At 43.1% G+C, this 57,500-nt stretch overlaps 4 protein-coding genes across 6 annotated transcripts in view; 2 read left to right on the top strand and 2 right to left on the bottom strand.

Moving 5' to 3' along the window:
- Positions 1-4,002, bottom strand: part of LOC306914556 (sodium/potassium/calcium exchanger 2-like) — an 87,201-nt gene extending 83,199 nt beyond the window's left edge. For both annotated transcript variants that reach the window (XM_079491642.1, XM_079491643.1), the window contains exons 1-2: positions 3,442-4,002; positions 393-1,480 (exon numbers count right to left, since the gene is read on the bottom strand). In XM_079491642.1, coding sequence (XP_079347768.1) covers positions 393-1,298 — 906 coding nt within the window. In that variant the 5' untranslated portion in view covers positions 1,299-1,480; positions 3,442-4,002. The remainder of the gene's footprint in view (positions 1-392; positions 1,481-3,441) is intronic.
- Positions 4,003-30,074: 26,072 nt separating this feature from the next.
- LOC306914647 (uncharacterized protein) lies at positions 30,075-35,292 on the bottom strand. The gene is made up of 4 exons (XM_079491794.1): positions 35,186-35,292; positions 33,747-33,857; positions 32,469-32,567; positions 30,075-31,511 (listed from the first exon to the last, which is right to left on the bottom strand). Exons 2-4 carry the CDS (start codon positions 33,787-33,789, stop codon positions 30,217-30,219), a joined length of 1,437 nt encoding a protein of 478 aa, XP_079347920.1. The 5' UTR covers positions 33,790-33,857; positions 35,186-35,292; the 3' UTR covers positions 30,075-30,216.
- A 904-nt stretch (positions 35,293-36,196) lies between these two features.
- rpl34 (ribosomal protein L34) lies at positions 36,197-40,267 on the top strand. 2 transcript variants are annotated; one of them, XM_079490671.1, is made up of 5 exons: positions 36,197-36,259; positions 36,835-36,906; positions 37,454-37,553; positions 39,213-39,316; positions 40,073-40,267. In XM_079490671.1, exons 2-5 carry the CDS (start codon positions 36,842-36,844, stop codon positions 40,155-40,157), a joined length of 354 nt encoding a protein of 117 aa, XP_079346797.1. In that variant the 5' UTR covers positions 36,197-36,259; positions 36,835-36,841; the 3' UTR covers positions 40,158-40,267. The 2 variants fall into 2 exon arrangements, with proteins under 2 accessions (XP_079346797.1, XP_079346796.1); XM_079490670.1 differs by lacking the exon at positions 36,197-36,259 and adding an exon at positions 36,292-36,423.
- A 746-nt stretch (positions 40,268-41,013) lies between these two features.
- ostc (oligosaccharyltransferase complex subunit) lies at positions 41,014-48,487 on the top strand. Its single transcript, XM_079491672.1, has 4 exons — positions 41,014-41,440; positions 42,805-42,898; positions 44,550-44,747; positions 46,984-48,487. Exons 1-4 carry the CDS (start codon positions 41,302-41,304, stop codon positions 47,000-47,002), a joined length of 450 nt encoding a protein of 149 aa, XP_079347798.1. The 5' UTR covers positions 41,014-41,301; the 3' UTR covers positions 47,003-48,487.
- The last annotated feature ends 9,013 nt before the right edge of the window (positions 48,488-57,500 follow it).

Here is a 57,500-nt window from a genome sequence, read left to right as displayed (position 1 = left end):
TTATGGATTTCAGCTGTTACAATTCCCAAACATGCAAAACATGACCCCGCTTTAATTACTTACAGTCTAAATTAGTAGCTTGCTGAGTAGTATTACAAATAATGTTATTGTCTTTTTTTATGTCCAATATATTTGTATTTAGTTAAAATGACTTTTCAGGATCCCAATTAAAAATAGCAAAACATTATTCAGGATTTCAATTCAAAAATAGCCGATCTACAAGTTCAAAACGCGCCGCATCGCGACAAGTTTTGAACTTGTAGATCCGCTATTTTTGCTATGACATGCATGCAATGTGGCCTCTGGGCCTCGGGAGTGAGTATGGAAATATAATGGCCCTCTCCATGGTCAAAGTTGCCCAGTATAATGAATGAAGACGCTGCAATGCTCACCTTCGGCTGCACCTCCACCTCCACCACTTGGTTCGTGCTCATGCAGCCCTTCACGAACGACTCCACGTTCCCATTGAACTTCATGAAAATGACGTAGGAGGCGTACGCCGAGAGCAGCGCCACGCTTTCCCATATAATAATCTCGTTATCCAGAAAGAATACGATGAGCATGATCAGGTCTATGATGTAGAAGGACACGTCGCGAAACAGCGGCCACCACGTGAGGTTGAGGATCTCCTTGGAGAAGATGGCGCACATCCCGATGACGAAGAGGATGTTGAAGACGGCCGAGCCCACGATGGTGCCGATGCCCACGTTGCTGTGCGAGATGAACACGCCGATGACGGACGTGAAGAGCTCGGGCGCCGAGCCGCCTGCCGCCATGAAAGTGGCGCCCGCCACGTCGTCCGAGATGGCCAGCTTCTCGGTGATGACGGTCAGCGCCGGGACGAAGAACTCGTCGCAGACTATGGCTAAGGCGATGAACATGTAGAGCATGCCGAACATGTGCAGGGCCACCGCACCCTGGCGCCGCTCTTCCAGGGTGAAAAGGTCCGTCGGGTAGTCTCCCTGCGACGCGTTGCCGGCGTCTGCTGACGACCTCATGGCTATTGGCATATCGGCCATGGATTCATTGTCGTCACTCTGGGTGAAGAGCAGAGTCCTGTGGGGAGCCGACTGATGGAGGCTGATGGCTTCCTGAGGAAGCAGGGGCTTATCTGAACTCCAGGTGAAGGCACTGTAGGAGAATGAGACGGCGCTTATGGCCACCAGGCTCAGGACGAACCCTAGGATCCGCACGGGCCTCAGCTTCCTCCGGTGGTGCTGGAGTTGCTGCCGCTTGCATGCGGCACCCAATATGGGTCTCCGTGCTGCAGCATCCATGCCGGGCTGTTCCAAACCCATGGCTGTGGAACTATTTGTGTCCTAACTCTCTCAAAAGCTGGGATGGGGAACGAGGGAGAGTGGCGCAGACAAGCCCTATCGGAGATAATACATCGGTGCTGTTCTTTGGCTTCAAATGTGGCGAGAGAACTCCAGGTGCTTTCCAGGGTCTGGCTTGCCAAACGCTGTCTTCATAGTAGCCTCTGTAAAAAAGATATACATAAGAAGATTTAACAAAACGTGATTGATTGTACCGCACATAGTGAACATGAAAGTGTTTGCAAATGCAGCTCCACTATATCAAAAAAAAGGCCAATCGTTCTGAATATAACCATTTGACAGTAAATCAACAAGAAGACCTGCTGGGAGGGAGATGTGGCCGTCAGAAGGTGAACCATCGCATGGCAAAAATGCTGACTTAAAGAAGAATATTTGTCATTTTGTTATTTGACAAAATTGTTTCACACTTGTTATAGGATTTGTCTGTATAGCCTATAACTCACAAAAAAATAACCCGGGCCAGGTTGTTTTAGTGAATATAATATTATGTTGTTCAATCTTTATGTTAATACAATATAACTTTACAAGTGGGGTGGTTGTATCTGGCCTCCGTGCTCTTCTTTTGAGACATTTAGAAGACCCTGTGGACACAACCCTGTTTCTGCTTTGATACCTGAAGGTTAAAATGTTATTTCTCCTCAGAGCAAGCAGTCAGGCTCTGTTAGATCAGCAGTGGTACAAAAAAAAAGAAGAAAATCAGCACTTGCGCAGTAAGTTACATATAGGCTAGTGCAGCTTTATACGCTTGCAAAATAAAACAAGATCAACAAGGGCCACCTTGAGAATGATGTTTCTGTGTTTTATAGCTGTAAGAATGGTTGGGCTTTGCTTTATTAAGTGTGTCTGTTCAGTTGCAGGCTACTATACACACACTGTACACCAACGTTCCACTGAGGGGCTGTGATAAATTATAGCTGATGCATGCGTTCACTCCTCAAGGTTGAAGGGAAGCAGTCGCACACGTACTGGGATCGTGTAGAGCTGCACGATGCAACACATTTCTAGGCTAAAGTCTAATTCCGTGCCCGCATAGTTCAGCGCGTTGACCTGAGGAAGTCAAAAATAGCACTGCTTTACATTTCTTTGCTTTGCAACGTTCGGGCTGTGCAAGAACTGCTTTCCTTCAAAACTTCATTTCTTCACCATGGTCTTCAGTATCAGTCTGTGTGTGTCTGCATTCGTCCTGTACATTCTTCAAGGTTGCCACAAATCAAAGATCTTAACCAATACAACGACCAAAACTTATTACAATTAGCTATATGCCTCAAATAAATTGCTCACAGATGAGTTAGTAGCCTATAGCGAATATGTAGGAACTAGAACTGTGTGATTTAATGAAGCACAGCCCCTTAATTTTCTACCCAAAGCATAGCCTACGTAACATTACTGAATGATGGTGCAGGGTTTTTTTGTACTATTTTTTTTTAAACAAGCATAGGATTAGTTTGCTTATCTGTGCAGCCGGCTAGTGTTGAAATAAAATGTCCAAATCAATGAACTTAACTATTTTTTATTAAACTTGTTAATTTTAGACCATATGTCACCATATGTTTAGCTGCATGGCCTGCTTAACTGCATATCGTGGGACATCAGGGGAAACTGTCCTCTGAATAGCCTATGTTCAATTAAAAAATAATAATGAGTCACACACATGCGCGCGCACGCACGCACGCACGCACGCAAGGCACGCACACACACACACACACACACACACACACACACACAGTGCCACACACACACACACACACACACACACACACACACAAATACGGTAGGCCTGCCCTTGGCGTAATACTATTTTTGTCAGAATGTGTTGAGAGTTGAGAGTTTATACCGTCATGTTACCGTATTATGCATCATGCACCCCGTGCCCTTCAACGTCTCTCACCCCCCCCCCCCCCCCCCCCCCCCCACCATGATGAATCCCAGTCATCATAAACAAATAGCTCACCAGAATAAAGCCCCTATCTATCTATCTATCTGTCGCGGTGGTACGGTACGACAGCCAGCCGCTTCGTGGACTGACGCATAGTGCGTGGAAAAAGAGAGGTTCAGTCAGGATCGAGGAGATAGAACAAGAACTGGCAGATCATTCATTTCTTACCTTTATAGAGGCGAGAAAACAGCCGCGGTGGAGCCGAGGCGCAGGCAGGCAGGCAGGCAGCAGGGCAGGTGTAGAGAAATTAGGAATCCAGCTCTCCTCTGCCTCCGTGCCCTCTTGCTCTCATTGAGCACAGTGTGACTGTGTGTGTCTGTCTGTCTGTCGCTGATCGTCCCCTCTCTCCTCTGTCCTCTCTCCTCTCCGACAACAGAGGTGGAGCTTTTGCACAAAAAAAAAACTGGTTCGCAAGCTGCTGTGGTGCTCACCTCTCTCTCTCTCTCTCTCTCTCTCTCTCTCTCTCTCAAAGCATAATCATCATCATCCCTCCCGTCTCGGTGAGAGAAATTCTTCTGGGTCCAACAATAAAAAATATATAAAATGCCTTGGCTAATAATCTATTATGATTATGAATGCTCCCGAAACAAGGCAGGGCTGGTGGTCATCGTCTCAGAGTACCACGTGAGCGGACTATAGTTCTCTGTTCATAATAAAGCCAGGTAGGTATACTAGGGGGGACTGACTGACTGACCGGACTGTAGTGCAGGAGACAAGCGGTTATCCTCCTCCTCCTCTCCGGATTGTTGCATGTGGTGCAGCTCACACCGCAAGCACACCAGTGATGTTGCACTTAAAGAGGGCGGAGCTCTCAGCTGAGTTGGTTTACATGCACGGTAAAGGCACAGAGATGTCCACGCCACAGTCAGAGAGGGCAGGGTGTGTGTGTGTGTGTGTGTGTGTGTGTTTGTGTGTGTGTGTGTGTGTGTGTGTGTTTCTGTGATGACTGAGCAGGTGGTGGTACATTCAGTGTGGAACATTTCTCTTGTTTATTTCCCAGTAGGCATAGCCTAGCCTACTACTATAGGCCTACATGTCATTTCAAGGTCATTTTCTTGAAGATCAACGCCTTTATCAAAAACATTGAAACACATCTGTACAGGCCTAATGTATAGCGCCTAATATGGGCCTATACCCTTCAACTATAATAGCACAATTACTAATTTCGTGTGTTATTTTTTTTTAAAAGCTATATTCTTAGTTTTTACGTTTAAATTCAGCCACTCGTCGTGAAATCAAATGGAGATCGAGGGACAGTCACGTACGGCACATTTCACGGACATATATAGCTTCAAGGTCACACGTGCATTGCGGACAATATTGTGGACATACAGTAGCCTATTATTGTGTCGATTTTACTGGCTATTATATTTTCCCCACCACCACCAGTCCATTCCACATCAGAGGAAGCCTCTCCACGGCTTCACCACCATGCAGGCACGTGCAGAGAGTGATATTAGAGGGGCAGGGGCTGACACCCCATAAGAGGGCACTTTTGGCCCAAAATATAGCGAAAATAGCAGATCGACAGGCGCACAACGGGTCGCGTTGAGAGCTTGTAGATCAGCTATTTTCGGGGCGCAACCCTGCACTCTTAAGCTAGTGGAGATGTGGTGTATATACGACATGGATTTAGAAACAAATTAGTTCAGGAGACTTCGGGGGGAAAAAAAACAATTCTCCTGAATGCTGCATGCCTTCCGGTATGGCATGGAAAGGAGAGGAGGGGCATTTGCATTTCTTACACCATATAGTAAATGCAGCTGCATTCGTGGTCTGGAGACGAGAGGGCAGTTGTTTTACAGACGGGTAAAAAGGGGCAGGGGCTGAAGCCCCCTATGTGTGCACGTCCTCCCTGCCCTCATGGCTATAGTTGAGTGGCTGGATTAGACAGACACAGACATGAAATCCCGCGTTTAATCTCAACAAAGCATAAAGTATGTGTGACTCAAAAGGGTGATGTAGGCTATGTGAAATCACGATTCACTGACCTCATTGATTAGCCCATACCCCCCCCCCCTCCCCCCACCCCCCACCCCCCGTACTACAGCAGGAAACAGAGAGGCAGACATTAAGTTGTCTGTCTTTCCATTATCAATACTCAAAATATTGCTGACAAAGGCCAGACAAAGCATTAGCCTACACCCATTTTGAAGTCCCTGCATTTGGCAGTGTGGTGTAAAGTATAAACTATAAGTCCATTTACTCAAGTACTGTACTTATGTATAGTCTATAATTTTTTGAGGTATTTTATTTTTTACTTTAGGCCTAATAGAGTATTTTTCCGATTTTGAGTATTAGGCCTACTTTTACTTCTACTCCACTACATCTCAGATACAAATAGGCTATTCTACTTTCACTCCACTACAATCATTTTTTTTTAATTATTAATACAAAACATACATTAAAGGAGCATTCAGTGATTTGGGTGATTTGGAAAACCACCCAGTCCGCCCCGGCAACAAAATGTGCACATGCACGCTCTACAGTGGGGGGAAGTGCAACAGGCCAACAGCATGTGCACCAAGGCCCGCCCCCAGTCGATCATGATTGGAGGAAGGCCCCTCTCATCCTGATTGGATGAAGGCTTTGCCACCCGCCACCAAAACTGAAACTAGGGTTTTTTGACCCCAGGGGCTCACTGGGGACAGGGAGGAACTCCTTATATGGTCAGCACACTCTATAGTAGGAAGGATTATCCAGAAAAAAAGAAAAAATACGTGATATTTGAATTAAGTAAAATCACTGAATATACCTTTAACCACTTCAGCCCTATATACATTTCGAAAATAGCAGATCTACAAGCTCTACAATGGGTCACATCACAATTGAAAACTTGTGAAACAGGAGTACATTTTGGTACCAATACTCAAGTACATTTTTAATTCCGGACTTTTACTTAATATATTTCTATATTGCAGTATTGATACTTTTACTAAGGTAAAAACAATGATGAATACATTTGCCACCGCTGGTTGCCTGTGCCCAGAATTGATCCATCCTATTATAATTTTTAAATCACTAGTAAATGGCAATGCACCTGCCTTATCTGAAATGCTTTTTAGGTGCGCACCTGCAGGGCCCTTAAGGCTCATTCATAGTCTGGATTTTCGGTGGTGAGGTGACCACCGCTCCGGTGGTGAGGTGACCACCGCTCCGGTGGTGAGGCGACCACCGCTCCGGTGGTGAGGTGACCACCGCTCCAGTGGTGAGGTGACCACCGCTCCGGTAGTGAGGTGACCACCGCTCAGTCCGGTGGTGAGGTGACCACCGCTCCGGTGGTGAGGTGACCACCGCTCCGGTGGTGAGTTGACCACCGCTCCGGTGGTGAGGTGACCACGGCTCCGGTGGTGAGGGGACCACCGCTCCGGTGGTGAGGGGACCACCGCTCCGGTGGTGAGGTGACCACCGCTCCGGTGGTGAGGTGACCACCGCTCAGTCCGGTGGTGAGGTGACCACCGCTCCGGTGGTGAGGTGACCACCGCTCCGGTGGTGAGGTGACCACCGGAGCTGTAAAAACAGAGAGAAGGGCTGGGGCGGTTCTAAAAGGCATGAAGAAGAAGCGTTGTAGCTATTATGCAGTGGTAGAGAAAGTATATAAACCTATACTTGCATGATTTATACTTGAGTAAAAGTATCAATGCTGCTCTGTAGAAGACAAACATTAAAAGTCCATAGACGTCATGTCATGTCTGAGAGCGTTGGAGGGACTTAAAGGGCCACTTCACCCCTTTTGCAACCAGATCTTATTTTAACCCATTCTGGGCGGGAACCCCTTTTGGTGTTTTAATTAAGCTATTGAAAAATAGCAGATCTACAAGCTCGTAGCGCGCCACCGAGTGGCGCGCTACGAGCTTGTAGATCTGCTATTTTTTAAAATATTTGTGAAAATATTTATTTCAGATTTAGAAGATTTTTTTTTAAATTTCGAGGTCAGGCCTAAATGGGTTAATGATGTTTGGGAGACAAGAAACACTATTATGGGGGTTTTTATGTGGGTAATAATCATGTGTTTTTAGTTATTTCAGTATTTCAAAGTGTCCATGGGCTCCATGATATCATGGACACTTCCTGGACTACATGTTGTCTCAGTAAGACAGCCCTCCCCCTATCCACGAGGAGGAGCAGTGGACCAAAGCATTGTTGGAATTGTAGTCCAGGAAGGAAGTGAGCCCAGTGTCGATGACATCATGGAGCCCATGGACACCTTGAAATATACTGAAATATCTAAAAACACAAATTACCCACATAAGAACCCCAGGAAAGTGTTTCTTGTCTTGGGCGACTGTGGCTCAAGAGGTAGAGCAGGTCGTCCAATGACCCATGGGTCGGCGGTTCGAATCCCGGCTCCTCCTGGCTACATGTCGAAGTGTCCTTGGGCAAGACACTGAACCCCAAATTGCTCCCGATGTGCTGGTTGGTGCCTTGCATGGCTTCCGCCGCAATCGGTGTATGAATGTGTGTGTGAATGGGTGAATGTAATGCACAATCTATGTAAAGCGCCTTGGATAAAGGCGCTATATAAATGCACCATTTACCATTTGTCTCCCAAACATCATTAAAATAAGATCTGGTTGCAAAAGGGGTGAAGTGGCCCTTTAAGAAAGAGGCAAATATTGTGAAAATAGCAGATCTGTTTATTTATTTATCTGTGGAACCGAGACAAACCTAATGTAATGCCTCAACTCCTACAAAAATGTGCTGGTCAGGGAGGGGGAGGGGTCCCCAAATCAAATCTGACTATTTAACGTTAAAATCTTAAAAGTTTGAGAACCAGCAAGGTTACACACACTCATGCACTTATGCAAGCACGCACGCACGCACGCACGCACGCACGCACGTACGTACGTACGTATGTACACACACTTACATACTTTTGTCCTACAGCCTATATATATATGTCAGCTTGTCAAACACTGGAAACCCAGAAGTTCCAGAAATCTCACGGGACCTAAATGTATGTCTTGGGTCTTTCTTATATATCAACAGTAGTTGAAAATAAAAATAAAAATGAATAAACCGGACATTGATGTAGCTCATTTACTATAGCTCTTAAAGTGCTGCCCAGATTAATTGCTGTAATATAATGCATTGGTCTCATAATGGCCCTCTCGGGCCTAATTGTAGTCCATTGTACTCAATTAATCAATACAATACAATACAATACATTTACATTACATTACATTACATTACATTACATTACATTACATTACATCCATCCATCCATCTTCAACCGCTTATCCGTAGTCAGGTCACGGGGGAAACAGCTCCACCAGAGAGCTCCAGACTTCCCTCTCCAGAGCAACATAAGTGACTTCCTCCTGGGGGATCCCGAGACGTTCCAAGGCCAGTGAGTCGATGTAATCCCTCCATCTGGTCCTTGGTCTGCCAATACAATACAATACAATACAATACAATACAATACAATACAATACAATACAATACAATACAATACAATACAATACAATACAATACAATACATGTTGGAATAAAACTACGTTAGCATCGTGAGGTATATTTACAGAGAAAAGAGGGGTGGGGGCATGCAGGGGGAAGAGGATTGGAGGAGTTAAACAATGCTCAATGGTATTTTAAGCGTTTAAGACCTGAGGCCGATTCTACAAAATGTCTCCTAAATCATTCTTCTAAATCTAAAACAGTTTTCTGAAGAAACGCTGTCCGTCTACATTAGTGGGTGCTCCATCGTTGTCATGTGACATGTCAAAATTATTATGTATTTTGGTCGCCGACTCTCAGATCTCATAACTCATACTATTTTGTGTGTCCCCCCCCCCCCCCCCCCTCAGTAGCAAGTTAAAATGTTTTCTTTAAGAAAAAATATATATACGTATTCAAAGATTTTCACAAATTGTCACGATTTATCAAAAATAGCACACGCTACGAGCTTGTGCATGCAGTACTTAGTTTAGTCCTACAACTACAACCTATCTCAAACCCTCACCCTAACCCTAACCTCCCACGGGGCAGCACACCTAAACCTAACCTTAACCCATGTCTAACCAATGACTAGTCTAAACTAAGTATGCACCCCGTTTAAAATAATTAAAGTTTAAAGTGGTTAAAAGCTGAAGTGACACGGATGCGTTCCCGGTCTTAATGGGTTATGGTCAGCCCGTTAATAACTGAGGGGGTTTGAGGAGTTTGCAGTTCTAAAGCTCTAAAACGGCACCTCTTTCTCACTTTGAATATTGAGTGGACTGCTTCAAAGGGCTGCTGAAATGCAATATAGCTTTGCTAATAATGTTCTGAAAAGACCGTGAGTGTCCTTTCAGTATTTTTTTTAATTCTTTTTTAGATGTGACGCTTTATCAAAATGAGACCCACATCTACAGTATATGGATGTCTGTCAGCTCTTTTTCTACAATGGTCCCGTGGCCTTGGTCCCGGCCCGCCACGGTGCCACCCCCACCCCCACCCCCACCCCCACTCCCACCTCCGCCCCCGCCCCCGCCCAGCCCAGCCCAGCCCAATGCCTCTCCTCCCACATGGGTCGGCTCATGATCGGGGCTGCATTTCCCAGCCATAAAAGTGATGACTAGTCAGCCGTCATGTGGGGAGTATAGCAGAGAGGGTGAGTGGGGCTGTCGGCGGTATAGAAGGGGGGGGGGGGGGGGGGGGGGGGGGGGGGGGGGGGGGGGTTGTTAGAGGCAGTTGTTTTGATTTGTCTGAAATCTGCATTCTGACAAAACAACAGAATGATCCCTGACCCCCACCACACACACACCACTAGAGCACCACCCCTCCCCCCCACCCCCCCTGACCCCCACCACACACACACCACTAGAGCACCACCCCTCCCCACCTGTCCCCCCCGCTCGCTTTGGCCCAGCAACTAAATCCAAGCTTTTGTTTCCCCACATGCTTGTGTGGATTTGTCAGCAATTGGGCAATGGGGGTGGGGGGTGAGGATGGGGGGGGGGGGGGGGGGGGGGGGGGGGGGGGAGAGGCAGTGCTCAACAGATGGGGCTAGGTTGGTGATGGCCAAAGAGCAAGTTGTTTTTGGTACATAAAAGGTTTTGCCAAAACACCAAATCAACACTGCATGAGGTCAGTGGTTTCACAGTCAAGGACCCACCAAAATTATCACATTTGAACTGTGGACCCCCACCCTGACAAGCACTGTGGACCCCCACCCTGACAAGCACTGTGGACCCCCACCCTGACAAGCACTGTGGACCCCCACCCTGACAAGTACTTCATTGGAATGTAGGATTTTTTTTTTAATCGAACGATTTATTAATTTTTATTTATAATTATCTATGTAATCCTGGGCGCTACACTCCCTCTGCCAACCTGGGGAGAGAAACGGACTGACCTCATGCTTCCTTCCAGGGCCGGATTTAGCCAGCCCCACTCAGGTGGGCAGACAGAATTGTAAGGGGGGCGACTCCGCCGGCGCGGGTGGGGTGTCAAACCCACATTGGGTGGGCAGGACGCACGTTTGGGTGGGCTATGCCCACCCCTGCCCCCCCCCTAGAACCGGCCCTGCTTCCTTCTATGCATGAGGAGTCCAAGCCACTTCTTTTCACCAGAGTTTCCCCAGTTGGACGTATAGTGTGTGGAAGGAAAGGAACACGTTATTCCAACCAGTTCCTCTCCCCACCATCAGGCGCCCCAGCTGGCCAGGGGGAGGCAGTATAGGATCCAGGATTGAGGGTACCTGCCCTAAGGATACGGGGAGAACATGCAAACTCCACACAGAAAGGCCCTTTTGTCAACCCCACCCAGGGTATGGGCACTGATGACGCGGAGGAGAGAACACGCCCACAGCGTCGAACCCAGGGCCTTCTAGCTGTGAGGCGACAGACACAGTCCCCCCCCCCCCACCCCCCCCCCCCACAGAATGTAGGAGTCGAGGTATTACATTTGGTTTTACTCGCTTCAACAGATAAGCAGATCTGCAAGCTTGTAGATCGGCTATTTTCAAAATGTTTGCATCTTTCTTGACAATTTGGCAAATGTTTGACCAAGTTTGTTGATTACTTTTGATGCAGAAATGGCCTTATCTTTTTTTGGTATATAAAGGTGTTAAAAAGTTATTAAATTGTCACTTCACTGTCATAAGTTGAGAATCACTTATGTAACCTATAATGATCCCGCTGAGAACTGTTAGGATTCACCTGAACGTTTCTCAATTAGAGTTCAACCAAAAACCTGCTGCTGCCAAAAAGTTTGGTGCTCTGGAGTATGTGTAAACACCACTTTGTCACCTGCTAGTACCCCAAACAGACAGACATACATACGGACACACAGCGTTACATGTTGGACACGATGCGAAACCATGACACACAGGCTGTGTCTATAGGTGAACTTATTTAAAAAAAATAAAATAAAAAAATAATGTGGTGCTGATGTGGAAGAGATCATTTAGGGCAGAATTGTAGCAATACCTCTGACGGGATTAACCGAGTGATAATCCACAGGCACAGGTCTCACCACTAAGTACTGGAGCTGATTAGATGCTGTGGTGGACAAACTACTCAAATGGTTTACTACTTAAGTAAAAGTAGTAATACTGCAATGCTCAATAATCTGTTACAAGTAAAAGTCTGGAATAGAAAAAAATCACTACAAAAGTACGATATGATATGATATATATATGACAGGAGTCAACCCACAGAGCCTAGTCCTTCCGTTCGGCAGCGGTGGCCGAACGGATTGCGGAGCGGTCTTGATACCGGAAGGTCGCCAGTTCGAATCAGCGGTCCGACACGTTAAAATTACCACCGCTGAAGTGCCCTTGAACAAGGCATTGAACCACTACCATGAAATGTTCTATGAGCAGGGCCTGGCTGGAAACAAGTTCTTGAGCTTAGCCCAGATACCCTGGGTAAATATAGTAACTTTGCTTTACTTTGCTTTGCGCCAGAGTTTGGTTCTCCCAGTCACGGCAGAGTAGTTCCGGAGCAACGGATTGTGTGGCCTTGCTCATTCCCTGATGGACTGATCGAGGGTATAGCTACTGGGACGTAAATCGGGATCTGATCAACCCCGGCTGGGTCGCCTGAGTGAGGGGTATGATGTTGGAAGACCCCGAAACCCCGTTGACCTCTGGAAACATCACTGAAGATACGTCCCAGGTGCATCCATGCAATGTATTTTTTTTGTGATATGGAGAAAAAAAATACAGTGCAAAATTTCAGTTTGCACTGAAATTTGTCTTGCGACCCAGCAGCCTTGTATGCAGAACACATGTACACACATTTGACACGACACCAAAACAGAAAAGAAAATACAATTACATACAGTACATGGAAACATAAGGGCACAGAAATGAAATGAAATGATTACTATATTTACCCAGGGTATCTGGGCTAAGCTCAAGAACTTGTTTCCAGCCAGGCCCTGCTCATAGAACACATTTCATCGTAGTGGTTCAATGCCTTGTTCATGGGCACTTCAGCGGTGGTAATTTTAACGTGTCGGACCGCTGATTCGAACTGGCGACCTTCCGGTATCAAGACCGATCCGCTATCCGTTCGGCCACCGCTGCCACAGAGCAATGTCGGTATCAAAATGTATACTTAACCCGTTTTGACATGAGATCAGATTCTAAAAATGTCTTCTACATCCTGACAGTTTTCTGAAAAAGCTATGTTTCTATATGTCAGTCGTTCTTCGATTTTTCAAAAATAGCAGACCTACAAGCCTACGAGCTTGTAGATATTTTTCAATAGCTAAAGCATAACATATGTAGTATAGCCTCTATACCAAAATATAGAGAGCACTCATCAAGCAGTGCAGTAAAAGCAAAATGTTTGCCTCTGAGATGCAGTGGAGTAGAAGTAATGTACAAATACCTCAAAATTGTACTTAAGTACAGTACTTGAGTACATGTACTTAGTTACTTCAATTATACTTGAATTATTTATACGTACCTACAACGTCGTACATACATGCATACATACACATACATGCATACATGTGATGTGATGGTGTGTGTGTGTGTGTGTGTGTGTGTACTTATGTGTGTACTGCATGTGTAAAGTATAAACATGCATGGCGTGATATTATTATTTAGTATTTATTTTTTAAATTGTTTCCATTATGTCTTGACACTTTAACCCCTTTTGGTGTTTTAAGCATTATGTTACACTTTAGCTATTGAAAAATAGCAGATCTACAAGCTCATAGCGCGCCACCGGCGCGCTACGAGCTTGTAGGTCTGCTATTTTTGAAAAATCGTGAAAATGCGGCACAAATCTTTGAATATATATTCTTTCAGAAGACTTTTTTTTTTAAATTTCGCCTAAATGTGTTAATATCGAGGAGCCAATAAAACCCAAGAATTTGACTCTCGGGGATGTAAAACAAAGTATATAGCTCAAATCTTGCATCTACTGTCCAAACAACAGCATCTGCTGCCATTGCATGAATATAGTGATTACCACCCAGGTGCCTGCAGCCTGCTGTCGCCATGTTGAATGCCTTCCACAGCGAGTCGTAAATCTGGACCACAGTAACCCCGGCAGCGTCCCTATTTCGGGCCTCGTCATTCATTACACTGTATGGGTGAACATGCAAAAGCATCGTTCTGATTGGATTAAACAGCCAGAGCTGAGTGGGTGGGGAGGGGAGGGGAGGCGCCATCTGGAAATCAGAAGAAGACCCACCCCACCCCCCGGTTCGGTTCGGGTTCGCCCCCCTGGCCCTTGGTCCCTCCTTGGCCTGGACCACCCACTCCATGTGTTGAGTGGTCCCCGAGCAAGACGTTTAACCCTTAATAGCTCCCTGGGCACTGTATTTATAGCACCCACAGCTCCTGGTAATTAGGTTGTTCAATGCAGAGGACAAACTTGCAACGTAAAGTTCTCAAATGTACAGTGTGTCCCCCCCAAGCGGGGACTAAATTATGAATTAAAATGAGGGATGTCCCGATACACTTTTTTCGCTTTCCGATCCGATCCAGATAATTTCTGTGTTAGCCGATACCGAATACCGATACCAATGTTGTGATCTCATGTTGTGGTTATAGCTATCTAGCTATATATCTCGTGTTGTGTTTACAGCTATCTAGCTATATATATAGTGCTCAAGTCTTCGATCCTTAGGTATGCGGTCAAGTGCAAGCCTGGCTCAGGGAGTAGGACGCCCCTGCCTTGCAGAGTCCTTAGGCACTTTTGGACCTAACATCATGTCCTGTGTTTTCGAAATCATCTCGTGTTGCGTTTATAGCAGACTCCTCACTCAAATGTAAACTTGCAGTTTGGGCAACTCCAAAACAAACTCCACATGTCCCAACATTTTATTTACATGCCATAGTATCAACCCCTTAACCGTGTCGGAGCGGTGGTTATAGACTGGCATATTCGCCGATACCAATATGACCCGATATGACAAATAAGGGCCGATCCGATACTTTCCCCGATACCGATAGTATCGGGACATCTCTAATTAAAATGTTCAAAAATCAACACCCCACGCCGTGATCTGCTCGACCCCATCGCACCACCAGTGGTTTAAAGAAGCCAAGTACATTTACTCTCAAGTACATGTACTTAAGTACACTTTTGAGGATATTTTACTTTACTGGAGTATTTCCAAATTCCAATCCTTAATTACTTCTATACTCCCACATCTCAGAGGCAAATATTGTACTTATACCACTACAATTACTTGAAAACTTTTGTTACTAGTTACTTTATAGATTTGAATTATTATTACAAAACCACTTCAGCCCTATTTAAACTTTGGCAATTTGAAAATAGCTGGTCTACAAGCTCACAACGCGCTGTGAGCTTGTAGATATACGGGACATTCTGCATTCTGTACTTTTACTCTTGGCACTAAAACCCATTTCGACTACGATTCTACAAATGCCTTCTAAATCCTGCCAGTTTTCTGAAAAGCCAAAAATATGTAATTGGCCACCGACCCCTATCTGTTGTTCCAACTTCCAGGAACCTCCTTAGTGGCAGCGGTGGCCGAACGGATAGCGGCGCGGTCTTGAAGGTTCCTAGTTCGAATCAGCCATCCAACACGTTAAAATTACCACCGCTGAAGTGCCCTTGAACAAGGCATCAACCACTACGATGAAATGTGTTCTATGAGCAGGGCCTGGCTGGAAACAAGTTCTTGAGCTTAGCCCAGATACCCTGGGTAAATATAGTAATCATTTCATTTCATTTCATTTCCCACAATGATTTGACTTAAAAATTTTCCCTCTGAAAGAATATATAGTCAAAGATTTGTGCCACATTTTCACGATATTTTCAAAAATAGCAGATCTAAGAGCTTGTAGATCTGCTATTTTTCAATAACTAAAGTACAAGTAAGACGCGTGAACGCGGGAAGCGAACGCAGCTCACACGCGTTCCACACCCCCACAGGGAGTGCAGTGCCAGGTATCGAGTCGGTCGGACCCACGGTTCTCCAGAACCACCACAAAAGGCTCTGGTCAGGCTCTGCCAGTGGGGCCTAATGAGGCCAACTCCTTTCACCTGGGCCAGGCTCTGCCAGTGGGCCTAATGAGGCCAACTCCTTTCACCTGGGCCAGGCTCTGCCAGTGGGCCTAATGAGGCCAACTCCTTTCACCTGTGCAATTTCCAGCCTCTGCCTCAGCCAATTGAGGCTCAACCAATCAGGCTCTGCCAGTGGGCCGAATTGATTGCCAAGTACACTTTTCAGTTTGCAGTCTTCACACACAGGCACATACACAGATCTCCATGTGGGACACCGGCTGACAGTTAAAACGGGTGCTATGACAACGTATATCATTAGGTTCCCAAGTTGAAACGTTCCCAAGTAGGCCGGTGGCCGACTGCGACGGGCACGTACAGGTCTAGCCCATTTTGGGCGGGAACCCCTTTTGGTGTTAGCATTATGTTATGCTTTAGCTATTGAAAAATAGCAGATCTACAAGCTCATATCGCGCCACTCGGTGGCGCGCTATGAGCTTGTAGATCTGCTATTTTTGAAAAATCAAAGAACATAGACATAGACATAGAAACATAGCTTTTTCAGAAAACTGTCATTTTCAAACAGACATTTTGTAGAATCTGATCTCAGGTCAAAATGGGCTAGTAATGCTTAAAACACCAATTAAGGCGTTCCCGTCCAGAATGGATAAAATACATTTTTATGTCAATAATTTGGTATGAAGTAAATTTAGATTTTCCAGACTTTTACTTCTAACAGAGTCTTTCTACAGTATTGATAAGGTTTTTCTTTGTTTTTGTTTTGCTCAGGACAATATGGACACACTGTTTTTACAATTTACAATTTAGGCATTTAGCAGATGCTCTTAATCCAGAGCGATTTACAGTAAGCAAGAACAACACATGGTAATACTTAAAATAAAATCCTGAATCAAAAGGAAGCTCTGAACCTATAGCATCTGTCTAACAGTAGGACATCTGTACAGAATGCTATGTCTACAAAATATGCTATCTAAATTACATAGTTCAGCCTTTGCATATACGCACGTAAGGTCCTCAAGGCTAGTGCAAGTGCTACGGCAACAAGTTTGATTGAAACCTTTATTTCAGGGGAATCCAATTTTTTTCAAGTGCTACGGCAACAAGTGCTACGGGCTAAAATGGAGTCTGAAGAGGTGGGTCTTCAGACTACAGGGAACTGTGTACTCACTGGTTCCAGGAATAATATGCTTTTCAGAAATCGATGATAGATGACTAAATAGAGAAGATCTCCATCACACCGATTATTTGCACACTGCAGAAGTCTGGTAGTAATTAGGGACGTCCCTCCCGATCACGCCTTTTTGCCCACGATCCGATTGTGATCATTACATTTTGAGTATCTGCCGATACCGATTTTTATGCCATATAGTAAAATATCCAAAATCACAGACGATATATCCATCATGATATGGATATAATATTGATACTAGGGATCACGTTTTTTTTGCTGCCGATCCGATTCCGATGATTTTAAAATCACGTGATCGGCCTCGATTTCCGATCACGTGATCGGATAGGGACAACTCTAGTAATAGTTGCTGAATAAGCCTGAACAGAGTTCTACAAGTCAATTTGACACAGTTAGGCTATCTGTAATGTGATAATAAGTTGCTGTTGTGTTGTGTAATCACATAAAAATCATAGGAATAGATTGTAATGCCCGGGTCATGAGCTATGTAATACTTTAGCTATTGAAAAATAGCAGATCTACAAGCTCGTAGCGCAGCACTCGGTGCCGCGCTACGAGCTTGTGAAAATGTGGCACAAATATTGGAATATATATTATTTCAGAGCGAACGTTTTTAATCTCTGCTTCTGGGAGGTCCCTGGAACAACATATTTTAACATGGGGGTCGGCGGCCAATTATATATAATTTTTTAGGCTCATTGAGTTCGTTGAGAACGACTGATATAAACATCTGGTGTGGTGTCAGGTCTAAATGGGTTAAGTAAATAGAAATAAAATAAATGAAGCCAATCAACCTTCAATTGTTCTGACCTTTCAACACTCACTCACTGGGGAAGGACAAAGCGGTCAGCGGTGTCTTATTGATTTGCTCACCCTGTCGCACATTTCACATTACATTAGGCCTACTGTATGCTAAAAGGAGGAGCACAACATGTGTGGCATGTCCTTTTGACCTCGGGAGCATGAATAGTGTGTTTAAACCATTTAGACATCGAAATTTAAAAAATGTCTTCTAAATCATGACAGTTTTCTGAAATACCTATGTTTCAGTGTGTCAGTGGTGCTCAATATTTCATGTCAAGGACCCCCAGCATTATCTGTATTTGGCCGTGGACCCACTGGACCCCCATCTGAAAATATGTTGTTCCAGGGACGTCCCCCCCGAAGCAACGATTTTAGTAAAACGTTCGCTCTGAAAGAATATATTTTCAAAGATTTGCGCCACATTTTCACGATTACAAAAAAAATAGCTAAAGTAGAACAGAATGCTTACAACACCAAAAGGGGTAGCCTGAGCTAACGCTAGACCTTTCTGGCCTAGATGGGAGGGCCGTGGCTCAGATTTACGCACCCCCACCATTGGTTCACCAATCTGTCCGTCAGCCCTGGTCTCTCCTCCCCCCCAGTGCAGCACTGTTATTGTGTCGACCAGAAACAGAAACCACTGGTTGCTGGAGTATACCATTCTAACGGACTGTCAAAGTTATTTCCACAGAGTCGGCACACGTTGGTTTTTTTCTTAGACGGTGTGGTGGGTTCTTCAGCCATTCTCCTCATTTTCCTCGCATAGCCTCGTTTGAAGTTCCACTGGTAATGATTTCCTCACGGTGTTTGACGGGTGCACACCGCTCAGAGCCCTGACGTCACATCATTTGAAGCGACGCCTACGCGGAAGGGTTGACTCCCACGTTTAGGCCAGTGCAGCCCATGCGTAAATTCAGGCTTTCATTTTTCGCGCAGACGAAATTAAAGCCTGGGTATCGAGGCTACAAAAGGGGTTCCCGCCCGAAATGGGTTCAAACATCATGCTTCAGCTGCTTCAATCTCTATGATGGTAAATGGTGCATTTATATATAGCCCCTTTATCCAAGGCGCTTTACATAGATTGTGCATTACATTCACACAGCGATGGCGGAGGAAACCATGCAAGGCACCAACCAGCTCATCAGGAGCAATTCAGGGTTCAGTGTCTTGCTCAAGGACACTTCGACACTTGGAGGAATCCACGCAGAGCCTTAGATATAGACAGAGTTACGCAAACTGCGTTCACTTCATGGGGCTTCAGTCCAATGGCGGCTCTCCTACATAGACTTCTATTGAGAATGAAGACAACCAACTGGGACAAGTCCTGGACCGGAAGTAGGCAGAAATGCATTGGACTCAGGCAACAGCCCAGCTTTTAGATTGTTTTGTAGTAATCTTACAACATAAACATTAAAGAGACTTTTGTTGTTACTGTACAATACTTTAAAACAGTTGTCATGTTGCACACATGCTTAAAATAGCTCTTATTTGCGCCGCCCTCGTTGAAAACAATGTATTTCCAACTCCAGCTTGTCTCAGTTCAGACTGCATGAACAGCGCTCGAGCGCTCGGTTTCTGCCTCAACATCGCAACTCTTCTATTAGATGGCTCTGAACCCACGTTCAAACTAGGAACCTTGCGGTTGCCATCCGGCCACTCTACCCCTGAGCCACCGCCAGCCCATCTCTATGAAGTGGTTACATGGAAAGGTGATTTGCCTGAAATGCAATTTCTTGAGGAACCTGGACATTTTCACTGGCTCTTGTCTGCCATTGAGACGCGACAAGGCAGGTTGGAATTGATACAGGATGGGACAGATGCATACATACATATATTAGAAGGTTAGTCTCTGTGTCAACAGCGCCACAGATGGGCTGAGCTGGTACTGCAGGGATGGTGTTTCTTGGGTAGAAGGGAAATGATGCTGACAGTCATCACATTCACAAGGAAGTTTGTTCCCTTGCGTACAGCATACAAGGGAGGGCGTTGAGACAGAGTGAGTTCAAGCAATAAACCTGAACTGGCAAAATAAATGTATACATGAATATACTATAATATATTCGGCACGCACGCAACACACGCACGCACACGCGCACACACGCACGCACACACATTTATTTCCCAGCAGAATTTTTTTATTCTGCTGGGAAAGAAATATAATATAAATATATATGTACATTAAGACAAAAGTAGAAGCAGTAAAGCCTTATTTTAATCTTGGAGGATTTATTAAACAGAAGCAGCAGGTCTAAATCTGGGCAGATTACGTGCCAGGACCAAGGAGATGTGAAGAGAGGGGGATGGAGAGGCTTGCGTAAGCAAGTGCACTTAAGGTGACAGTCCATTTCTGACAAGGACTGATGCATAATTTGTACTCTGTCGTGATACTGTAGCCGGTCGGACACTGTCGCACGATAAAGGTACTATAAGTCATGAGAGAGAAGAGGGCGTGGTGTGCGTGCGTGCGTGCGTGTGTGCGTGCGTGCGTGCGTGTGTGCGTGCGTGCGTGCATGCGTCTGCCTGTGAGGTGAGGGAGTGAAGTTGTAGTTATGTGCTTAACCGGTGCTTAACCCATTTTGACCTGAGATCAGATTCTAAAAATGTCTTCTACATCCTGACAGTTTTCTGAAAAAGCTATGTTTCTGTCGCTCTTCGATTTTTCAAAAATAGCAGACCTACAAGCTCATAGCGCGCCACTCGGTGGCGCGCTATGAGCTTGTAGATCTGCTATTTTTCAATAGCTAAAGCATAACATGGGTTAACCAGTCCAGTGCTTAAAAGTGCTTCAACCCTAGCATCCGTATTCTGGGCAAACTTGCAAAGCCTTCGCAGAAAATAGCAGATCTACAAGCTCACAATGCGCCACACTGAGTCACACTGCGATACATTGTATGCTTGTAGATCTGCTATTTTACAGAGAAGAGATCCTAGTGTAGAGTGAAAACAGATAGATCTAGTATAGAGCTCTGAGGCACTCCGGTCAACCAAGTATAGAGGGTATGCGCGTGACATCATCATCAAACCCGGAAGTTATGCAGGAATTCCTAATGAGTGACAAAAAACTACTTTCTGGCCTTGACAGCCCATACATCCAAACAGAAAAGTCATATCTGATTGCATTAAACAATATTAAACTCACTTTGCCTGTTGCTTTGCCACTCGATTTGCCACTCGATGTGCCATTCACTTTAAGCATGCGCATACTCTCTATTGGTTAAGTTACTTAAAAGTGCTAAACATGCTTAAAGGTTGTAGTTATAACTTCCACACACGTTCTTTTAAAAACTAATCTACATGATTTATTCAAATAATCTACACAGAATTAATTCAACTATATATCCTATATTTTCTTGGATGCGGACTGACTCCTAAATGGAATATTTCATTCAGTCTTTGCTTTCGATATCATTTTTATTTCCGTATAATTGAATTTGATGAAATGAAATTATACTGCCTGCAGATGCTTGTATCTGTTTAGAGACTATAGTGTGTGTGTGTGTGTGTGTGTGTGTGTGTGTGTGTGTGTGTGTGTGTGTGTGTGTGTGTGTGTGTGTGTGTGTGTATATAAGCATCATCTGTGCATGCATGTGTACATAGTATTTATGTTTGTGAATGTCTCTCAATATTCCTCCCGTTCATGGTGTGTATGTTTTTGTGATTGTATTAAACAAAACAACAAAACTATCGGCAAAAGTAAAGTATACCAGTAAGTAAATGTAAGTCATTGTTTTCAAAATGCTATTTCAAAAATAGCAGATCTAAAAGCTCACAAGGTGTTGCATTGTGTGGCGTGTTTGTTGTGAGCTCTAAATTAGTCCAGTATTTGAGTAAATGCACTTTCACCCACATGGTATAGTGGTATTAAATGACCTCAGTGTTTGAGCTTTGGCCAACCAGTGGGGGAAAGGGTTAATCCCAGGCCTTTGGCCAACCAGTGGGGGAAAGGGTTAATCCCAGGCCTTTGGCCAACCAGTGGGGGAAAGGGTTAATCCCACTCCCGCTTCGAATGGGATCAGTGTATTGAAATGGGGAAAATCAGGTGCAATCAGGCCTTTCAATAGACTGAGTAGACGTCTACCCGTCTACTCAGGTGCTCAGTAGGTTGATTCCTTCCTATTGTGTAGGTTGATCTGTGCAGTTTAATGCATCGCATGCAGCTACTGGAGCTCAGTAGGTGATCATTCCTTTCAATGCAGCCGTGGTGTCTACCGCGTCGAACATCGAACATGCACTGCTCCCGTGCTTGCGGTTATGTTTAGGTTAGGATTAGAGATAGGGATAGTAATTTCGGAACAAGGAACCTTCTGACTAACGACACGGCACCGCTCCAGTAGCTGCATGCGATGCATTAAACTGCACAGATCAACCTACACAATAGGAAGGAATCAACCTACTGAGCACCTGAGTAGACGGGTAGACGTCTACTCAGTCTATTGAAAGGCCTGATTGCACCTGATTTTCCCCGTTTCAATACACTGATCCCATTCGAAGCGGGTGAATCCCAGGCCTTTGGCCAACCAGTGGGGGAAAGGGTTAATCCCAGGCCTTTGGCCAACCAGTGGGGGAAAGGGTTAATCCCAGGCCTTTGGCCAACCAGTGGGGGAAAGGGTTAATCCCATGCAGGCCCTTTGCCACAGCATCTGGATTTAATCAAATCAATGTTAACTGACAGTGCATTGTGCTTAGACAGACCTCTAGAGGCCATATCTGACAGTGCATTGTGCTTAGACAGACCTCTAGAGGCCATATCTGACAGTGCATTGTGCTTAGACAGACCTCTAGAGGCCGTATCTGACAGTGCATTGTGCTTAGACAGACCTCTAGAGGCCGTATCTGACAGTGCATTGTGCTTAGACAGACCTCTAGAGGCCGTATTTAAATACAGCCTTTCCAATGAGATCAACTGGATAGAAATAGTTAAATCGTGTAAATAATATTGTCTTTTGATATACTATCCTTCTATGGTTATTCGTTGTTCAAATTGTATTCGCTTTTTAACACCTTTCTCCAATTGTTATTTTGCTATTTTAATGTGCAATTTGTCCCATTTTTTTTAGTACAGCACTTTCTAACTCATGTTTTAAAAAGTGCTATATTAATACAATTATAATTATTACTACTACTACTACTACATTTGATTTGGATGTCTGAATCTGCATATGGATGGTATTCTATCAATGATAAATAACGACTCTTCTCAAGATGTTATCACGACTGTTACACCTCACAATTTTTTAACCAATCTATTGAATCTGATGACAAACTCTATGGGTGAATTTGATCCCTAAATAAATAGACAACTTTCACAAGTAGGCCTATATAGCATCCATTCTCAACCTGTGGGCCGGGACCCACTGGGGACTAAGATTTTGATGACAATATGACATTTAAATGTTACAAAACATGTGTTTTAAAAACATTTCACTGTATTTTATTCATTAAAACCGTGTGATTATTCACTTGCGTTTTACAATTTAGGCATTTAGCAGACGCTCTTAATCCAGAGCGATTTACATTAGGCAAGAACAAAAGCATGGGAATACATCACATATATAAAATGCATTTATCATGAAACATGCGTAAGCTAAGAACGTAACTAGAACATATCTATATAATGACACTATACATATAAACTATACATATACTATAGCCTACTATGCTATACATATGTACTATGAAGTGCTATGACTACATACAATGCAATTATTGTGCTGTCTACATGACATGCTATAAGTCTGTTTCAAATGCTATCTAAGTCTAAAAAGTGCTATCTAAGGGGGTAGGATAAGTGCTGTAGGCCATGTTTTCATTGTGGTACCAATAAATTAAAGTGAAACACCACTGATTCAAAAGACTGAAACAAAATCGTTTGATTGAGGATAAAAAATAAACTGAAAATGCACACGGGTGACCGACGCACGCATGCAGCCCACTCATTATGACCTTAACACGGCAGCGAAACGTGTGGGCCGCACGCAGCCACTTTGATCCAGAAAAGGTTGGGAAGCACTGTACTCGTTGTCACCATTCACAAGCTCGGCATGATGTGCCACCACAAGAATGCCAAGCTCACCATCTGTTGGATGAGCTTGGCAAATGTCAGTGGTAAATGTCTATGACAGCACTTCTGTGATGTCTGATGCTGGGGCATTTTTGATCTGAGGGGCACATAGTCATTAGCTAGGCTGCAGAGGAAAGAGGAGATTTGCTGGCAAGGGCGTTAATCTGGAATGATTTTTTTGTGTGTGTTGAACGTAACAAGAATATTAATGGCTGGCTGTGTCCTCTGTCCTCTCTCTCTCTCTGTGTCCTCTTATTCTTGTTTATGATCTGCCTGCTGTGCTATGTAATGATGCTAAATATGTAATAAATGTATTCTTAAAGTATGAGACCTGTGTCCAAAGTGCTTTCTATCACAGTAATGTATGACCATGAAGTGAAGGGCGCCCGGATTTTTGGGGGCTAGGTTGATGTTCTCATGTCCGTGAAAAATGACATACATTTACTACAAGATGTATATTTATATCAGTGACGTGACTACTTACAGTACTTGACATGTCATCTTACTTAAAGGGATAGTTCAGATTTTTTTTTAACTTAATTAAAGGGATAGTTCAGATTTTTTTAACTTACGCTGTATGAAATACTTGCCATTAATATAGTGGTTGCAACTGTATTCATTGATTGACCGAGTCCCGTGGTGGGAGTTCTGCTCTGGTTTTGGTCAATATTAAGTAGTTCCGGTTATTTTGTGGGGGGCACAGGGGGCCACGCAGTAAAAGTAAATTAATTCACAAAACGTCATTTGTATTGTATTTCTAAAATATTAGTGCAACTTTCGTTCAACTTTGACCCCTCTATCACATGGAACTATTTTTGGGCGTAGCAAAAAACAGAGTTCCGTGTGATAGAGGGGTAAAAAATATTTGGGGCAGAGGTTCATCGTTGGCATCCAGGGAGTGTGTGTGCACAGTTTGGCATGGATCGGGCCAACAACGGTGCCGGAGATTAGCTGGTAACGGACGGACGGAGTGCAAAACTATAATATATATCACCATGCCTTTGGCCTGGTGGAGACACCACCAGTGTCACTGGTGGTGCCATTAAACAACACTGCCATTGAAAATGGATAACATTAGCCTATATGCTATGTCATCAAAATATGGAAGAAAATGTCAAACTACTAACTAGGGTAAACTGAGCTACTCTTTTATGTCATGCAATAATCTGACGTGGTCTAATTTTTTGAGGGGTGCTAGCCCCTCCTATTTGAGATGATTTGATTGTCTGAGCACGGAATGTGATGTGTGATGATGATGTATGACGATATGTGAAGTCATCATATGGCACTATGTCACTTTTTTTGAGCGGTGCAGCCGTCTGTCTGTCTGTCTGTCTGTCTGTCTGTCTGTCCGTCCGTCTGTCTGAGCACGGAATGTCCGTGACGTCAAGTTGTTGACATCATCAGACGTCATCATTGTGTGATGTAAGGCACCGCTCACTTCAGTGAGTGTGATTTTTAAATAAAATAAACTGACGCAACTGTCTAGGAACACAACACAAGTCTTCTTTCTGGTCTGTGGAATATAAAATTAGAACACTGTTTACCTATAATGTGCTGTTTTCACGGTTGCAACACTTGTTGTAACAAGTGTGAAGTTTGAACCCAACCCATAGTCATATAATATTCTATGTAGGTATTTGGCATACAAATTGAGGTATGACATTTATTATCACACAGCCTGTAACAAAGGCTTTCACCTAGAGCTCCATATATGGAGACAACAGAGATATCTATAGTGCTGACAGCAGGTCAATGTACAAACTCCATATCGTCATCGTGACAGGTATTCGTATTCGGCCGACTGGCATCATCATCGTGACAAAATTCAGCCGACCCTATATATAAGAGTGGTTGTTGTCCTTGAACAGACACCCTATATATAAGAGTGGTTGTTGTCCTTGAACAGACACCCTATATATAAGAGTGGTTGTTGTCCTTGAACAGAGACCCTGTATATAAGAGTGGTTGTTGTCCTTGAACAGAGACCCTATATATAAGAGTGGTTGTTGTCCTTGAACAGAGACCCTATATATAAGAGTGGTTGTTGTCCTTGAACAGAGACCCTATATATAAGAGTGGTTGTTGTCCTTGAACAGAGACCCTATATATAAGAGTGGTTGTTGTCCTTGAACAGAGACCCTATATATAAGAGTGGTTGTTGTCCTTGAACAGAGACCCTATATATAAGAGTGGTTGTTGTCCTTGAACAGAGACCCTATATATAAGAGTGGTTGTTGTCCTTGAACAGAGACCCTATATATAAGAGTGGTTGTTGTCCTTGAACAGAGACCCTATATATAAGAGTGGTTGTTGTCCTTGACGTCTGAGTTACTAATCATTTGCTCTACGCTCCTAGCGGGAGACTCCATCGCCCTCCGTACGAGACAGGATATCTGGCCTTACAACCCCGAAACCTCCGTACGAGACAGGATATCTGGCCTTACAACCCCGAAACCTCCATACGAGACAGGATATCTGGCCTTACAACCCCGAAACCCTCCGTACGAGACAGGATATCTGGCCTTACAACCCCGAAACCGTTGTGTCAGAGGTTTCAGCATAACTCTATCGCCCTCCGTACGAGACAGGATATCTGGCCTTACAACCCCGAAACCTCCGTACGAGACAGGATATCTGGCCTTACAACCCCGAAACCCTCCGTACGAGACAGGATATCTGGCCTTACAACCCCGAAACCGTTGTGTCAGAGGTTTCAGCATAACTCTATCGCCCTCCGTACGAGACAGGATATCTGGCCTTACAACCCCGAAACCGTTGTGTCAGAGGTTTCAGCATAACTCTATCGCCCTCCGTACGAGACAGGATATCTGGCCTTACAACCCCGAAACCTCCGTACGAGACAGGATATCTGGCCTTACAACCCCCAAACCGCTGTGTCAGAGATTTCAGCAAGGACACCACTGCACTGCGGCAGGTCCTCCTAAACCCAGACAACCAGCTCTAGTTTGAGTACCTTTCTTTTAAAAGAATATACGGTAAGTGTTAAATTGAACGGTGATTGTCATTTTATAATGGAGGATTTACTTTTTGGGCAAGTGGGCATGACCTTTGGGCAAGTAGAACATGACCTGTACTTGCCTCTGAGACCTTATTAAGGCCTATTCATCGGGATTTTCGGTGGTGAGGTGACCACCACTCCGGTGGTGAGGTGACCACCGCTCCCGGTGGTGAGGTGACCGCCGCTCCGGTGGTGAGGTGACCACCGCTCCCGGTGGTGAGGTGACCACCGCTCCGGTGGTGAGGTGACCACCGCTCCGGTGGTGAGGTGACCACCGCTCCCGGTGGAGAGGTGACCACCGCTCCGGTGGTGAGGTGACCACCGCTCCGGTGGTGAGGTGACCACCGCTCCGGTGGTGAGGTGACCACCGCTCCCGGTGGTGAGGTGACCACCGCTCCCGGTGGTGAGGTGACCACCGCTCCGGTGGTGAGGTGACCACCCCTCCGGTGGTGAGGTGACCACCCCTCCGGTGGTGAGGTGACCACCGCTCCGGTGGTGAGGTGACCACCGCTCCGGGGGTGAGGTGACCACCGGAGCTGTAATAACGTGGAACGGTGGTGAGTAAAAACAGAGAGAAGGGCTGGGGAGAGCGGTGGTTTGCTCTTCACCGCGGCTCAGTGATGTCATGTTGTAGTTCGGTGGTCACCTCACCACCGGAAATATTAGACTATGAATAACGCTTTAGGGTCATCCCATGTATATCATGTTTTCCTTTTTTTCCATAGAAGTGTATATTTGTAGGTTACATCTTTAAAGGTTCTGATGAATTGTAAATGGAGGACACTGGTGTAAACAAGTCTTAGTACTGTACTTACTACTTTTCTGGTTTCATCCTCGTGGCAGTTTTTGCATCGATTTGTGCTTTCGTTTAAAATGTACCCATTTAAAATACTGTGAATACAATTTTCAATCAATCAATCAATCAATCCTTGCAATATTCATGAATATGTTTTGAAGCAGATTTATTCTTACCGGCATGGAATAAGAATGAGTTTATTAATTTAAAATGCTGTTCCCTTGGGATTGTGTCTACTATTTTACAAGTGTAGGCTATTATTAAATGGTAAATGGTAAATGGCCTTTATCCAAGGCGCTTTACATAGATTGTGCATTACATTCACCCATTCACACACACATTCATACACCGATTGCGGCGGAAGCCATGCAAGGTACCAACCAGCACATCGGGAGCAATTTGGGGTTCAGTGTCTTGCCCAAGGACACTTCGACATGTAGCCAGGAGGAGCCGGGATTCGAACCGCCGACCCATGGATCATTGGACGACCTGCTCTACCTCTTGAGCCACAGTCGCCCTTATTAATTGACAGGCTATGGGAACTGTGTATTTTTATGTCACACATTATATTGAGAACTGAAATTGCTGAAGAGAATGCCTTCCCCGACCATCTGAGAGCTCCACAATCCGTGGATGCTTTAAAAAAGGTACTAAAGAGTAACACCTTCCCTTTTAGCAAGGCATTTGCCTAGTTGGACTTTTAAGATGCCCTGTGTGTTTTTCTAACCTTTTAGCTGTTTAGGTGATCACAGAATGCTTCATTTGTTGTCTCCACCAGGCCGAAGGCATGGGGAGAGAGTATGTTTTGCACTCCGTCCGTCCGTCCGTCCGTCCGTCTGTGATCAGCTAATCTCCGGCACTGTTAACCCGGTCGATGCCACATTTTGCACACACACTCCCTGGATGCCAACGATGAACCTCTGCCCCAAAAATTCCAGAACGGCCTGTTATAGCGCCACCAGGAGGCCGCTTTGTGCAAAACAAGTTTTTGGACAGTACACCTACAGATTTTGTCCAAACATCACGCAAATTGGTACAGTCTCTCTAGAGCCATTCAACGAAATGGGTCTTTCAGATTTCTCAGACTCCATCCTGATTGGCTAAGATTGGCTTCCAAAGTTCGCAGGAGTGCTCAGTTTCAAACAAAATGCTGCAAATCATGAACACATCATGTGATTTCCGTGAAATTGCGCACGCACATTCCCACTAGGCCGAGGAAGAAATGCCATGTGAACATTTTCAACTCAGCCTCATGGTGGCGCTATAACTGGCCGAAAAGTGTTTTTACCTCCAACTGCACGGATTTGTGGATAACTTTGTATACCAACTCCCTATAGGCCAAGGAAAAACCTTTGCCTGGAATTTTTCACATCTGCTCTTTATAGTGCCACCAGGAGGCTGACATATGTAAAACACATTTTCTAATATTACTCCTTCAGATGTTATCCAAATTTCACGCAAATCGGTACACGTGCTCTCCATAGTCATGTGATCAAGACGGGTTTGTTTGATTTCTCATAATCCACCATCATTGCCTACGATTGGCTTCTAAACTTTTCAGGAGTAGCCCACTTTGTACACACACACACACACACACACACACACACACACACACACACACACACACACACACACACACACACACACACACACACACACACACACACACACACACACACACACACACACACACACACACACACACACACACACACACACACCTGGTGGAGACCTGTGCCCAGAAGGGCACTTTTTCTAGTTTCCCCTGAGACTGTTGTTTGTCTGGGTTGATCCTGATCATGGGCACAGTACATTACCCATTAGTAAAAAAAAAAAAAGTCCTGAGTTGATCTGAAATAAAATGTTAATAAAAGACAGACAAGTACAAGAACTTTGTTTTCTACCTTAAATATTTTCTTTTTGCAAGCTGCAAAGTCGGCAAACTTCTCACTGGTAGGCCAGTCAATCTAAGATTTGACCCAAAATAAATTGCAATAGTAGCCTAATCGTTGAAGGTTCTTTATGATCCTTGTCATCCAATGAACATTGAAAATTGATTATCTACATTTTGGGTCATGGTCAATTCAGGGGTTGAACGTTGGGGTACCAAACATATAAGGCAAAAATGTCAAATTTGAATTATGCTTGTATAGCAAATGTCAAACTAGGGGTTATTCATGATTCGGAATCAATTGCAAGTATTAGTTTTGCACAAAAAAAAACTTTGGGCTCAAAACGGGCATAGCCGTTTTCACAACAAATGTGATGAGTTCATCACATTTGGGCAAATGGCTATGGCCATTTTTAGCCCAAGGAGTGTACAGTATGATTCATAGTACTGTACAATACGTTTTGAAACATAACCTTGACTGTGAATTTGCTGCTGCAATAAGGACTGAATAAGACTTCAACTTCACCATCAGGTTGTGTGTCAGTAGAGCAGGTTGGAGGAAACAAATAGAGTGATGCAGGCGAACAGTGTGGTTTATTGAAAGAATCGTACAGGCAGGCAAACAAAACTCACAGGGCAATGCGCAGATAGTGGTCCATAGAGGCATTACATTGAACAGCTCTATTCAACAAAATGTGTCAGGTGTGTGTGTGTGTTGGATTGGTCACAGTAGGAAGGCTTCACTCTCCAGCATTGATGCACCGATGAGTTTTTAATGATCTATACTGAGAGAAGAACTTTCCACACTTATCACACCCAAAAGGCTTCTCTCCTCTGTGAATTCTCTTGTGTGTCTTCAGGGTAGACATTACAGCGAAGCTTTCCCCACATTGATCACAGCTGTAAGGCCTCTCTCCAGTGTGAATTCGCCTGTGTGTCTTGAGTTGAGACATTGTGGTGAACTTTGTCCCACACTGATCACAGCTGTAAGGCCTCTCTCCAGTGTGCCTTCTCTTGTGTGTCTTCAGGGTAGACGTTTGAGTGAAGCTTTCCCCACATTGATCACAGCTGTAAGGCCTCTCTCCAGTGTGAATTCGCCTGTGTGTCTTGAGTTGAGACATTGTGGTGAACTTTGTCCCACACTGATCACAGCTGTAAGGCCTCTCTCCAGTGTGCGTTCTCTTGTGACTCTTGAGGTGAGACATTGTGGTGAACTTGGTCCCACATTGATCACAGCTGTAAGGCCTCTCTCCAGTGTGCATTCTCTTGTGTGTCTTCAGGGTAGACGTTTGAGTGAAGCTTTCCCCACATTGATCACAGCTGTAAGGCCTCTCTCCAGTGTGCGTTCTCTTGTGTATCTTCAGGGTAGACATTACAGCAAAGCTTTCCCCACATTGATCACAGCTGTAAGGCCTCTCTCCAGTGTGCGTTCTCTTGTGTATCTTCAGGGTAGACATTGTGGTGAACTTTGTCCCACATTGATCACAGCTGTAAGGCCTCGCTCCAGTGTGCCTTCTCTTGTGTATCTTCAGGGTAGACATTACAGCGAAGCTTTCCCCACATTGATCACAGCTGTAAGGCCTCTCTCCAGTGTGCGTTCTCTTGTGCGTCTTCAGGGTAGACATTGTGGTGAACTTTGTCCCACATTGATCACAGCTGTAAGGCCTCTCTCCAGTGTGCGTTCTCTTGTGTGTCTTCAGGGTAGACGTTTGAGTGAAGCTTTCCCCACATTGATCACAGCTGTAAGGCCTCTCTCCAGTGTGCCTTCTCTTGTGTGTCTTCAGGGTAGACATTACAGCGAAGCTTTCCCCACATTGATCACAGCTGTAAGGCCTCGCTCCAGTGTGCATTCTCTTGTGTGTCTTGAGGTGAGACTTTGTGGTGAACTTTGTCCCACATTCATCACAGCTGTAAGGCCTCTCGCCAGTATGAATTCTTTGGTGGATTTTGAGATTGTAAACTGAAGTGAAGCCTCTTCCACATTGATCACAGCAGCAACGTCTTGGTTTAGGTAGGTCCTGGTCTGGACAGGTATCTGAGGTAGAAAACATAGATCTGATAAGAGCTGGCTTTGTGCATCAATCTGCCTTCAAGTTCAGACCCAACTTTATACACTTCACACTATAGAGCGTCGCAGTCCCGCCTCCTACCCTGGACCAGGAAATTAAACCCAATGCATTATTCTCATAGACATTTCTTAAAGTATTTATTTAAAGACGGTTACGCCGCGGACAAAGCCAACTCGAGTCGTGACAACTCATGACAACACAAACAATATTTTGGACCAAACAAATAATTAGAAAGAAGAAAAAAACGGCAGGTTACAACACTTTTTTTGTTGTTTTTCTTCTTTGTAATTATTTGTTTGGTCCAAAATATTGTTTGTGTTGTCACGACTCGAGTTGGCTTTGTCCGCGGCGTAACCGTCTTTAAATAAATACTTTAAGAAATGTCTATGAGAATAATGCATTGGGTTTCATTTCCTGGTCCAGGGTAGGAGGCGGGACTGCGACGCTCTATTGTATAGTTGACTAGGGTCCCCCAGAAGTCTATACTTGGTCCGCTCCTTTTTCCCTCTGTCCCTCTACAAGCTCAAATCGTGTGAGCCTCACACGATTTGAGCTTGTAGATCGGCTACAGTATGTTAGTCAAATGTTCACCTCAGAATAATCTACGAGCTCACAGCGCGTCATTTCGCGCTGCACTGAGAGCGTGTACAGCTAATTAACATTAATGGAAAAATATCAAAAACGTTAAATTATTTTAACAAATCTGCTCTCCTGGGGGTCCCTGGCACCAGACTTGTTGGCAGCCACATACATATAATTTTGGTGGTGGTCCAAGAGCAGCCAAAAATAGCCGATCTACAGGCTCAAATCGTGTGAGCGTTGTGAGCTTGTAGATCTGCTATGTTAGTCAACTAATTCACGACAGAATTAAGTTTAAGGTTCATGTGGTTAAAGCAAAGACACGGAGAGACCATGAAACTCACGGAGGTTCTGGTGTTTTTCAGGTTCCTGTTGAACAGGAACAGCCATGGCTGGGTCTGGGGAGTTCATCTTCACCTGCAGTCTGGACTCCATTGTCGGGTCTGGAATGAATGAATTTCATGAACTAAACTTCAACAACAGACAATAAGGGAGAAGCAGACTTGGCCAATAATTTGTGTATCGATTTGGGAATACTTTTTTTTGTATCATGCACTGTGCACTAGGGCATTCACTTCTAGTCATTTTTACTAGTTGACTAGTTTACTAGTCGACTAGTTGTTAAACCACCTTTTATGTTTAAAACAAAAAACGTTTATTTTTGGAAATAAATATTTGTACATTTAAAAACTGTGTACATTGGTGACTATAACTATAATCTACCTGATATTGAGGCCTACAAAATCGGGGGGGAAAAAAAAGAAAAAAAAAAAGAACTTTTTTTTCTTATCAACTAGTCGACTAGTACCAGCAAGGTCGACTAGTGGATTTACTAGTCGACTAGTAAACTAGTCGACTAGTTGCTTAATGCCCTACTGTGCACAGCAAATGCCGAACCCCCCCAAATGCAGGAGTAACAGAATTCAATAGTATGGTGTCTATCATGTTGGTTTCCATCATGTTCAGAATGTGCATCAAACAGACCAGTGGATAATTGGACCGGTCCGTACAGACCAGAGAAAACATTCTATAGTACTGGACGTGGTCCGGACCGCCAGATGTATTTCCCCCGGATACGATATCTTTTCAACCAATCACAACACTTGTTTCATTCACGGAGAATGTAAACTGATTTGTAAAGCGTCAACCTAATTTCCTTGAGCAGTACTTCCGCCAAAATCCCGCAACTTCCACCCCCAAAATAAGATTTGAGGTATCGGATCGGGATAGAGTAGACCGACATACTCGCTGATACCGATAAAAAGCATTTTAGGCCGTATCGGCAGATTTTCTGATACCGGGACAACTCTACCAATAAACAGTGATCAATAGTTTTATTCATAGCTTAGGATAGTTGGTCCTCCACCTTTCATGTCAAGGACCCCCCAAGTTGAAACCCTGAAAAAAGTGTTTAGTAGGAATCCCAGAAGATAATTTTGTGTTAAATTGTACACATGCCATCCAAGGTGTTGTGCAGTAATCCTCCACACAGCTTTGTCGCTTGCCAAAAATAACAGATCTACATGCTAATAATTGTAACAGTGAACATAGTTAAATGTTTACAGTAACAGTATTAAAACAGTACCCATTAGACTAAATGTTTACAGTAACACAGGTCATACCTATTCTGTGTAACTTGATCACTGGTAACATGGCGGCCTGCATCACTGCTGGTCTTCTCTTGAGATGTGATGAACCATCCAGGTCATCTGGGGAAGCTCTGCTTCCTGTCCCTGGAATCAATACAGCATTTAGTTTATATGCACCAACATACCTGAACAAACTGAAGATTTGTTTCATTTTACAGTCTCAATCTTTACAGTCTTAATCACACACACACACACACACACACACACACACACACACACACACACACACACACACACACACACACACACACACACACACACACTTTACTGACAACTAGGCTGCTTGATTTGCCATTCACTGTGTATGCATGTGCATACCCTCTATATTGGGTCACCAGAGATTTCGACCCAGGACTATTCGACCAACCGCAAATTCGAGTCCGTTCGACCCGTTTTTACCGGGTCGAATTATCTTTACTTTACTTTACTTTATTTGTTTATTTAGACAGGACAGAGCATATTAATGAACGTCACATGAACGTAAATACACCGGGATTAGCAAAGATGCTAATTTTCATCCGCAGTCCTCACACAAAACAGAAAAACAGAAAACAGACAAACGGTGTAACCCCTAGAGGGTTCACCTTGTAAACAAAATGTAAGTAAGATGAAATATGCAATATAAATGAAATCCCAATTATAATATTCGCATCTCATATATGATGCCTAATTCTCCATATTCAGGATTTAAGATGGGGAACATATACAGTTGGAGGGGGGTACAGCATTGTGTAAACAGAGCTATGTTACATTGTGTCGTTCTATATGGGAGAATAAAATGAGTGCAAGAATAATTGTCAGACAACACAGAGCTGCTGCTAATGTGTAGACTGAACGTCACTTTATGACTGAATGACAAAATATAGTGTATTCAAATCACAGCATACAATCAATAAAGGCATTACCATTATAGCTATAACTTTTCTTATATATCATACTTTTATACTTCATGTGATTATTCACAAAACCCCACTAGCAAAAAACGTCATACTCTGCTATGGGGATGAGGATGGTGGCTGCTAGCCTTAGGAATGTGAGTGTCTCTGTGTCTCTGTGGGTGGCTCCCTTTAGCCTCCATTAGCCTCCATTAGCTTTGTAATTGTTTGGTAAATAAAAACACCAACACAATAATTGTTTGGTAAATCAATGTACATATTATTATTATTATGTCTCTGTCTCTCTCTCTCTCTCTATGTCTCTCTCTGTCTCTCTCTCTCGCGGTCCGGGTCGAAAAGTCAGGTCCAAGCGGGTCGAGAGCGGGTCGAATGGTCCGGGTCGAATAGTCCTGGGTCGAAATCTCTGGTGACCCTATATTGCACCCACCCACACAAAGCCCATTTTACTGACAAAACTACAGCATTTTCATTTTCAAACGAGCAATATTATTTCATACATATTTCATAAAGTCTTACCTTGTTGTCTGTGTCACGACTCGAGTTGGCTTTGTCCGCGGCGTAACCGTCTTTAAATAAATACTTTAAGAAATGTCTATGAGAATAATGCATTGGGTTTCATTTCCTGGTCCAGGGCAAGGAAGCTCATAGCTCCTTTCGGAACCCTACGTTAAAGTTTCTGACATTGTGATGACTTTATGTAGGTCCAAAGGAGCTCAACCCGGGGGGTCCGGAGACGGGCTAGGAAGCTCAGAGACCGATATCAAAGCAACAACAAAGCCCATTTAAAGTAAACTGGTCACAGCTTTTAAAATTAGGTAATTATCTGGTCCACTCACTGCACTGGTAAATCTGCAGGGGGGAACACGTTCACCTGATGGAAGAGGTTTCACATTGTGAACTTAATTGTGAATCAACACCGCCCCCATCTGGCGGAGTCAGGTTTAGAACCTATGGTTAGAACCCATTTGCCAGAGTTAACTTTTTGTCTCCACCAGGCCGAAGGCATGGGGAGACAGTTTTCAAATCAGCCTCATGGTGGCGCTACAACAGGCCAAGCTGTGTCACACACACACACACACACACACACACACACACACACACACACACACACACACACACACACACAACATTTTGCCAAACATCACACACACTCCTACCCTCCTGGTGGAGACCTGTGCCCAGAAGGGCACTTTTTCTAGTTTTTATTCTTATTTTCCCTTATAAATATTTCTGCTTTGTAGCACTTTGAGATTTGTGTCAAATGTAAAGTGCGTTATAAATACAATGTATTATTATTAATTATTGAGACACAAAACATTAACCTTCATTATCCCTGAGAGGGAAATTAGATTGCCATAATGCATGTATAGAAAGTGTCAAAGAAAGAAAAAGCAATACTCACAGTCGCAGTCTCACACAATCACAAATAAATCCATATTTCGTGGATCACAAAATATCCTGCAATCTCTGCATGCAATACAACATTAAGAACGGCAGGGGGCAGCGTTGCCAAAAATACCGGCCGGGGGGAGACTTCAACTTTGACACCGACGACGTTCGTTCTTTCTCTTCCGGTAACTGTGACAACAGGTATGGCGGCGTCCCCGTTTTACTCCACAAAACATTGCACGCAAATCCATTGTAATCCGTCGTTTTGGAAGGAAATTAAACAATTCCAATAGCCATAGTACTGAACAACACTACACGTCGCACGTGCCGAAGTCAATATTAAAGGATTCTTGTCTTCGATAGTGGTAAAATTTCAGTGGTTCTTCTGGGGTCTCCGAAATAGTGGCTCCCTCCCGTCCGCGGCGATACAAACATGCATTTACCATTCACTGTCACACGTAGTGTTTAAAACGATAAAACAAAACGACAAAAATGCACTTATAAGTAACTACGTAACCCGACAACGTGTGAAATAATGTCATTCAGCCATGCTTTCTTCGGCAGTGCCTCTTAATTGTGAACATGGCTTTTATAATATTGGCTAACTAGCTTGCTAACAACTAGCTATTTTCTTACACCGGCAGCATTAGCCAAAGATTTAGACTCGTGGATGTATTTATCATGTCAGAATCGATACATCTACGAGTCTAAATCTTAGGCTACGGTAGCATCAGACTAATGTAATGTTGCAAAACTTGTTTGTTGTTTTCCATCAGGTTCAAGATGGTTCAGCGCCTAACATACCGTCGCAGGTTGTCCTACAACACGGCATCAAACAAAACCAGGCTGTAAGTGATTTATTTGATTGAATACTTGGATAGCATTTTGTACAAAATTATAATTATCACAGTCAGTAAAGTACAGTTCAAACACAAGGTCTACCCCACCGCCCACCCCTTTTCCCCTCACTGTATGTTTATTTTCCCTTGTTACCTCCCTTATGATGAATTCCCGTTCTGTTCTTTGACTATGTAGAAGTGTCTATTTGTACGTCTCTAAATGTTTTGATTGTAAACAAGTAATGCTTAATTGGGTCGTCCACTCACAGTTAACAGTCTTTGTATTGAGTTTGTGCTTGAAATGTACTGTAATTCTGCAAACTTAATAAATATTTCAATCAAAAGTATGTTAAACCCAAGAAAGCCTCTAGCTTGTTTCCATTGGGGTCCAGTTAGTAGGCTTAGGGCTACTCAATTCATTGCAATTTACATTTAGCTAACACTGGTTTGCTTTATCTCTGAATTAAAATTGGACATGTGTGTGTGTGTGTGTGTGTGTGGACCCAAATACCTTTTGTGTGGACTCAAATATGATTTCATGTGTTTTCCATGCCAGGTCCCGTACACCTGGAAACCGTATTGTGTACCTGTACACCAAGAAGGTGGGCAAGGCTCCCAAGTCAGGATGTGGCATCTGCCCAGGAAGGCTGCGTGGAGTAAGTGATTTATTTAATGTGATAACAACACTGTAAATTGAAAGTTTACATTTTTTCTTCTAAATCGTTGGTCACCAAAGTGGGGTCCGGGGACCCCCAGGAGTAATTGAACCGGATCCAGGGTGTCTCCAACAAAAGGAGTTGAATGTAGAATCAAATTAACTTAAAACCCTATATACATAGACTATTTGAAGATGGCTGCTCTTCAAGTCCACAATGCGTAACACTGTCACATTGTGAACTTGTAGGTCTGGTATTTTCCAAAATTATGAATATTTGAGGCATTTTAACAAAACAAGTATTGTATAGTTGTTATTGACAACATTTTTAGCTGGGGGTAGGCCTGCAGTCAAATCATTTTGGGGGTCCCCGACATGAAGTACGTCAGGAGTGGCTTATTGTCTATATCAGCCAGTAACATGCGGTAGTCTATCCCCGTTAAAATGCGCTGACATGAAATATTAGTCCTAATGTCTGTTCTAAGTGTTCACCCTGTGACGGGGCAGCGGTGGCCGAACGGTTTGCGGAGCGGTCTTGTTATCGGAAGTTCGCCAGTTCGTATCCCCGGACCGGCACGTTAAAATTACCACCGATGAAGTGCCCTTGAGCAAGGCATTGAACCCCTACCATGAAATGTTCTATGAGCAGGGTCTGGCTGTAAACAAGTTCGTCGAGCTTAGTCCATTCACCCTGGGTAAACCAAGAACTTTGCTTTGCTTTGATGGTCAGTACTTCGTACTCCACCATGAAGGTAAATCAATGCCTTTATCAAGGTGTCAGCTGTGCCGATGGAAGAGCTCACACCTGTCAAATCAGCATAGACTAGAATATCTGCGGTCCCCAAACTGTTTTGGCCGTGCACCCCCCGTTACCTCCTGACCTAGCTGACGCCCCCTCAATCCTCAGTCTCATATTTGGCTGAAAATTAAATTATTTTGCAGTTTGTGCTAAATAACACCATAAAACCACCATTACTCTTTTAATGTCACGCACCCTCTAGAGGGCGTCCGCACGCCCCAAGGGGTGCATGCACCACTGCACTGGACTAGATATCATGCTTCAGGCTGCTGCTGTTGAAACTTCTGCCCCCGTCTGGTGTCTTAAGAGTTAGCCCAACACTAATAAATACTTGGTCAACGTTTGTTAGCAATGTGTACAAGTCTGCAGAATTGCTAAGTGTGCTAGAATGTTTCAGCAGATTATTTCATAATGTAGCAGCAGGGCAAAGTAGGATGGCCGTGTATGCTTAAATGGTGAATTTAAATTGTCCTTAAATATGCGCAGGACTGCAAGTGTTAAACATCTCTGCATCTCATCTTACAGTGGAAAGGGGTACCTACTGTAAAATTACATTAATTTGTACAATTTGATCTGTGCAAAATCTTAAACATTGCTCATGCTAGCCTAGAACTGGGTGTTGGTGCTGTCCGACCCATCTGGTCGTGTGTGATAACTTGTTTATTTGAGGGATGTCATGATATTGACAGTGGGATGGAGAGATGAGCTGTGAAGTGGATCCCACAAAGTTGCATTATGTTGTGTGCATGTGTTTGCAAACTGCAGGAGAGCTGTTCAAATGTGCAAATCGCATATTCAATCAGCTCTACTAATCCGAACAACCACCTTATTCTCAACATGGATGTGCTTTGTGTCTTATAGATCCGGGCTGTGAGACCTCAGGTTCTGATGAGGCTCAGCAAGACCAAGAAGCACGTCAGCAGGGCCTACGGAGGCTCCATGTGCGCAAAGTGTGTCCGAGACAGGTAGGAGGAACATTTACATTTATCACTCAATGGAATACCCTTTTCTTTACGTACATCCCATAATGGCATTATTTGGGTTGCACACGTAAAAGTCTTAAACCCATAGTTTTCTGAAAAACCTGTTTCTGTCAGTGGTGCTCAACCAGAACTATCTGTATTTGGCTGCGAACCCCCATCTGAAAATATGTTGTTCCAGGGACCGCCCCAGAAGCAAAAATATGAGTTAAAAATTTTCACTCTGAAAGAATATATTCAAAGATTTGTGCCACATATTCAAGATTTAAAAAATAAAAAAAATAGCAGATCTACACGCTCGTAGCGTGGCACTCAGTGCCACACCATGAGCTTGTAGATCTGCTATTTTTCAATAGCTAAAGTATAAACTAATGCTTAAAACACCAAAAGGGGTTCCCGTGCAGAGGAATTATAATTTTTAGATTTGATGAAAGTTGCATCATTTGCATGCCTTCGCACCCAGTGTTGCAATTTGTTTTGCTATTTCTCTTCAAGTTTACCTTGAATCAGAATCAAATTATCTGAACTCATTCTCAAACATCATGATCAGTATGTCTCAAACACATCTAATCTAGCACATTTACATACTGTCCTGTGACCTCACACATGGGTTGAATTGAAGACACCCCTCTTCTTCACTAAGCAAGTCATTCAATGATTTCAAGTTGATAAGTGGTAGAAAAAATGACTTGTTCTGGATGTCAACTGCAAGGAAGTTTAAACTGTTTTGTGTCTTTTCAGGATCAAGAGGGCCTTCTTGATTGAGGAGCAGAAGATCGTGGTCAAGGTGCTCAAGGCACAGGCACAGAGCCAGAAATCCAAATAGATGTATTTGTATTGAAATAAAAGATGTTCATGTTGTTCACAAAAATACTTGGTTGTCTTTCATTTAATTTCATTGTGACCTAATGTCAATAAACAGTCTTTCTATTTGGATTTCCTTGTTCCAGTGAGTGAATACCAATCTTAATTCTTTGTGGCCCCATTCTAGCCAATTGTGTGCTTGTAATTGGTCATGACAAATGGTATTGATTATTGAGTGAATGTTTTTGCGTAAAATAACAATATAGTCCTAAAGTGGGAAATCTGGCAATGTATTTTAAGATTGATTGCCATGCTATAAGGTAATGACTGGTTAATGTTGTTGAGATGCATCTAGGTATTAAAATCTAGTCAAGCCTTTAACTTTGAAAGGTATAGCCTATATTTGACCACGGAACCATGTCTTGAAACCTGTATTTTCATAATGGTTTATTAGAATAGATCCAGAAACTAGTACATTACACAAATTAATTTGTCTGTACACTGTAAAAATTTGCCAGTAGCAGATATATTTTAAAGCATCCCTGCCAACTTGCGATTTGAAATGTATAAACCTGAGGGTGATCTCTTAAACACAATTTTGTGAATATATTATGTTACTCATTGTCACTTGTGTCGCACAATTGTGACGTAAACATCCAAGGTCCTTGCAGACGTGCAAAATAAGCGCGTGAAACTGCTGATGTTACTTGTATTTGAGTTGCGTATAAAATTCACATAGAATGGTGGTTTCAGATGAAAGGTCACCGTTTTGGTTTTGTAAAAATAAGCAGTCTATCACATGGTTTAAATGTCTACGGGCTTCCTGTAAGCACTACAATGTGCAAAGTCTGGTTTCTATTAACGGCTTACATTTTAGATCCGGTCTAGGAGCCCGCGTATATACATCCGGTAATTCAAACGTAGACATACGTGCACGCACCATAGAGTATATAGGCACGCACACAGTCCGTTTCCGTATCCGCTCTAGATCGGATGCAAGTTGCAAACCTGCAACGTTGAATCCCGTGTTTACACTAGAGGTGTAGCAAACAGGACCCTGAGAGCTTCCTGGACACGTCAACTCAGCTGCTGCGAACTCAAGACTCCAACCCGAAACAAGACGTGTTATTTTTGTTATTTGGGCTTTTTAAAATAATAAATCAGCCATGGAGTCCATATACGGTATGCCGTTCGCTGTGCTAGAATGTCCAAACATCAAGCTAAAGAAACCGTCCTGGCTGCACATGCCCTCTGCAATGACGGTATATGCTATCGTTATTGTCTCCTACTTTCTCATCACTGGAGGTAAGATGCTAACTATATAACGCTACATACAGGAGATACTCTGTTTACACCTTTTTTTTTTTTTTTTTTTAATTCCTATTTATATACAATGTTTATTTGTAAATACATTGTTTTGTTTTGGTTGTATTGTTCCATTTCTGCTTTGGCAAATGTAAACGTACGTTTTCTCATGCCTATAAAGCTCATTTGAATTGAATTGATACTACTAATAATGTGTCTTTGTTGATGATTCATGTGCCTCCATGATTCATTGTTGAAATAGAACTGCAGGTTGTTGTCCGTTGACTTTGATTTGTTTGAAATGCGATTCAAACAAAGCTAGCTGTTCTAGGTCAGTGGTCCCCAAACTTTTTCACGTCAAGGACCCCCAAAATGACACTCATTAGCCCGCGGACACCCATTTGAAAAGACATGACAGGGACCCCCATTAGAGAAGATTTTTACGGTTCTAGCAGTGATTCTCAACCCGTTTAATTTCAAGGACCCCCAGTTTGACATGCAATAGGCTATGGACCCCCCATTTAATGGCATTTCTATCTCTGGGACCCCCAATTTATATTGTAAAATCACTGTTAATTTAACTGAGTGTACAGACCCATAAGGGTCCATTTGGTTCCTAACCATCTCTAATTGAGCTAGGTACCCCTCAAGTACCCCTAGGGGTCCGCCGACCCCACTTTGGGAACCCATGTTCTAGGTTAATACAAAAAGAGACTTCGGTATGTGTGTCTTTATAATAAAACAGAATCCCAAAAGGCTATGTGCTTTTATGATGATGGGAGAGAGCCGGCAGGCTATATGGACAAAATTAAATCATGGTAGTCTAATGGCCTTTAGATAGATCAAGAGACTCGTATTTTATCTATAAAATACTACGAGGGTCTTGAATTGATCTGCAGTGGGCTAGTTGCCCAATGTAATTTTGAAGCGATCTTCCTAAAATTTGTATTTCAGTCTGATTTGTTGGAACTGCCCATTTTAATTATACACAAGATCAATGGGCTCCAGCTTTGATTGATTGAAATATTTATTAACAGTTTGCAGAATTACAGTACATTTCAAGCACAACTCAATACAAAGACTGTTAACTGTGAGTGGACGACCCAATAAAGCATTACACTTGTTTACAAGAGGGACCACCTTGTTCAATTCATCAAAACATTTAGAGACGTACAAATATACACTTCTATATAGCCTTTAACCTACTTAGCTAGATGTCTAAGTAGATTTTTATTGATTGATGATTGGTTGATTTGTATTAGGTAAAAAAAAAATACATTAAATATATAAATAAGCAGCACACATACTGTACAATACATAGTGTGATCCTCATGCAATGTCTGGCTCTGATTTATTTTCTGCAGGAATCATCTACGACGTCATTGTGGAACCACCGAGTGTGGGTTCGATGACAGATGAGCACGGTCACCAGCGGCCAGTCGCCTTTTTGGCCTACAGGTCAGTGAGTCAGAGAACACAAGGACGTGCACACATAGACCTCAAATAGGGGGCTTCAGCCCCTGCCCTTTTACCCGTCTGTAAAACAACTGCCCTTTCCAGACCACGAATGCAGCATTTACTACATGGTGAAAGAAATGCAAATGCCACTCCTTTCCTTTCCATGCCATACCTGAAGGCAGCATTCAGGAGAATTGCTTTTTTTCCCGAAGTCTCCTGAACTTGGACGCAGCATTTTGCGTTGAACAAATTTCTTTAGAAATCCATGTCGTACACCATATCTTCCACTAGCTAAAGAGTTCTGCGTTGCGCCCCGAAAATAGCTGATCTACAAGCTCTCGCTGCAACGCGTTGTGAGCTTGTAGATCTGCTATTTTTGTCCAAAAGTGCCCTCTTAGGGGATTTCAGCCCCTGCCTCTCTAAGGCCCTTTTTTAAACTAGCTCCTCGCCACTCGCCCTACACACTTCCACTTGGTTTGAGCATAGATATATAAATAATAGAGATGGCACTGGGATTCCCCTCCCATCCAGTGCCGTCTCTATGATTTATATATCTATGCTCAAACCAAGTAGAAGTGTGTAGGGCGAGTGGCAAGGAGCTAGTTTAAAAAAAAAGGGGGCTACTCTACTCTACTCTGCACGTCCCTGCAAGGACACATCCTAAAACCCCTGCTTGGCTGAGCAGAGAACTCATGATCGCTCTCTGACACTTTGACTACAATGTCAGACTTCCGCAAGACTACACTGAAGGTGGCCTTACACTAGCTGATAATCGGGCATTTTTGACGCTCGGGGGGTGCCCGCCCGCTCAAAGCGCGATTGGGATCGGCCCGATCAACATCAAGAATGTTTGATATTTGCTCTGCCCGCTCCGATTATCCTGTAGTGTGTGGTGCTATCAGATTTCAGATTGAAAAAAATCGGCTAGTGTAAGGCTGTAAGAGAGTGTTGCATTGTATTTGTCCCCATATGACGTACATTAAAGGCATTGATTGAGGAGTAATTAAGAAAATGCAGAGTTCATCACTGGATATTTTGCTTATTTGTTTTTGTTTTTATCTTTGAGACTTTGACACATTGAATTGGTTTAGTTGTAATCTTAAAGGGTCTTTGAAGGGTGTTGAAATCTGCAAACAACAAGCCACCCACATGCCTTAAATTAATATTTGTGTTTATTCATGTTACTTTGGGGAGATAACATATTGATCTAGCTGGACGGGAACCCCTTTTGGTGTTTTAAGCATTATGTTATACTTTAGCTATTGAAAAATAGCAGATCTACAAGCTCATAGCGCGGCACCGAGTGCTGCGCTATGAACTTGTGGATCTGCAATTTTTTTTTTAATCGTGAAAATGTGGTGCAAACCTTTGAATATACGTACTGTATATTCTTTCAGAGCGAACATTTTTAACTCAAATGTTTGCTTCTGGGGGGTCCCTGGAACAACATATTTTCAGATGGGGGTCGGCTGCCAATTACATATATATTTGGGGGTCCTTGACATGAAAATGTCAAGGACACTGACATAGAAACATGGTTTTCCAGAAAACTGTCAGGATTTAGCAGGCATTCGTAGAATCGTCCTCGGGTCTAAATGGGTTAAACATGCATGATATGATCTAATACACAATCTGCCTTGTTGTTTGACAGAGTAAATGGCCAGTACATCATGGAAGGCTTGGCGTCCAGCTTCCTCTTCACCATGGGAGGCCTGGGCTTCATCATCCTGGATCGCTCCAACGCGCCCAACATTCCCAAGCTCAACCGTTTCCTGCTGCTCTTCATCGGCTTCGTCAGCGTTCTGCTGAGCTTCTTCATGGCCAGGGTGTTCATGAGGATGAAACTACCGTGAGTCTCACTCTCTTAAATGGTGCATTTATAAAGCGCCTTTATCCAAGGCGCTTTACAGAGATTGTGCATTACATTCATACACCGATGCCAGAGGAAACCATGCAAGGCACCAACCTGCACATCGGGAGCAATTAGGGGTTCAGTGTCTTGCTCAAGGACACTTCGACACTAACTCTGGGGGAGCCCACAGGGTTCAAACTGGGAACCTTGCGGTTACCATCCGGTCACTCTACCCCTGAGCCACTGCTGCCCCAAATAATTTTGACGTACTTTGTTTCTATTCAAAAAAGTGAATCTGGGGGGGGGGGGGGGTCACAAGACCAAAACGTTGCTCTCTTTAAAATGCTCTTGAACCTAGCAAGTGGCGGTGTGCGGGTGTCCATTCTTTCTCCTACGTTGTCTGCCTCGTCACCATCACACCTGCTCCAAATTGCCTACCGGGTGTGCGGAAGTCATCTCTCTATGAATAGCCAACTCAAAAATCGGCTTTCCCGTTTTTTTTAATGGGTTAATCCATTGAGACCTGGAACGCATCCATGTCACGTTAGCGTTTAACCACATTAACCATTAACCCATTTTGGGCGGGAACCCCTTTTGGTGTTTTAAACATTATGTTATAATTTAGCTATTGAAAAATAGCAGATCTACAAGCTCATAGCGCGCCACCGAGTGGCGCGCTATGAACTTGTAGGTCTGCTATTTTTGAAAAATCTTTAAAATGTGAAAATTGTCATGATTTAGAAAACTTTTTATTTTTTATTTCGACGTCAGGCCTGAATGGGTTAAGTGACTTTTTGGATATACAGGTTCACACCTGTAATATCCAAAAGGTCTTCCCACTGCAGCAGCGTGAGGTCAAGATTACCAACTCTCCTCTGGCATTCAAGGAGACATAAAAAATGTCTTCCTGCTAGGTCTGTCACAGTTATTACAGAATCGTTTACTCGCAATGATTTGAGATAATCGCAATTATTTTGTCATCGTTTCAAGGTTCAAGGGGCGGCGGTGGCTCAGGGGTAGAGTGCCTGGATGGTAACCGTAAGGTTGCCAGTTCGAACCCGGGCTCCCGCAGAGTTACTGTCGAAGTGTCCTTGAGCAAGACACTGAACCCCTAATTGCTCCCGATGTGCTAGTTGGTGCCTTGCATGGTTTCCGCTGCCATCGGTGTATGTATGTGTATGTGAATGGGTGAATGTAATGCACAATCTCTGTAAAGTGCCTTGGATAAAGGCGCTATATAAATGCACCATTTACCATTTACCAAGGTTGAAAAAAAGTTCATAATCTACGTTAAAAAAATAAAATAAATATGAAATAGCTTATCTACAAGCTTACAGCTTGTAGACAACTCTCTCATTTCCTAGTTACTTTTTTGGATCCTGCACCTGTTGAAATCTGTGGATGTACGATTGTGCGTGCACCTTGACCATTAATGTTGAGGAAGCGTACGATTGTGCGTGCACCTTGAGCATTAATGTTGAGGAAGCGTACGATTGTGCGTGCACCTTGACCATTAATGTTGAGGAAGCGTACGATTGTGCGTGCACCTTGACCATTAATGTTGAGGAAGCGTACGATTGTGCGTGCACCTTGACCATTAATGTTGAGGAGATGTACGATTGTGCGTGCACCTTGACCATTAATGTTGAGGAAGCGTACGATTGTGCGTGCACCTTGACCATTAATGTTGAGGAAGCCGACAAGTTACTTTAACCCATTTAGGCCTGATGTCGAAATTAAAAAAAAATGTTTTCTAAATCATGACAATTTTCGGAAAGATTTGAGGCACATTTTAACGATTTTTCAAAAATAGCTGACCTACAAGTTCATAGCGCGCCACTCGGTGGCGCGCTATGAGCTTGTAGATCTGCTATTTTTCAATAGCTTAACCCATTTTGGGCGGGAACCCCTTTTGGTGTTTTAACTGAGCATTATGCTATACTTTAGCTATTGAAAAATAGCAGATCTACAAGCTCATAGCGCGCCACCGAGTGGCGCGCTACGAGCTTGTAGGTCTGCTATTTTTTGAAAAATCGTAAAAATGCGGCACAAATCTTTGAATATATATATTCTTTCAGAGCGAACGTTTTTTTTATTTCGACGTCAGGCCTAAATGTATAACATAATGCTTAAAACACCAAAAGGGGTTCTCGCCCAAAATAGGTTAATCATAAAATTAACTGCATTTGCTTACAATTGACCCTTTTTCTCTTCTTTCTTTTACCATTTTCAGCGGATACCTCATGGGTTAAAGTCATGTCCAGTGAACACCAATCATCACACAACACCTGGATGGGGAAAGGACTGCCAAACGGCCTGGTTTTGCAACGGGCTTGAAGGCAGTTTTCACTCAATCTTCAATGAAATTCTACTACTCAATGATAGAAGGCACTGGTTGCAGTAAGGATATTAAAATTGTAATCCGACCAGGTCTCGCGTATGTATGGCTGTGTCTCAATAGTATTCTTTCTTCCTTTCCTCGTTCCCTTCTTTCAACTTATAAAAGCCAAAAACGGAGCATCCTCGGCTGCTAAGTATGTTATTTTAGCTGTTTGTTGAAATCTGTTCTGTGCATTTTTGTAGGTCTAACGTTACTTATAAATAACGACCACCTTGAGCTAATATGGCATTCTGATGTCCCGTGGCTGAGACATGTCAGTCACGCACTGGGGACATGTCACTGATAACAATAGAGCGTCGCAGTCCCTCCCCCTACCATGGACCAGGAAATGAATCCCAATGCATTTTTCCCATAGACATTTCATAAAGTATTTATTTAAAGACGGTTACGCCGCGGACAAAGCCAACTCGAGTCGTGACAACTCATGACAACACAAACAATATTTTGGACCAAACAAATAATTACAAAGAAGAAAAACAACAAAAAAAGTGTTGTAACCTGCCGTTTTGTTCTTCTTTCTGATTATTTTTTCGGCCCCAAAAATTGTGTTTGTTGTCATGATTTGTCACGACTCGAGTTGGCTTTGTCCGCGGCGTAAACGTCTTTAAATAAATACTTTATGAAATGTCTATGAGGAAAATGAACGGAGAATCATTTCCTGGTCCATGGTAGGGGGCGGGACTGCGACGCTCTATAACGAACAAAAAACTATACTGGACAATGCCATATTGGACAATGCACTTCAAATTCATGGAAGTAGTGTGGCTTTTAGTTAGTGACACCTGGTGGCAAAACTATGTTACTGTAGCTGCAATGAATGAATGATTGATTGATTGATTGATAGTGATCATTGTATACAATTTGAACATGATAACATGATCATTATAGCATACAGAATCTAGTTAAAATCCAGGTTGCATTTGACAGATTGCATCCCTTGTGTTATTTCTGAAATTAATACGGTCACACATTGATTATGTGTGCAATGCATTCTGTTTTTCTTGATGTATGCTCTATGAAACGAGCGTGAGAGATATCGCAGCGGTATCATCACGAGGTTTATGATGTTATGATGCTCGGGGGGGGGGACGAGAGGAAGAAACTGTAGACTGTTGGGATGCAGGCTAGCCCCCGATAACAAACAACAACAAGGCAGGGAGATCTTTGTGAATTACAACTGGTGATATACTGTATGATCTGGGGAGTTGGGCTTTAGGGGGAGTTGGGTAGTATGGTGTATTTTGTAAACAGAGCTTTGAAAATGCCTTGAAACTGTCAAAATTTGTTTTTTCCTTTTTTTTTTTATGAGGGAGTGAAATAAATGTTCTTTCCACTATGTCTTGTCAGCATTGCTTGTAAAACCCTTATCACTTCCAGCCCAGGTGTAGGAAAGTTAGGGAAAGTTCCATCGTTGCAGTTTGAAGAAAGAAGGAAAGAGAGAGAGGGAGAAAGCAAGAAACAGCGAACCAGGTCTGACATTCTATAATGAGCAGTGTATAATATAACATACATAAGGGTGCATCATATGAAGTGCTTGGTTAACCCTTTTAGACCTGATGAGGCCGATTCTAAAAATGTCTTCTAAATCCTAAACAGTTTTCAGAAAACCCTATGTTTCTATGTCGGTGGTTCTCAATATTTCATGTCAAGGAGCCCCAAGATTATATGTAATTGGCCGCCGACCCCCATCTGAAAATATGGTGTTCCTCCAGGCACCCCCCCAGAAGCAAAGATTTGAGTTAAAAACGTTCGCTCTGAAATAACTATATTTTCACGATTAAAAATAAATAAAGCCGATCTACAAGCTCATAGTGTGGCACTCTGTGCTGCGCTATGAGCTTGTATAGCAGAAGATGTAATAAGTATAACGGATACGTGTGTGTGTGTGTGTGTGTGTGTGTGTGTGTGTGTGTGTATGTATATAAGGTAGACTGGAAACTATTACAATGAGGTTTAACCACTTCATCTCTAGACTTGGTGGACTCCACCAGTGTTGATTTCGTCGACTAAAACTAAGACGAAGAAAGTTCTTCGATTACCTTTTTCCACTGACAAAAACTATTGGAAACGAAGCTATGCCGACTAAAACTAAGACTAAATATACTGACAATTTCGTCAACAAATAAAAACTAGACTAAAATGTTAGGAAGGGACTATAGTGGACAAGAGATCCAGTAGAAGTGATTTTACAATTAGTTGCATGCTGGAAATAGACGATCTACAAGCGTGACGCGTTGTGGGCTTGTAGATCGGCTATTTTCAGCAAGTGAAAAAAAATGTCATGACGGCATCAAGGCCCATCAAAATACATTTTGTTAGACTGAATCAACTGTAGATTTAGTCGACTAAAACTAGACTAACACTAAAACATTCCAGGTGACTAAAATGTGACTAAAAGTAAATGATGCTTTATTCCAAAGACTATTATGACTAAAACTAAAATAGAAATTTTCTGCCAAAAACAACACTGGACTGGACCTGCTGGACTGTAGATTTAGTCGACTAAAATCTTATGATATTTAGTCGACTAAAACTAGACTAACACTAAAACATTCCAGGTGACTAAAATGTGACAAACTAAATGAAGCTTTATTCCAAAGACTTATGACTAAAACTAAAATAGAAATTTTCTGCCAAAAACAACACTGGACTGGACCTGAGTTGGACCTGATTGATCTAACTGCCTTTCCCCCGTCGTCGCCAAATCTCTAGATGTGTTCACAATGCAGGCTCTTACATTCCCTTAAAATTATTTGACTTCAGCCAAAGTATGCAGCCAGGCAGGTGATGTCTTTGAATGTCCACAAGGGGGCATTATATTTCTCTTGTATGTTGCTGGCCAGAGTAGATTGTCCTTTCTGCTTATTCCACCTCTTCTATTGAGACATTCTGATCCTGAATGTGACACAAATCCTTATTCTGGTTTGATATGAATCCATTTCTCGCGATGCAACGCGTTATGAGCTTGTAGATCTGCCATTTTCAGAAGATTTGTATACATTTTGAAAACTTGAAATGGGACATTCTGCATAATCATTACTTTTACTGTTGGTACTATGTATTTTGATAACAATACTTTTGTACTTTTACTCGAGTACATTTTTAAGAGATAAAACATAACATTGCAGTATTGATACTTTTACTTAAAGGGGCATTCCACTAATTTTCAACATTTTACTATGTCATTAATATACCTTAGAGCTGTGTGGAAATAATAAAAAAGTCCCCCCATTCTGTGTTTCCTAGAACTAGAGGTCTGAAAAAAAATCATTAACATGGTGAAACACATCTTGATGATGTCATCAAGATGTGTTTCACCATGTTAATGATTTTTTTCATAATTACAGTTCTAGGAAATACAAAATGGGGGGACTTTTTTATTATGTCCACACAACAGCTCTAAGGTATATTAATGACATAGTAAAATGTTGAAAATGGGTGGTTTTCCCCTTTAAGTAAAAAAAATTACTTTTTTCCATCACTGTTCAATTGCAAGAAACCATCACACAATTGAGGGTTAAGAAGACAATTGTTTATTAAATGGATCCCTCGTCTTCCTGGGGTTAATTTTAGATACTCTGCATACAATAAAAACGTGTTGAATTAAAACACAACGCGCTGCAGCTGGAGGAAAAGTAGCTGATTCCTCTGGGGTGGCAACGATGAGTGGAGAAGTATGTACTAGGTAACTATGGTTTTAAGCAACTATAGTCGACTATTCAACTCGTCGACTAGTAAATCCACTTAGTCGACCTTGCTGGTACTAGTTGATAAGAAGAAAAAAAATACGTTTTTATTTATTTTTTGTAGGCCTCAAGATAAGCTAGAATGCTATATTATAGTCACCAATGTACAGTTTTTATTTTTATTTATTTTTTATTTTTTAACATAATAGGTAGTTAAACAACTAGTCGACTAGTAAACTAGGCAACTAGTCAACTAGTAAAAATCACACTGTGAACTGAGTGTGAACTGAGTGGTGCAAGTCCCCCCCTCCCCTCTCCCTCTCTCTAGCAGGCAACAGTGCAGCACTAACTCTCTCACTCTGTTTCTGGCACAACAGCGCCCCTACTGGTACTCATGAGTCACACATGAGTCACACACAAACACGGACATTGCTGTTCCTTGGAGTGGTTGCACCACTCAAAAATCACTAGAAGTGAAAGCCCTAGTAAGTACATTTACTCAACTTAGTCAGCTACTGTACATAATATAAATGTTGAGGACCCCATACAATTTAGGCATTTAGCAGACGCTCTTAATCCAGTGCGACTTATATTAAGCAAGAACAAAAAGCATGGCAATACATCACATTCATAAAAAGTAGTTATCATGAAACATGCGTAAGCTAAGAACGTAACAGTGGAATTTCTATATAATTAAACTATACATATATACTGTACTATGCTATACATATGTACTATGAAGTGCTATGACTACATACAATGCAATTCTAGTGCTGTCTACATAACATGCTATAAGTCTGTATCAAATGCTATCTAAGTCTACGTAAAGTGCTATCTAAGTGGGTAGGGTAAGTGCTACGGGCCATGATGGAGTCTGAAAAGGTGGGTTTTCAGACTACGGCGGAAGATTGGGAGTGAGGCTGCAGTTCTGACTGTAATGGGAAGTGCATTCCATAGTTTTGGAGCCAGTGTTGTACTGTGTATTCCTAACCCGAATGGCTGAATGTGATATTAGCTTTTACATATAGTAGCCTCTATTCACAATAATTCTTCTAACTCTTTCACGATTTTCTTTTGAAATATAGCATCTGAACTAAGCATCTGAAATTGCATACGGGTCCCTGGACCCGAATTCGAGAACTCATGATCTATGTGTGATGATTGTGATCTGCTTACCAGAAATTTAGGTTACATCCTGTTTTACTAGCATTATATCTAAATGACGTAGTTAATGCAACGAACACAGGAAGTTAATAGATAACGAAGATAGCATGATTTTGTGATAAGCATCTCTGGCTGAGTAACCTAACCATTCACTGTTCACGCTGTGTGTGTGTCAGGACGGACTGTAGGTGAGGAGAGAGACTAGACGGAGGACAGATCATTCTCAACTAGAGGGAGAGACGCTGGGGACCAAGGTTCATTTCATTTTTTAAAGTTTAATTGTTTTATTTTATTTATTCATTTTCAGTTAAGGTTTGATTATAGTTCTTAACCCATCAAAACCAGGGAAAACATCTGTGTAATTTTTTAAAATTTGTTGGCTATTCAAAAATAGCATGTGTCCTTGAGCTTATAGATCTGCTATTGTCGCCAAAGAAAAGTATACTGGCAAAGTCTAAAACTGAGCGAAGTTTCTCTGTGATTTTTTTTTGAAACCCCCTTTTTTTTCTTTCTTTTTTTCCTTCAATTAACCAAAATCTAGTTTTGGTTATTTCATTAATTTGGGTTAATTATAGCAACCCTGTTTTGAAGCAGACGGACACACTGGGAACAGAAGAGAAGGGCCAGGTACGACTAGACCTCCATCATGTTGAAGGTGCAGCAACTCTACTTTTTCATTCTAGGTGAGTTCCTTTATTTTGCACTGATCTGAAGTCATCTTACCAACGTTATTATTATAGTTTTGATTTAGATTTAGTCAACTCTAATAACCCTGCATGTGACTTTGTGACTGAAGGGGCTTGAGTTGAAATATCATTCTTTCTTTCTTCAGTTCAAAGAGAAAATCACCCTTCTTATGTTGCAGGTATTCTGCAAGAGATAGAGATATAGGGCTATATCTTAAACCTTATCCCTAAACTAATTTGCCTTTTTTTTTTACTATTTAAAAAAAAAACCTTTTAAGACATTTAGGCCTGACGTAGAAATAAAAAAAACGTTCGCTCTGAAAGAATATATATTCAAATTTTTGTGCCGCATTTTTACGATTTTTCAAAAATAGCAGATCTACAAGTTCTTTTAGATCTGCTATTTTTCAATAGCTAAATCATAACATAATGCTTAGTTAAAACACCAAAAGGGGTTCCCACCCAAAATGCGTTAAAATAGTTCAAATAGCCGATCTACAAGCTCACAATGTCTCCATGTAGATCGGCTAGTTGAACTATTTTAAAATGTTTTTCAAAATAGTAAAAAAAAAATGGCAAAATACGTTTAGGGATAAGGGATAAGGGTGGCGCTGAGATGGAGCCCTCAATTCTCTGTCTGTCTGCCTGCATGTCTTTTTGTCTCTCTGTATGTCTGTCTCTCCATCGGCCTTAATTGCTTTCTCTCAATCTGTTTTTATCTGCCTGTCTCTCTCTTTTAGCCATCTCACTCACCTTGCCGCTTGGAGATCCCCAACACATCGGTGAAGGATTCACACACGATGAAGAAGAAGGCAGCACCGCTGAGGCGGATGACATTGACTACTTAGATTCGTCCCCCCCACCCCCCCCACCCCCATCTTCCTCCACCGAGGGGCCCGTCTCCTCTCCCTCCACCGAGGGGCCCGTCTCCTCTCCCTCCACCGAGGGGCCCGTCTCCTCTCCATCCACCGTGGGGCCCGTCTCCTCTCCCTCCACCGAGGGGCCCGTCTCCTCTCCCTCCACCGAGGGGCCTGTCTCCTCTCCCTCCACCAAGGGGCCTGTCTCCTCTCCCTCCACCAAGGGGCCCGTCTCCTCTCCCTCCACCAAGGGGCCCATCTCCTCTCCCTCCACCGAGGGGCCCGTCTCCTCTCCATCCACCGTGGGGCCCGTCTCCTCTCCCTCCACCGTGGGGCCTGTCTCCTCTCCCTCCACCGTGGGGCCTGTCTCCTCTCCCTCCACCGTGGGGCCCGTCTCCTCTCCCTCCACCGTGGGTCCCGTCTCCTCTTCCTCCACCGTGGGGCCCGTCTCCTCTTCCTCCACCAAGGGGCCCATCTCCTCTCCCTCCACCAAGGGGCCCGTCTCCTCTCCCTCCACCAAGCCGCCCATCTACACACTCATCACTCACTTTCGTCCCTCATCTTCCTCCACCACCTCTTCCTCCGCCCACATAGCCTCCATTGGTTCCGTCCTGGTTGCTTGGTCTGGTCTGGTTTGGTCTGGTTTGGTCTTTCTGTCCTCACATTAAACAACTGACCCTTTGTCAAGTTCCGCCAGTTAATTATCCCACGCCTCTTTCACGTCAAATAGGCTCTATGCACATACAGTATGCCATTTTGGAAAGAACTTCCCTACTTCCTACTAAAGAACTTGGGCCCCTTCCCTACTTCCTACTAAAGAACTTGGGCCCCTTCCCTACTTCCTACTAAAGAACTTGGGCCCCTTCCCTACTTCCTACTAAAGAACTTGGGCCCCTTCCCTACTTCCTACTAAAGAACTTGGGCCCCTTCCCTACTTCCTACTAAAGAACTTGGGCCCCTTCCCTACTTCCTACTAAAGAACTTGGGCCCCTTCCCTACTTCCTACTAAAGAACTTGGGCCCCTTCCCTACTTCCTACTAAAGAACTTGGGCCCCTTCCCTACTTCCTACTAAAGAACTTGGGCCCCTTCCCTACTTCCTACTAAAGAACTTGGGCCCCTTCCCTACTTCCTACTAAAGAACTTGGGCCCCTTCCCTACTTCCTACTAAAGAACTTGGGCCCCTTCCCTACTTCCTACTAAAGAACTTGGGCCCCTTCCCTACTTCCTACTAAAGAACTTGGGCCCCTTCCCTACTTCCCTACTTCCGTCACAGTTGTTACCGATGATACTAATTCATTAGGCTCTGTTCCATTCTGGCCAAACAGTGTCAGGGTGAAGAGGCTTTGGATGTATAGTAGTCAGCTGTAGGGTGGGGGTATAAGGAACTGTGATGGGGACATTGTGCGTTTGTTTGTTTAACCCATTTTGACCTGAGATCAGATTCTAAAAATGTCTTCTACATCCTGACAGTTTTCTGAAAAAGCTATGTCAGTCGTTCTTCGATTTTTCAAAAATAGCAGACCTACAAGCTCATAGCGCGCCACTCGGTGGCGCGCTATGAGCTTGTAGATCTGCTTTTTTTCAATAGCTAAAGCATAACATAATGCTAACACCAAAAGGGGTTCCCGCCCAAAATGGGTTGTATGTAATGTTTGTTTTTTGTTAATTTGCTTTGTATTTATGGACATATCCTGATGTTTCTTTGAAGATTTAGTTTAGTGTTTGTGCTTCCATGTGGGTGTGTGAGGGGGAAATATATATGTGAATAATTGCTTTGAAAATACTATGTTGTAAAGAAAAAATCAATAAACATGTGTTTTAAAAACAAAAGCAGTGTCAGGGTTCTGCAGCTATTGTGCATGTTGGCTCACTGGAAACACTCCTGTTACACCAGGGTTCCAAATGGCCCCGTACGTATGGGTGTTTAACTCTGAGTGTGTACAAACGGTGGAGGGGTCCTTGACATTTAAAAACTTTAAATGGAACAGAGCATTTAATTAGTGTCATCGGTAACATGTGACAGAAGTAGAGAAGGGACCTGGAAGTAGGAAGAGAGCACAGAGCTTATTGGTTGTTTAGTTCGACAAAAATCCACAACCATTGAGGATTTGTTTTTGTTTTTCAGTTGCCTCGTATTGATATTTTAACCCCATTTTGACCTGAGATCAGATTCTAAAAATGTCTTCTATATCATGACAGTTTTCTGAAAAAGCTATGTTTCTATGTCAGTCGTTCTTTGATTTTTCAAAAATAGCAGACCCTACAAGCTCGTACTATTTTTCAATAGCTAAAGCATAATATAATGCTAACACCAAAAGGGGTCCCTCGCCCAAAATGGGTTAACCCATTTTGACCTGAGAAAAGATTCTACAAATGTCTTCTATATCATGACAGTTTTCTGAAAAAACCCATGTTTCTATGTCAGACATTTTCATGTCAAGGACCTCCAAAAATATATAGTACTAGGCTGCCGACCAGTTGAATGAACTGTACTCGGGGTGCGGAAAGAATCGAGGCCAATGTGAATCATGGCCAGCGTGGGGACGACCAGGCAGGCAACCGTATTCGGGAACAGTTTGAATCAAACGGACTCAGATTGATTGATTGATTGAAATATTTATTAACAGTTTGCAGAATTACAGTACATTTCAAGCACAAACTCAATACAAAGACTGTTAAACTGAGAGTGGACGACCCAAATAAAGCATTACACTTGTTTACCAGAGGGTCCACCTTGTTCAATTCATCAAAACATTTAGAGACGTATACAAATAGACACTTCTATATAGCCAGAGAACAGGACAGGAGTTCATCATAAGTGTGAATGAATCCCCCAATAAGATGTGATGGTTGAGCGACATTCATTAAGGTGGAGGAGGGGAGAGAGAGAGTATAAGCACTCTGCTGCTGCTAGCATCCGGTCGGCTGCACGGCGCTAGCTCTGTGGTTCACGCCACGGATCACTTCCTGCACGTCTGATGGATGGTAGAGAGACTATGACGTGCAGCAGAGAGAGAGAGACGGGTGGGGGTGTAGTGGAGAGAAAGGGGGGGTAGAGAAGTATAGAAACACAGATGCACAGCGGTGTTGTTTTTGGCAGCAAATTTCTATTTTAGTTTTAGTCATAGTCTTTAGAATGAAACTTAATTTAGTTTTAGTCACATTTTAGTCACCTGGAATGTTTTAGTGTTAGTCTAGTTTTAGTCGACTAAATCTACAGTTGATTTAGTCGAACAAAATGTATTTTGGCGGGCCTTGATGCCAATCATTGCCGAAATGTATAGGGTTGAAGTGGTTAATGTATGTTTTCTAATAAAAATTAAAATCTCCAAAGTAACTAGTAACGAAAGTTTTCAAATAATTGTAGTGAAGTAAAAGTACACATTTTGGCTCTGAGATGTATTGGAAATACTCAAGTAAAGTACAAATACCTCAAAATTGTACTTAAGTACAGTACCTTAAGTACAGTACCTTTCCACCACTGTCAGTGTGTATTTTACTATTTAGTGATTACTTAAAAGGCATCCCCCAATGTAGGCGTGTGTGCGTGCTGCGATGTGACACGTTGTGAGCTTATAGAGCTGCTATTTTCACTACTTTTTATTTGTTTGTTTTATTCATTGAAATGTATTTTGAATTAGATTTTTTTTAAAATAATTTCATATAATAAAAAAAAAGGGTTATTCACCCGTGCCTCATAAAAATGTGTCCGCGACCCCACAAATGGGTCTCGGCCCATAGTTTGGGAAACAGTGGTGTAGATGAGGATCATGTCACTATAGTGTCTTTTCACCAGACCGTTAAGTGAGGAGTTTCACCAGGAGGATATTACGCATCTCTGCTGAAACGTCGGTGACCGAGATCAGTTATCACCCTCCTCTCTGGCTTGAAGGCTTCCTGCCCTCAGACCCCCCCCCCCCCCCCCCCCCCCCACCACACGTTTAAAAAAGATTAG

This window comes from Electrona antarctica (genome assembly GCF_951216825.1).
Source record: "Electrona antarctica genome assembly, chromosome: 21".
NCBI lineage: Eukaryota > Metazoa > Chordata > Actinopteri > Myctophiformes > Myctophidae > Electrona > Electrona antarctica.
This window is presented reverse-complemented; position numbering and strand designations above follow the sequence as displayed.

Excerpts from the sequence above, each read along its gene's own strand:
- LOC306914647 (XM_079491794.1), bottom strand. The coding sequence starts at position 33,789 with ATGCAGGCCGCCATGTTACCAGTGATCAAGTTACACAGAATAG. Across the intron at positions 32,568-33,746 it reads GATCAAGTTACACAGAATAG|ACCCGACAATGGAGTCCAGA; the intron begins GTATGACCTGTG and ends CATTCATTCCAG. Across the intron at positions 31,512-32,468 it reads TGAAAAACACCAGAACCTCC|ATACCTGTCCAGACCAGGAC; the intron begins GTGAGTTTCATG and ends TTTCTACCTCAG.
- ostc (XM_079491672.1), top strand. The coding sequence starts at position 41,302 with ATGGAGTCCATATACGGTATGCCGTTCGCTGTGCTAGAATGTCCAAAC. Across the intron at positions 41,441-42,804 it reads CTACTTTCTCATCACTGGAG|GAATCATCTACGACGTCATT; the intron begins GTAAGATGCTAA and ends TATTTTCTGCAG. Across the intron at positions 42,899-44,549 it reads GTCGCCTTTTTGGCCTACAG|AGTAAATGGCCAGTACATCA; the intron begins GTCAGTGAGTCA and ends GTTGTTTGACAG.
- rpl34 (XM_079490671.1), top strand. The coding sequence starts at position 36,842 with ATGGTTCAGCGCCTAACATACCGTCGCAGGTTGTCCTACAACACGGCA. Across the intron at positions 37,554-39,212 it reads GCCCAGGAAGGCTGCGTGGA|ATCCGGGCTGTGAGACCTCA; the intron begins GTAAGTGATTTA and ends TGTGTCTTATAG. Across the intron at positions 39,317-40,072 it reads GCAAAGTGTGTCCGAGACAG|GATCAAGAGGGCCTTCTTGA; the intron begins GTAGGAGGAACA and ends GTGTCTTTTCAG.